At 47.6% G+C, this 72089-nt stretch overlaps 1 protein-coding gene across 1 annotated transcript; it reads right to left on the bottom strand.

The window, feature by feature from the left end:
• Positions 1 to 43160: 43160 nt before the first annotated feature.
• crb2b (crumbs cell polarity complex component 2b) lies at positions 43161 to 66056 on the bottom strand. Its single transcript, XM_039012765.1, has 13 exons — positions 65987 to 66056; positions 61080 to 61772; positions 60447 to 60642; positions 59687 to 59826; positions 57970 to 58155; positions 57701 to 57814; positions 46772 to 47770; positions 45974 to 46533; positions 45637 to 45802; positions 44607 to 45468; positions 44376 to 44492; positions 43983 to 44109; positions 43161 to 43711 (listed from the first exon to the last, which is right to left on the bottom strand). The coding sequence occupies exons 1-13, from the start codon at positions 66054 to 66056 to the stop codon at positions 43490 to 43492; spliced, it is 4452 nt and encodes a 1483-aa protein (XP_038868693.1). The 3' UTR covers positions 43161 to 43489.
• Positions 66057 to 72089: the final 6033 nt, after the last annotated feature.

Here is a 72089-nt window from a genome sequence, read left to right as displayed (position 1 = left end):
CCACCACCAAAGGACCAAGCAGCATGGCCAGGAGGAACAGGGATCCTGGGCCCGGTAGAAGAGAGAGTGGAGGACATCTTGGACATGGGAGCAGGTTATGGCAGGGGACAAGACCCTGCCATGGAAACAGGCGGATGTAGCGAGGGAGGAACGACAACGATACCAGGAGTCACGGCAACGAAGCAGGCACGAGAGGCAGCCCCCAATTCTTTTGGGGGGGGAGCACACGAGGAGATTGGCTGAGTCAGGTTGGAGACCTGAGCCAACTCCTCGTGCTTACGGTAGGGAGCGTGGAACTGGTCAGGCATCTTGTTATGCGGTGGAGCGCACGGTGTCTCCAGTGTGCGTTCACAGCCCGGTGCTCTACATTCCAGCTCCCCGCATCGGCCGGGCTAGAGTGGGCATCCAGCCAGGACGGATGGTGCCGGCTCAGCGCATCTGGCCGCAAGTGCGTCTCTACGGCCCAGGATATCCTGCGCCGGCTGTGCGCACTGTGTCTCCGGCGCGCCTGCACAGCCCAGTGCGTCCTGTGCTAGCGCCCCGCATTTGCCGGGCGAAAGTAAACATCCAGCCAGGACGAGTTGTGCCAGCTCTACGCTTGAGACCTCCAGTGCGCCTCCATGGCCCAGTGTATCCGGTGCCTGCCCCACGCACCAGGCCTCCAGTGTGTCTCTCCAGCCCGGTGAGACCTGTGCCTGCTCCACGGACCAGGCCTCCTGTGTGTCTCCCCAGCCTGGTGAGTCCTGTGCCATCTCCACGGACCAGGCCTCCTGTGTGTCTCCCCAGCCTGGTGAGTCTTGTGCCTGCTGCACGAATGAAGCCTCCAGTGATGATCCATGGCACGAAGCCTCCAGTGATGATCCATGGCACGAAGCCTCCAGTGATGATCCATGGCACAAAGCATCCAGTGGTGATCCATGGCACGAAGCCTGCAGTGATGATCCATGGCACGAAGCCTCCAGTGATGATCCATGGCACGAAGCCTCCAGTGATGATCCATGGCACAAAGCATCCAGTGGTGATCCATGGCACGAAGCCTGCAGTGATGATCCATGGCACGAAGCCTCCAGTGATGATCCATGGCACGAAGCCTCCAGTGATGATCCATGGAACGAAGCCTCCAGTGATGATCCATGGCATGAAGTCTCCAGTGATGATCCATGGCACGAAGCCTCCAGTGATGATCCATGGCACGAAGCCTCCAGTGATAATCCATGGCCCGAAGCCTCCAGTGATGATCCATGGCACGAAGCCTCGAGTGATGATCCATGGCACGATGCCTCCAGTGATGATCCATGGCTCGAAGCCTCCAGTGACGATCCATGGCACAGAGCCTCCAGCGACGGTCTCCAGTCTGGAGCCTCCAGCGACGGTCCCCAGTTCGGAGCCACCAGCAACGGTCCCCAGTCCGGAGCCTCCAGCGAGGGTCCCCAGTCCGGGGCCGGCAGTGAGGGTCCCCAGTCCGGGGCCTGCAACGAGGGTCCCCAGTCCGGCGCCTGCAGCGAGGGTTCCCAGTCCGGGGCCTGCAGCGAGGGTCCCCAGTCCGGGGCCTGCAACGAGGGTCCCCGCACCAGAGGCGCCACCAAAGTGGGGGGAGCCAGAGGTGGAGCAGGGTCTACGTCCCGCACCGGAGCCGCCGCCATGAATAGATGCCCACCCGGACCCTCCCCTTTAGCGTCAGGTTTTGCGGCCGGAGTCCGCACCTTTGGGGGGGTACTGTCACGCCCTGGCCATAGATAGGGTTTTAGTCTAAATTTTGGTTAGGCCAGGGTGTGATTAGGGTGGGCATTCTATGTGTTATATATATTTGTTTTTGGCCGAGTGTGGTTCTCAATCAGAGGCAGCTGTCTATCGTTGTCTCTGATTGGGAATCATACTTAGGCAGTGTCACGTTCCTGACCTGTTTTCTGTTGTTTTTGTATGTGTTTAGTTGGTCAGGGTGTGAGTGGGGGTGGGCATTCTATGTTATGTGTTTCTATGTTGGGTTAAATGTGTTGCCTGATATGGTTCTCAATTAGAGGCAGGTGTTTGACGTTTCCTCTGATTGAGAACCATATTAAGGTAGGCTGTTCTCACTGTTTGTTTGTGGGTGATTGTTTCCTGTCTCTGTGTTTGTGTTCTGCACCAGATAGGACTGTCTCGGCTTTCACGTTTGTTATTTTGTTATTTGTTAATGTTCATCGTTTATCGTCTTATTAAACATGTTGAACAATAACCGCGCTGCATTTTGGTCCTCTCCTTCATCCCAGGAAGAAAGCCGTTACAGGCAGCCTTTTCCCACCTGTGTTTTGTGGGTAGTTGTTTTCTGTTTTGTGTCTGCACCAGACAGAACTGTTTCGTTTTGTTCTCACTTTTGTTTCAGTGTTCAGTTTGAATAAATTATCATGAACACGTACCATGCTGCGCTTTGGTCCTCTTCTTCAGACGAGCGTGACAGTGTGGGAAAATTGCTTTTTGTCACTCGATCTGTCCAATTTATCCCCTTATCGCCTCTGAAATGTAAATAAAACACTATAAAGAGTTTATATAATGTGTGATTACATACCTATTTGAAGGTTTGTGTTGAATTTGAATCGGGTTTTTAGGACGGTGCTAAAGTGATCTTCAGAAGTAAACCGTTTTTTTGAGAGTCGTGATCGCTTGCAGTGACGATGCAAAATATGATTAGGTATCCCCCCTTACCCCCGTCACTGTCCATTTCTTGTTTTTAAACGATGAGAGAAGTGCTACACCTGGTGGAGAGAGATTGTAAGACAGAAATAGTTGCTTTATGCATGCTGTACGTTACGGCATGACACGTCACGATGTAACGGAGGGTCAGTTTTTTAAAACTTTTCTCCAATACTATAGAGCCATTAACATGCCGATCAACGCTTGAATAGAAACGTAGTTCATACACCAGATTTTGAAGTCAACACAGTCGCTACAGTCCCATTAGTTTTCTTTGTAGCCTCGTTTGAATGTCGCGGTTGTGCACATTTGTACAGAATGGGGTGAGTTTACGTTAGCAGAAAGAGCCTTCTATGACTTGGGTGGCTGGAGACTTTGTTAATTTTTAGGGCCTTCCTCTGACACCGTCTGGTATAGAGCTCCTGGATGGAAGGGAGTCCGACCTCAGTGATGTACTGTGCTGTACGCATTACCCTCTGTAGCACCTTACAGTCGGATGCCAAGCAGTTGCCATACCAAGCGGTAATTCAACCAGTCAATAGGCTCTCATTGTTGCAGCTGTAGAACTTTTTGAGGATCTGAGGGCCCATGCCAAGTCTTTTCAGCCTCTTGAGGGGGAAGAGACGTTGTCGTGCCCTCTTCACGACTGTGTTGATGTGTTTGGACCATGATAGGTGCTTATTGATGTGGACAAGGAACTTGAAGCTCTCGACCCTCTCCACTACAGCTCTGTCGATATATTTGTATTTATGATGGATCCCCATTAGCTGCTGTCTGGTATGATGGTGTTGATGTGAGCCATGACCTTCCTTTCAAGCATTTCATGGCTACACATGTCATTTAGACAGGTTACGTTTCTCGGGAACAGGGAGTATGGTGGTCTGCCTGAAAGATGAATGTATTACAGACTGGGTCAGGGAAAGTTTAAAAATGTCAATGAAGACACTTGCCAGCTGGTCAGCATAGAAGACATTTAGCTTGTCTGGTAGGCTCGCATCTCTGGGCAGCTCGCAGCTGGGTTTTCCTTTGTAATACGTGAGAGTTTACAAGCCCTGCCACATCCAACGAGCTTCAGTGTAGTTTGATCTTAGTCCTGTATTGATGCTTTGCCTAGCTAATGGTTCGTCAGAGGGCGTAGCGGGATTTCTTATAAGCGTCCGGATTAGTGTCCCGCTCCTTGAAAGCGGCAGCTCTAGCCTTTAGCTCAGTGCAGATGTTGCATGCAATCCATGGCTTCTGGTTGAGATATATACGCAGGGGCGCAACTTTGGTTTTAGAAGTGGGGGGGACATAATTATATATATTTTTAAATAAAAATTTCAGTAATATAAACACTCCGAACAGCATACCTGACCACTCGGAGGCGTCCGAGGGGGCCTAAAGCACACCATTGCCTTGTTTTGTATCACATTCCAATGATAAAACCGGGGGGTAGAAAAATGCCATTTCAGAATGTGGGGAGAACATGTCCCTGAACGTACGTACTTATTAATGAAGCCAGTAACTGATGTGTTAAACTCCTCAATGCCTCAGATTAATCCTGCAACATTTTCCAATCTGTGCTAACGAAACAGTCCTGTAGCTTAGCATCCACTTCATCGGACCACTTCCATACTGAGCTCGTCACTGCTACTTCCTGTTAAAGTTTTTGCTTGTAAGCAGGAATCAGGAGGATAGAGTTATGGTCAGATTTGCCAAATGGGGAGCGAGGGTTAGCTTTTGGATTCCTCTCTGTGTGTCGAGTAAAGGTGATCTAGAGTTGACATGCTGGTAGAAATGAGGAAAGATGGATTTCAATATACCCGCATTAAATACCTCTTAAGGATCGAACCCTTTTTAAAAATGTTCGCCTAAAATGACATACCCAAATCGTACTACCTGTAGCTCAGGACCTGAAGCAAACTTATGCATATTCTTGATACCATTTGAAGGAAACACTTTGAAGTTTGTGGAAATCTGAAATTAGTTCTGGAGAATATAACACATTAGATCTGGTAAAAAATAATACAAAGACAATAACACGTTTTATTTTTTTTCTCCATCATCTTTGAAATGCAAGAGAAAGGCCATAATGTACTATTCCAGGTTAGGCGCAATTTAGATTTTGGCCACTAAATGGCAGCAGGGTATGTCAAAGTTTTAGACTAATTCAATGAACCATTGCATTTCTGTTCAAAATGTTGTATCAAGACTGCCCAAATATGCCTAATTGGTTTATTAATACATTTTGAAGTTCATAGCTGTGCACTCTCCTCAAACAATAGCATGGTATTATTTCACTCTAATAGCTACTGTAAATTGGACAGTGCAGTTAGATTAACAAGAATTTAAGCTTTCTGCCCATATCAGATATGTCTATGTCCTGGGAAATGTTCTTGCTACTTACAACCTCATGCTAATCACATTAGCCTACGTTGCCTCAACCGTCCCATGGTGGACACACCGATCCCATAGAGGTTAAAATCACCGGCCACTAGGAGCGCCGCCTCTGGGTGAGCATTTTCTTGTTTGCTTATGGCCCTATACAGCTTGTTGAGTGCGGTCTTAGTGCCAGGATTACTTTATGGTGGTAAGTAGACAACTACAAAAAATATAGATGAGAACTCTCTCGGTAAATAGTATGGTCTACAGCTTATCATGAGGTACTCTAACTCAGGTGTACAGAACCTAAAGACTTCCTTAATATTAGAGATTGTGCACCAGCTGTTGTTAACAAAGAGACACCTTTACCCCCCTTTAACCAACGCTGCCGTTTTGTCCTTATAGAAAATACATCTAGATTTATATTTACCATGTCCTTGCTCAGCCACGACTGAGAAACATAGGATATTACAGTTCTTCAGATCAAGTTGATAGGAGAGTCTCGAACGGAGCTCGTCCCGTTTATTCTCCAGTGATTGCACGCTCGTCAATAGAAGGGAGGGATCCTTTTTCAAGGATCAGGAATTTGGTCCTGGTCTGGAATGAGAAGTATGTCCTTCACAGCCGACTCATTAAAGTTGAAATCCTCATCCAAACTGAGGTTTGTGATCGCTGTTCTGATGTCCAGAAGCTCTTTTCGGTCATAGGAAACAATGGGGGAAACATTATGTACAGAAAATAGCATAATCAGTCAGGAGCCTGTAAAACAGCTAATATTCCCTCCAACGCTATTTTACCAGTCTACAAATAGTTTAATTCCTCTGAGAATGTTGTTTGAAATACATAATGTAAGTGTTTTCACTCTGTTTTCTTTGTAGTACCTCCCCCTTCATTGTGATGTTGTGCAGGTACATTGACATGCTCCTTTGAAGGATAAATAAATAACCGTCAAGGATAAAGTCAGACTTGAGGTTCTGCTGTTTGGAATCGAGTCACATAGTTGCTGTGCTACTGACATATTAGGATTCTCTGCTGTGTGGACTCACTGGGCTGCTGTATATTATAATACTCTGCTGTGTGGACTCACTGGGCTGCTGTATATTATGATACTCTGCTGTGTGGACTCACTGGGCTGCTGTATATTATGATTCTCTGCTGTGTGGACTCACTGGGCTGCTGTATATTATGATACTCTGCTGTATGGACTCACTGGGCTGCTGTATATTATGATTCTCTGCTGTGTGGACTCACTGGGCTGCTGTATATTATGATACTCTGCTGTATGGACTCACTGGGCTGCTGTATATTATGATTCTCTGCTGTGTGGACTCACTGGGCTGCTGTATATTATGATACTCTGCTGTGTGGACTCACTGGGCTGCTGTATATTATGATTCTCTGCTGTGTGGACTCACTGGGCTGCTGTATATTATGATTCTCTGCTGTGTGGACTCACTGGGCTGCTGTATATTATGATTCTCTGCTGTGTGGACTCACTGGGCTGCTGTATATTATAATTATCTGCTGTGTGGACTCACTGGGCTGCTGTATATTATAATTCTCTGCTGTGTGGACTCACTGGGCTGCTGTATATTATGATTCTCTGCTGTGTGGACTCACTGGGCTGCTGTATATTATAATTCTCTGCTGTGTGGACTCACTGGGCTGCTGTATATTATGATTCTCTGCTGTATGGACTCACTGGGCTGCTGTATATTATGATACTCTGCTGTGTGGACTCACTGGGCTGCTGTATATTATGATTCTCTTTTGTATGGACTCACTGGTCTGCTGTATATTATAATACTCTGCTGTATGGACTCACTAGGCTGCTGTATATTATGATTCTCTTTTGTATGGACTCACTGGTCTGCTGTATATTATAATACTCTGCTGTATGGACTCACTAGGCTGCTGTATATTATGATTCTCTTTTGTATGGACTCACTGGTCTGCTGTATATTATAATACTCTGCTGTATGGACTCACTGGGCTGCTGTATATTATGATATTCTGCTTTGTGGACTCACTGGACTGCTGTATATTATGATACTCTGCTGTGTGGACTCACTGGGCTGCTGTATATTATGATACTCTGCTGTGTGGACTCACTGGGCTGCTGTATATTATGATACTCTGCTGCGTGGACTCACTGGGCTGCTGTATATTATGATACTCTGCTGTATGGACTCACTGGGCTGCTGTATATTATGATACTCTGCTGTGTGGACTCACTGGGCTGCTGTATATTATAATACTCTGCTGTATGGACTAACTGGGCTGCTGTATATTATGATTCTCTGCTGTATGGACTCACTGGGCTGCTGTATATTATAATAGTCTGCTGTATTTACTCACTGGGCTGCTGTATATTATGATACTCTGCTGTGTGGACTCACTGGGCTGCTGTATATTATGATACTCTGCTGTGTGGACTCACTGGGCTGCTGTATATTATGATACTCTGCTTTGTGGACTCACTGGGCTGCTGTATATTATGATACTCTGCTGTGTGGACTCACTGGGCTGCTGTATATTATGATACTCTGCTGTATGGACTCACTGGGCTGCTGTATATTATGATTCTCTGCTGTGTGGACTCACTGGGCTGCTGTATATTACAATACTCTGCTGTGTGGACTCACTGGGCTGCTGTATATTATGATACTCTGCTGTGTGGACTCACTGGGCTGCTGTATATTATGATACTCTGCTGTGTGGACTCACTGGGCTGCTGTATATTATGATACTCTGCTGTGTGGACTCACTGGGCTGCTGTATATTATGATTCTCTGCTGTATGGACTCACTGGGTTGCTGTATATTATGATTCTCTTTTGTATGGACTCACTGGTCTGCTGTATATTATGATTCTCTGCTGTGTGGACTCACTGGGCTGCTGTATATTATGATACTCTGCTGTGTGGACTCACTGGGCTGCTGTATATTATGATACTCTGCTGTGTGGACTCACTGGGCTGCTGTATATTATAATACTCTGCTGTATGGACTCACTGGGCTGCTGTATATTATGATTCTCTGCTGTGTGGACTCACTGGGCTGCTGTATATTATGATACTCTGCTGTGTGGACTCACTGGGCTGCTGTATATTATGATACTCTGCTGTGTGGACTCACTGGGCTGCTGTATATTATGATACTCTGCTGTGTGGACTCACTGGGCTGCTGTATATTATGATACTCTGCTGTGTGGACTCACTGGGCTGCTGTATATTATGATACTCTGCTGTGTGGACTCACTGGGCTGCTGTATATTATGATTCTCTGCTGTGTGGACTCACTGGGCTGCTGTATATTATGGTTTTCTGCTGTGTGGACTCACTGGGCTGCTGTATATTATAATTCTCTGCTGTGTGGACTCACTGGGCTGCTGTATATTATAATTCTCTGCTGTGTGGACTCACTGGGCTGCTGTATATTATAATTATCTGCTGTGTGGACTCACTGGGCTGCTGTATATTATGATTCTCTGCTGTGTGGACTCACTGGGCTGCTGTATATTATAATTCTCTGCTGTGTGGACTCACTGGGCTGCTGTATATTATGATTCTCTGCTGTATGGACTCACTGGGCTGCTGTATATTATGATACTCTGCTGTGTGGACTCACTGGGCTGCTGTATATTATGATTCTCTTTTGTATGGACTCACTGGTCTGCTGTATATTATAATACTCTGCTGTATGGACTCACTAGGCTGCTGTATATTATGATTCTCTTTTGTATGGACTCACTGGTCTGCTGTATATTATAATACTCTGCTGTATGGACTCACTAGGCTGCTGTATATTATGATTATCTTTTGTATGGACTCACTGGGCTGCTGTATATTATAATACTCTGCTGTATGGACTCACTTGGCTGCTGTATATTATGATATTCTGCTTTGTGGACTCACTGGGCTGCTGTATATTATGATACTCTGCTGTGTGGACTCACTGGGCTGCTGTATATTATGATACTCTGCTGTGTAGACTCACTGGGCTGCTGTATATTATGATACTCTGCTGCGTGGACTCACTGGGCTGCTGTATATTATGATACTCTGCTGTATGGACTCACTGGGCTGCTGTATATTATGATTCTCTGCTGTATGGACTCACTGGGCTGCTGTATATTATAATAGTCTGCTGTATTTACTCACTGGGCTGCTGTATATTATGAAGTCACAGTACTGCTGACATGTTGTTAAGAATACTGTGTGTGGACTGATAGGGCTGTAGACTCACTCTGCTAGCTTGGGGTGTACTGCAGCGGGCTGGCAGTTTCTGGCTGACTGTAGCCGGCTGGCTGTATCTGGCAAACTGTTTTTATCTGGCTCAGTATAGTGGGCGCTTGGGCACGTGTGTGCCCAGCTGGGGCAGCCCTGCTCAGACTATAGTGATTTCCGATAGGTCTCCTCCTCAGCTGTGCACGGTATGTGGCTCCTCCTCTCCTCTCCCCCTCCTCCTCCTTCACTCAATCAATTGACTGCCCGGCTCCCACAACACACTGCTAGGGGAAAGCAGATTACTGTAGAAGTGTGTGAACGTGTGTGTGAATATCTGGGAGAAGACACCATCACTGGGTCTGGGTTTATTTGTGTGTCGGCTTGATCGCTATGGTGAATCCCTATACTTTATGGGGGGAAAGACCAGAGCCATTGGCATGTATAACAAATAATAACAAGGAGTATATGGGTATTTTTATAAACTAGGCTACCAGTGAGGATTTCCTATGCTGGACAACTTGTTATAGCTATTGATAACATTGATAGTAATCTTTAAAAAAAAATGTTTGTCATTACATCAAGATATAATGGGGGAACCTAGCTTTATTCAATAAAATTCACGAGTTGATTTAAAACATACATTTAACCCTTTCTCATGGTTGGTGTCTTGACGGATTTGTCCAAAATCGTGTGACATAAAAAATAAATTTTCTGTCCTTATATTTATGGCAGTGTAAGTTACCGTTATATCATATATTAAGCATTACTCAGTTAAATTAGACATTGAACTTGTCACGCCCTGACCGTAGAGAGCTTTTTATGTCTCTATTTTGGTTTGGTCAGGGTGTGATTTGGGTGGGCATTCTATGTTCATTTTCTATGTTTTGTATTTCTTTGTGTTTGGCCGGGTGTGGTTCTCAATCAGAGGCAGCTGTCTATCGTTGTCTCTGATTGAGAATCATACTTAGGCAGCTTTTTCCCACCTGTGTTTTGTGGGTAGTTGTTTTCTGTTTTGTTTCTGCACCAGACAGAACTGTTTTGTGTTGTTCCATTTTGTCTCATTGTCCAGTTTAAAAAAAATATTCATGAACACTTACCACGCTGCGCTTTGGTCCGATCCTTCTCATTCCGACGACGAACGTTACAGAACTAGAACCCTGTAAGAATCCTGGATCTATCTGTCGGACAGTCTTTTATATAGAGATCTCAGAAATGCAGTGTAACTATTTAATGCCTCCTTATGTTATGGGGTGAAAACAGTTTTCATGGGCACACAAATCCCCCCCAAAATTATGCTATTGCAAAATCAAATGCTTCTAACCGAAAGTCACCTTAACTTGATACTTAAAACCTAAATCAATACTGTCATTAACGTGGTTCTTCAATAATTATGTATAATAGTTGTTGGATGAGCATTTGGTGTCATGCTGTTTAATTACGCCGTGATATTTTGCACACATTATCATCAGGAAGGAATTTTCTGACAGTCAAGTGACAAACAGCTGCAATAACAGTCAAAGTGCTGGAATAAAGGTGTTCGCGAGAATGTCCAGAATATTTGGGTGTCTCGTTCGTTACGCCGGTGAAGACCGTTGTGCCTGGATCCATGCTGGATCTAATGTCTAGCGAATTGATGTTGATCATCTGTTATTGTCTGCTTGATTTACAACAGGGTCTCGTTAGATTTAACAGTGAAAGCATCAAATCAAATCAAATGTTATTTGTCACATGCGCCGAATACAACAGGTGGAGACCGTACAGTGAAATACTTACTTACAAGCCCTTATCCAACAATGCTTTAATAAGTTAAGAAGAAAAACCTGTTAAAGTAAAAAATAGATAAGTTAAATAATATAAAAAAAAAAAAAAAAAAAGTAACAAATGATTAAACAGCAGCTGTAAAATAACAATAGCAATAGCGAGGCTATATACAGGGGGTACCAGTATAGAGTCAATGTGCGGGGGCACCGGTTAGTCGAGGTAATTGAGGTAGTATGTATATATAAGTAGAGTTAAAGTGACAATGCATAGATAATAAACAGCGAGTAGCAGCAGTTTAAAAGAGGTTTCTGGGTAGCCCTTTGATTAGCTGTTCAGGAGTCTTATGGCTTGGGGGTAGAAGCTGTTTGGACCTAGACATGGCGCTCTGGTACAGCTTGCCGTGCGGTAGCAGAGAGAACAGTCTATGACTAGGTTGGCTGGAGTCTTTGACAATTTTTAGGGCCTTCCTCTGACACCGCCTGCTATAGATGCCCTGGATTGGGGGAAGCTTGGCCCCAGTGATGTACCAGGCCGTACGCACTGCCCTCTGTAGTGTCTTGAGCTTGGAGGCAGAGTGGTTGCCATACCAGGCAGTGATGCAACCAGTCAGGATGCTCTCGATGTCACGCCCTGGCCATAGAGAGGCTTTTATTCTCTATTTTGGTTAGGCCAGGGTGTGACTAGGGTGGGCATTCTAGTTTCTTTATTTCTATGTTTTCTGTTTCTATGTTTTGGCCGGGTATGGTTCTCAATCAGGGACAGCTGTCTATCGTTGACTCTGATTGGGAATCATACTTAGGAAGCATGTTTTGCCACCTTAGTTGTGGGTAGTTGTCTGTGTTAGCTGCCTGTATAGCCCTAGTCAGCTTCACGTTCGTTTTGTTGTTTGTTGTTTTTGTTGGCGACATTTAAAAATAAAGGAAAAATGTACGCTCACCACGCTGCACCTTGGTCCGGTCATTTCCCTGATGACGTTCGTGACAGAACTACCCACCACAAACGGACCAAGCAGCGTGGTAAGGAGGACTGGACATGGGAGGACATCCTGAATGGGAAAGGATCCTGGACGTGGGAGGAGATACTGGTGGGAAAGGATTGCCTGCCGTGGGAGCAGGTGGAAGCAGCGAGGAAGGAGGAGGCAGCGAGTAAAAGGGCACAGGATTACACAGGGTCACGGCTGGCAGGAAAGATCGGGAGGCCACTCCTCGGAAAAAAAATTGGGGGACACACGAGGAGATTGGCTGAGTCAGGTTGGAGACCCGAGCCAACTCCTCGTGCTTACCGTAGGGAGCGTGGTACTGGTCAGGCACCGTGTTATGCGGTGGAGCGCACGGTGTCTCCAGTGTGCGTTCACAGCCCGGTGCTATACATTCCAGCTCCCCGCATCGGCCGGGCTAGAGTGGGCATCCAGCCAGGACGGATGGTGCCGGCTCAGCACATCTGGCCGCCAGTGCGTCTCTACGGCCCAGGTTATCCTGCGCCGGCTCCTGCGCACTGTGTCTCCGGTGCGCCTGCACAGCCCAGTGCGTCCTGTGCCAGCGCCCCCGCCTTTGCCGGGCGAAGGTAACCATCCAGCCAGGACGGGTTGTGCAGGCTCTTCGCTCGAGACCTCCAGTGCGTCTCCACGGCCCAGTGTATCCGGTGCCTGCTCCAAGAACCAGGCCTCCAGTATGTCTCCCCAGCCTGGGGAGTCATGTGCCTGCTCCCAGAACCAGGCCTCCTGTATGTCTCCCTAGCCGGGTGAGTCCTGTGCCTGCTCCCAGAACCAGGCCTCCTGTATGTCTCCCCAGCCTGGTAAGCCCTGTGGCAGCTCCACGCACCAGGCTGTCCATACGTCTCCTCACTTCAGTGATGATCCATGGCACGAAGCCTCCAGTGATGATCCATGGCACGAAGCCTCCAGTGATGATCCATGGCACGAAGCCTCCAGTGATGATTAATGGCACGAAGCCTCCAGTGATGGTCCACGGCCCGGAGCCTGCAATGAGGATCCATGGCACGAAGCCTCCAGTATTGATCCACGGTCCGGCGCCTGCAGCGACCGTCTCCAGTCCGGAGCCTCCAGCGACGGTCTTCAGTCCGGAGCCTCCAACGACGGTCTTCAGTCCGGAGCTTCCAACGACGGTCTCCAGTCCGGAGCCTCCAACGACGGTCTCCAGTCCGGAGCCTCCAACGACGGCCTCCATTCCGGAGCCTCCAGCGACGGCCTCCAGTCCGGAGCCTCCAGCGAGGGTCCCCAGTCCGGGGGCCTGCAACGAGGGTCCCCAGTCCGGGGCCTACAACGAGGGCCCCCAGTCCGGGGCTTGCAACGAGGGTCCCCAGTCCGGGGCCTGCAGCGAGGGTCCCCAGTCCAGGGCCTGCAGCGAGGGTCCCCAGTCCGGGGCCTGCAGCGAGGGTCCCCAGTCCAGAGGCGCCACCAAAGTGGGAGGAGCCAGAGGTGGAGCGGGGTCTGCATCCCGCACCGGAGCCGCCACCGAAGTAGATGCCCACCCGGACCCTCCCCTATAGAGTCAGGTTTTGCGGCCGGAGTCTGCAACTTTGGGGGGGATACTGTCACGCCCTGGCCAAAGAGAGGCTTTTATTCTCTATTTTGGTTAGGCCAGGGTGTGACTAGGGTGGGCATTCTAGTTTCTTTATTTCTATGTTTTCTGTTTCTATGTTTTGGCCGGGTATGGTTCTCAATCAGGGACAGCTGTCTATCGTTGTCTCTGATTGGGAATCATACTTAGGCAGCCTGTTTTGCCACCTTAGTTGTGGGTAGTTGTCTGTGTTAGCGGCCTGTATAGCCCTAGTCAGCGTCACGTTCGTTTTGTTGTTTCTTGTTTTTGTTGGCGACATTTAAAAAATAAAGGAAAAATGTACGCTTACCACGCTGCACCTTGGTCCAGTCATTTCCCTGACGACATTCGTAACACCTGATGGTGCAGCTGTAGAACCTTTTGAGTATCTGAGGACCCATGCCTAATCTTTTCAGTCTCCTGAATAGGCTTTGTCGTACCCTCTTCACGACTGTCTTAGTGTGTTTGGACTATGATAGTTTGTTGGTGATGTGGAAACCGAGGAACTTGAAGTTCTCAACCTGCAGCCCCATCGATGAGAATGGGGGTGTGCTCGGTCCTCCTTTTCCTGTAGTCCACAATCATCTCCTTTGTCTTGATCACGATGAGGGAGAGGTTGTTGTCCTGGCACAACACGTCCAGGTCTTTGACCTCCTCCCTATAGGCTGTCTCATCATCGTCAGTGATCAGGCCTACCACTGTTGTGTCATCGGCAAACTTTATGATGGTGTTGGAGTCGTGCCTGGCCGTGCAGTCATGAGTGAACAGGGAGTACAGGATGGGATTGAGCACGCACCCCTGAGGGGCCCCCGTGTTGAGGATCAGCGTGGCGAATGTATTGTTACCTACCCTTTCCACCTGGGAGCAGCCCGTCAGGAAGTCCAGGATCCAGTTGCAGAGGTGTTTAGTCCCAGAGTCCTTATCTTAGTGATGAACTTTGAGGGCACTATAGCATTTAAAGCTGAGCTGTAGTCAATGAATAGCATTCTCACATAGGTGTTCCTTTTGTCGAGGTGGGAAAGGGCAGTGTTGAGTGCAATACAGATTGCATCATCTGTTGATTTGTTGGGGCGGTATGCAAATTTAGTGGGTCTAGGGTTTCTGGGATAATGGTGTTGATGGGAGCCATGACCAGCCTTTCAAAGCACTTCATGGCTACAGCCACGAGTGCTACGGGTCGGTAGTCATTTAGGCAGGTTACCTTAGTGTTCTTGAACACAAAGACTATGGTGGTCTGTTTGGTATTACAGACTCAGTCAGGGACAGGATGAAAATGTCAGTGAAGACTCTTGCCGGTAGGTCAGTGCATGCTCGGAGTAGACGTCCTGGCAATCTGTCTGGCACTGCAGTCTTGTGAATGTTGACCTGTCTAAAAGTCTTACTCACATCGCTACGGAGAGCGTGATCACACAGTCATCTGGAACAGCTGATGCTCTAATGCATGCTTCAATGTTACTTGCCTCGAAGCGAGCATAGAAGTAAGTTAGCTCGTCTGGTAGGCTTGTGTCACTGTGCTTCCCTTTGTAGTCTGTAATGGTTTGCAGGCCCTGTCACATCCGACGAGCGTCGGAGCCGGTGTTGTACGATTCAATCTTAGTCCTTTTGTGACGCTTTGCCTGTTTGGTGGTTCGTCGGAGGGCATAACGGGATTTCTTATAAGCTTCCGGGTTAGAGTCCTGCTCCTTGAAAGCGGAAGCTCTACCCTTTAGCTCAATGCGGATGTTGCCTGTAATCCATGGCTTCTGATTGGGGTATGTACGTATGGACACTGTGGGGATGACGTCATCGGTGCACTTATTGATGAAGCCAGTGACTGATGTGGTGTAGTCTTCAATGACATCGGAAGAACATGCTCCAGTCTGTGCTAGCAAAACAGTCCTGTAGCTTTGCATCTGCTTATTATTGACCGAGTCACTTGTGGTTCCTGCTTTAGTTTTTGCTTGTAAGCAAGAATCAGGTGGATAGAATTATAGTCAGATTTGCCAAATGGAAGTTGAGGGAGAGCTTTGTATGTGTCTCTATGTGTGGAGTAAAGGTGATCTAGAGTTGTTCTCCCCCCTCTGGTTGCACATTTAACATGTTGGTAGAAATGAAGTAAAACGGATTTGAGTTTTTCTGCATTGAAGTCCCTGGCCACTCTGGATGAGAGTTTTCCTGTTTACTTATGGCCGTATACATTTACATTTAAGTCATTTAGCAGTCGCTCTTATCCAGAGCGACTTACAAATTGGTGCATTCACCTTATGACATCCAGTGGAACAGCCACTTTACAATAGTGCATCTAAATCTTTTAAGGGGGGGGGGGGGGGGGGGGGGGGTCAGAAGGATTGCTTTATCCTATCCTAGGTATTCCTTAAAGAGGTGGGGTTTCAGGTGTCTCCGGAAGGTGGTGATTGACTCCGCTGTCCTGGCGTCGTGAGGGAGTTTGTTCCACCATTGGGGTGCCAGAGCAGCGAACAGTTTTGACTGGGCTGAGCGGGAACTGTACTTCCTCAGTGGTAGGGAGGCGAGCAGGCCAGAGGTGGATGAACGCAGTGCCCTTGTTTGGGTGTAGGGCCTGATCAGAGCCTGAAGGTACTGAGGTGCCGTTCCCCTCACAGCTCCGTAGGCAAGCACCATGGTCTTGTAGCGGATGCGAGCTTCAACTGGAAGCCAGTGGAGAGAGCGGAGGAGCGGGGTGACGTGAGAGAACTTGGGAAGGTTGAACACCAGACGGGCTGCGGCGTTCTGGATGAGTTGTAGGGGTTTAATGGCACAGGCAGGGAGCCCAGCCAACAGCGAGTTGCAGTAATCCAGACGGGAGATGACAAGTGCCTGGATTAGGACCTGCGCCGCTTCCTGTGTGAGGCAGGGTCGTACTCTGCGGATGTTGTAGAGCATGAACCTACAGGAACGGGTCACCGCCTTGATGTTAGTTGAGAACGACAGGGTGTTGTCCAGGATCACGCCAAGGTTCTTAGCGCTCTGGGAGGAGGACACAATGGAGTTGTCAACCGTGATGGCGAGATCATGGAACGGGCAGTCCTTCCCCGGGAGGAAGAGCAGCTCCGTCTTGCCGAGGTTCAGCTTGAGGTGGTGATCCGTCATCCACACTGATATGTCTGCCAGACATGCAGAGATGCGATTCGCCACCTGGTCATCAGAAGGGGGAAAGGAGAAGATTAATTGTGTGTCGTCTGCATAGCAATGATAGGAGAGACCATGTGAGGTTATGATAGAGCCAAGTGACTTGGTGTATAGCGAGAATAGGAGAGGGCCTAGAACAGAGCCCTGGGGGACACCAGTGGTGAGAGCGCGTGGTGAGGAGACAGATTCTCGCCACGCCACCTGGTAGGAGCGACCTGTCAGGTAGGACGCAATCCAAGCGTGGGCCGCGCCGGAGATGCCCAACTCGGAGAGGGTGGAGAGGAGGATCTGATGGTTCACAGTATCGAAGGCAGCCGATAGGTCTAGAAGGATGAGAGCAGAGGAGAGAGAGTTAGCTTTAGCAGTGCGGAGCGCCTCCGTGATACAGAGAAGAGCAGTCTCAGTTGAATGACTAGTCTTGAAACCTGACTGATTTGGATCAAGAAGGTCATTCTGAGAGAGATAGCAGGAGAGCTGGCCAAGGACGGCACGTTCAAGAGTTTTGGAGAGAAAAGAAAGAAGGGATACTGGTCTGTAGTTGTTGACATCGGAGGGATCGAGTGTAGGTTTTTTCAGAAGGGGTGCAACTCTCGCTCTCTTGAAGACGGAAGGGACGTAGCCAGCGGTCAAGGATGAGTTGATGAGCGAGGTGAGGTAAGGGAGAAGGTCTCCGGAAATGGTCTGGAGAAGAGAGGAGGGGATAGGGTCAAGCGGGCAGGTTGTTGGGCGGCCGGCCGTCACAAGACGCGAGATTTCATCTGGAGAGAGAGGGGAGAAAGAGGTCAGAGCACAGGGTAGGGCAGTGTGAGCAGAACCAGCGGTGTCGTTTGACTTAGCAAACGAGGATCGGATGTCGTCGACCTTCTTTTCAAAATGGTTGACGAAGTCATCTGCAGAGAGGGAGGAGGGGGGGGGGGAGGGGGAGGAGGATTCAGGAGGGAGGAGAAGGTGGCAAAGAGCTTCCTAGGGTTAGAAGCAGATGCTTGGAATTTAGAGTGGTAGAAAGTGGCTTTAGCAGCAGAGACAGAAGAGGAAAATGTAGAGAGGAGGGAGTGAAAGGATGCCAGGTCCGCAGGGAGGCGAGTTTTCCTCCATTTCCGCTCGGCTGCCCGGAGCCCTGTTCTGTGAGCTCGCAATGAGTCGTCGAGCCACGGAGCGGGAGGGGAGGACCGAGCCGGCCTGGAGGATAGGGGACATAGAGAGTCAAAGGATGCAGAAAGGGAGGAGAGGAGGGTTGAGGAGGCAGAATCAGGAGATAGGTTGGAGAAGGTTTGAGCAGAGGGAAGAGATGATAGGATGGAAGAGGAGAGAGTAGCGGGGGAGAGAGAGCGAAGGTTGGGACGGTGCGATACCATCCGAGTAGGGGCAGTGTGGGAAGTGTTGGATGAGAGCGAGAGGGAAAAGGATACAAGGTAGTGGTCGGAGACTTGGAGGGGAGTTGCAATGAGGTTAGTGGAAGAACAGCATCTAGTAAAGATGAGGTCAAGCGTATTGCCTGCCTTGTGAGTAGGGGGGGAAGGTGAGAGGGTGAGGTCAAAAGAGGAGAGGAGTGGAAAGAAGGAGGCAGAGAGGAATGAGTCAAAGGTAGACGTGGGGAGGTTAAAGTCACCCAGAACTGTGAGAGGTGAGCCGTCCTCAGGAAAGGAGCTTATCAAGGCATCAAGCTCATTGATGAACTCTCCGAGGGAACCTGGAGGGCGATAAATGATAAGGATGTTAAGCTTGAAAGGGCTGGTAACTGTGACAGCATGGAATTCAAAGGAGGCGATAGACAGATGGGTAAGGGGAGAAAGAGAGAATGACCACTTGGGAGAGATGAGGATCCCGGTGCCACCACCCCGCTGACCAGAAGCTCTCGGGGTGTGCGAGAACACGTGGGCAGACGAAGAGAGAGCAGTAGGAGTAGCAGTGTTATCTGTGGTGATCCATGTTTCCGTCAGTGCCAAGAAGTCGAGGGACTGGAGGGAAGCATAGGCTGAGATGAACTCTGCCTTGTTGGCTGCAGATCGGCAGTTCCAGAGGCTACCGGAGACCTGGAACTCCACGTGGGTCGTGCGGGCTGGGACCACCAGGTTAGGGTGGCCGCGGCCACGCGGTGTGAAGCGTTTGTATGGTCTGTGCAGAGAGGAGAGAACAGGGATAGACAGACACATAGTTGACAGGCTACAGAAGAGGCTACGCTAATGCAAAGGAGATTGGAATGACAAGTGGACTACACGTCTCGAATGTTCAGAAAGTTAAGCTTACGTTGCAAAAATCTTATTGACTAAAATGATTAAAATGATACAGTACTGCTGAAGTAGGCTGGCTAGCAGTGGCTGCGTTGTTGACTTTGTTTGAGAGTGTAGCTGGCCAGGTAACCTCGATAGCTGGCTAGGTAACCTCGGTAACTGGCCAGATAATTAGTCTAACTACACACTTGTCCTAGATACAAGGACAGCAAAGACAACTATGTAGCTAGCTAACACTAGCTAGCTAACACTACACTAATCAAATCGTTCCGTTGTAATGTAATAGTTTCTACAGTGCTGCTATTCGGTAGAAGTTGGCTAGCTAGCAGTGTTAGCAGTGTTAGCAGTGTTGACTAGCAGTATTGACTAGGTAGGGGAACGGCAGCGCGGCGGACGACAATAGCTGGCTAGCTAACCGAAAATTACTTTAGACTCCACAGTTATCTTAGATACAAGGACAGCAAAGACAACTGTGTAGCTAGCTAACACTACACTAATCAAGTCGTTCCGTTGTTCCGTTGAATGTAATAGATTCTACAGTGCTGCTATTCGGTGGCTAGCTGGCTAGCTAGCAGTGTTGATTACGTTACGTTAAAAGGACGAAAATAGCTGGCTAGCTAACCTAGAAAATCGCTCTAAACTACACAATTATCTTTGATACAAAGACGGCTATGTAGCTAGCTAAGATCAAACAAATCAAACCGTTGTACTGTAATGAAATGAAGTGAAATGTGATACTACCTGTCGGAGCGAAGTGGAATGCGACCGGGTTGTTGAAAGCGTAGGCGTAGGCAAAATTACATACCAGTAATAACATTCACATAGAGACCCAGTCACCAGTAACATACCGTATACAGCTCATTGAGTGCGGTCTTTGTGCCAGCATCAGTTTGTGGGTGTATGTAGACAGCTACGAGAAATACAGATGAAAACACTCTTGGTAAATAGTCTACAGCTTATCATGAGCTACTCTAACTCAGGCTAGCAAAACCTTGATACTTCCTTAGGTTTCGTGCACCAGCTGTGTTTTACAAATATACATAGACCGCCACCCATTTTGTCTTACCAGAGGCCTCTGTTCTATCCTGCAGAAAAAAGCTTAAAACCCGCCAGCTGTATGTTATTCATGTCGTCGTTCAGCCACGTCTCGGTGAAACATAAGATATTACAGTTTTTAATGTCCCGTTGGTAGGATATACGTGATCGTAGTTTGTCTATTTTATTTTTGATTGATTGTACATTGGCTAATAGGACCGATGACAAAGGTAGATTACCCTCTCGGTAACAAGGCCCCCGGATCTTCGTCCACGAAGACGAAGATCCGGGGGATCTTCTGTCTCTTTTTCTTGCGAATGACGGGGATGAGGGTCTTGTCGGGCATCTGAAGTAAATCCTTCCCGTCCGACTCGTTGAAGAAAAAGTATTCCTCCATTATGGGGTGAGTAATCGTTGTCTTGATATATAGAAGCTCTTTTCGGTCACAAGACAGGGTGGCAGAAACATTATGTTCAAAGTAACTTACAAGCAACGCGAAAAAGCATATATAGCACAATCGGTTACTGGATCGTTAAACGGCAGCCATCTCCTTTGGCGCCATTGTAGGAAATGAGTGCATGCTTTCATATGTTTTTGTGCCTCGGATTGGACACAGAGTCTACTGTGTGCAATTGCGTAGGATAGACTATTGAGCAACACCCAACACTATTCCTAGTAATTATTCTGGATATAATGATCTGGTAATGAAGTAACATGACAAATACGGGGCGGCAGGGTAGCCTAGTGGTTAGAGCGTTGGACTAGTAACCGAAAGGTTGCAAGTTCAAATCCCCGAGCTGACAAGGTACAAATCTGTCGTTCTGCCCCTGAACAGGCAGTTAACCCACTGTTCCTAGGCCGTCATTGAAAAAATAAGAATTTGTTCTTAACCGACTTGCCTAGTTGGATATCATAAGGTGAATGCACCAATTTGTAAGTCGCTCTGGATAAGAGCGTCTGCTAAATGACTTAAATGTAAATGTAAATGTAAAATACATTTTGTTTTCCATGTTACACCTGCAATTTTAAACAATACAAGGGGCTTGAAGTAGCTCTACTTGAACATGAATTTGAAGCTCAGAAATTTAAGTACTGGAATAGGCACACCTTGAAAATCAGACATTTCCTCAATTTGGTGCTTATAATTATTGTAGCCAATTTATAAGTTCTCCACGTGCGGTTATTATGAGGCCTGTAAAATCTAATGCTGTCTTCAACTTGGCTTTCCATACAAATCCTTCCATTATAAAAGGAACCTGTTTTTTGATCGCTTACCCATTCTAAAAACAGCGGTGGTGAGATTCAAATGGTGAGATTAACACTACCGCTGTTCATAGCTTTATTATATGTGCCTGCGTCGCCCACAAAGGCTAGGAGAAAAATCACCATGGATGCATCCAATTTCTTTAGTCAGGCAAGTCCACATTATTCTCACATATTTTAGAATGTAATAATAACTTGAATATCAATGCATTGGCAAGGCCAAAGAAAGGCATTATTCTTCAAGTGGTAATGGCCTATTTTTTCGTTGCTTTCTGTGTGTTTGTGGGAGGGGGGGTCCTTGAAAATTACAATGAAGTGTTTAAAAAGTCCCTGAAAGTCCTTGAATTTCACTTGCCAATGTCTGTATGAACCCTGCTTAAAGGATGTATGGGCCTATGATGCTGTATAGGTGGAGTTATGGGCCAATTTAAATATATTCCTCTAAATACACATGTGGAACTTCATAAAAATCACTTTTGTTTTTGTATCAAACCATTTATAAATGTTGATCGCAATGTCACACATTGGCCCCATTATTTATAGAAAGACCCATATAATATACTTGCATACGTGAGAGACAATTTCCCAGGTTACATGGCCACCAGCGCCCAAGAATGGCACTGGAAAGAATAGTAGCATTTTTACGAGCTCCTGGCCAATTGTGCTATTTTGTGTGTCTTAACTTTTTTACATAATGTTTCCGCTATCGTTTCCTATGACCAAAAAGAGCTTCCGGACATCAGAACAGTGATCACTAATCTCGTTTTGTATGAGGATTTTTACTTCAATAAGCAGGTGGCACATTGCATACTGCTCTTCCTGGACCAGGCCCAAATCCTTGACACTCGAAAAAGGAAGAGGCGGTATTATAGATGCCGGCGTGTGGATAAAACGCCCCTACCCTCCAGTATATTGGTCGAATGTGCAATTACTGGAGAATAAAGTGGATCAGCTCTGTTCGAGACTATCCTATCAACATGATCAGAAGAACTGTGATATCCTATGTTTCTCTGAGTCATGGCTGAACAAGGACATGGAAAATATAAATCTCAAAATCCTCTTGAGTTTTCATCTATATTTTTCGTAGCTGTCTATTTATCACTACAAACCAATGCTGGCACTAAGACCACACTCAACGAGCTGTATAGGGCCATAAGCAAGCAAGAAAATGCTCACCCAGAGGCATCGCTCCTAGTGGTTTTAATGCAGGAAAACTGAAATCCGTTTTACCTCATTTCTACCAGCATGTCACCTATGCAACTACAGGTGAAAAAACTGTTGATCACCTTTACTCCACACACAGAGAGGAACAGAAATGTAACCCTCGCCCTCCACTTGAAAAATCTGACCATAACTCTATCCTCCTGATTCCTGCTTACAAGCAAAAACTCAAAGAGGAAGTACCAGTGACGAGCTCAATACAGAAGTGGTCCGATGAAGAGGAAGCTAAACTTCAGGACTGTTTCACTAGCACAGACTGGAATATTCTCCGGGATTCATACCACATCAGTCACCGGCTTCATTAATAAGTGCATAGACGACATCATCCCCACAGTAACAGTATGTACATATCCCAACCAGAAGCCATGGATTACACGCAACATGCACACTGGGCTAAAGGCTAGAGCTGCCGATTTCAAGGAGCGGGATACTAATCCGGACTAATATAAAAAATCCTACTGCGACCACAGAGCAATCAAACAGGCTAAGCGTCAATACAGGACTAAGATCCTATCCTACTACGCTGGCTCTGATACTCGTCAATTGTGGCAGGGCGTGCAAACTATCAGGGATTAGAAAGTGAAACCCAGCTGCTGCCCAGTGACACAAGCCTCCCAGACTAACTAAATGCCTTCAATGCAAGCAACACTGAACCATGCATGAGAGCATCAGCTGTTTTGAATGACTGTGTGATCACGCTCTCCATGGCCGATGTGAGTAAGACCTTTAAACAGGTTAACATTTACATGGCCGCAGGGCCAGGCGTACTCAGAGCATGCGTTGACCAGCTGGTAAGTGTCTTTACTGACATTTTAAACCATTCTCTGACCCAGTCTTTAATACCTACAGTACATGTTTCAAGCAGACCACCATAGTCTCTGTGCCCAAGAACGCCAAGGTAATCTGTCTAAATGACTATTGCCCTGTAGCACTCACATCTGTAGCCATGAAATGCTTAGAAAGGCTGGTCATGGCTCACATCAAAACCATCATCCCAGACACCCTGGACCCACACCAATTTGTAATCTCTACTGCACTCCAAAATGCCCTTTACCACCTGGACAAAACAAACACCTACGCGAGAATGCTGTTCATTGACTACAGCTCAGCATCCAATACGAAGTGCCTTCCAAGCTCATCACTAAGCTAAGGACCCTGGGACTGAACACCTCCCTCTGCAACTAGATGCTGGACTTCATGGCAGGCTACCCACAGGTGATGAGGGTAGGCAACAATAGGGACGAGGTTCGAGACCGTGCAGTGTGGTGCCAGGAAAACAATCTCTCCCTCAACATCAGCAAGACAAAGGAGCTGATCGTGGACTACAGGAAAAGGATGACCGAGCACACCCCCATTCACATCGACGACGCTGTCGTGGAGAAGGTTGAGAGCTTCAAGTTCTTCAGTGTCAACATCACTAAGGATCTATCATGGTCCAAACACACCAACACAGTTGTGAAGAGTGCACGACAATGCCTCTTCACCCTCAGTAGGCTGAAAAGATTTGGCATGGGCCCTCAGATCCTCAAAACGTTCTACAACTGCAACATTGGGAGTATCTTGACTGGCTGCATCACCGCTTGGTATGGGAACTGCTTGGCATCCGACCGTAAGGCGTTACAGAGGGTTATGCGTACGGCCCAGTACAGGCCTGGCTGAGATCTCTGCCATCCAGGACCTCTTTACCAGGCGGTGTCAGAGAAAGGCCCTAAAAGTTGTCAAAGACTCCAACCACCCAAGTCATAGACTGTTCTCCGGTACCAGAGTGCCAAGTCTGGGACCAAAAGGCTCCTGAACAGCTTCTACCCCCAAGCCATAAAACTGCTGAACAGTTCATCAAATCGGACTATTTGCATTGACTCTCTTTTTTTGCAATGACTCTATGCACACGCACTGGACTCATACCACACACACACACACACACACACACACACACACACACACACACACACACACACACAGACAGACTAGATACACTAATGCACACACACAAAACACACACGCACATGCATATTGATGCCAAAAACACACACTCACACATAGACACACGTTCACACTCTTCACATACACTGTTGCTACTCTGTTTATTATCTATCCTGATTGTCCAGTCACGTTTACCCCTACCTACATGTACATATTACCTCAATTACCTAAACTACCTCGTACCACTGCACATTGACTCGGCACCGATACTCTTTGTATATAGCCTCGTTATTATTATTTTATTGTGTTACTATTTTTATTTTTTATTTAGCTCTGCATTGTTGGGAATGGGTTCATAGGTAATAATTTCACAGTAAAGTCTACACCTGTTGTATTCGGCGCATGTGACAAATAACATTTTATTTGATTTAAGGTCCTTGACAGAAAGTTCCAAAAACGTGCCAAATAGTGGTTTTAAGAGATTAATTCACAAAATGTCTTGAACATCTAAAGTAGAGTGGGTCTAAGAGGTTATTAAGTTATGTTGTATTTAAACTCATATGTGCACATGAGGTATGTGGGAGGGAGGGAGGGTGGTTTTTGTCCTCTTACTTTGCTTTTGTTGTTTTTCTAATTTATGTATTTTTACATTTCTTAAGGACTCTTGGAAGACTAGCCCTTGGGCTAAAAGCGATTCTAATATAAAATATAAAAAATAAAAGATTCAAGGTATACAACGAGGGGGAGTGTGTGTGTGTGTGTGTGTGTGTGTGTGTGTGTGTGTGTGTCTGTGTGTGTCCACACACTCAAGGGAGCTGGTCAGCTGTTCAGTTCTGTGCTGGAGATTACAGTGCTTAATCAGGAAACCAGATCAGCTGCACCTGATGCCAGTCTCAACCCCCTTTACACCTAATTAGCCCCATTACTGAGCTCTGTGCTCTGAGAGGTACTGAGCTCTGTGCTCTGAGAGGGCCTGCCGCTTGCGCCAGGGGACCCAAGGTATAAATACCCCATACCGGTAAGCACCGGTTCACACAACTGCAGCCACATACTTCACACACAGATAAACACACACAGACACATCAGCCACAGATACACTCACAGGAACACGGACACACACACACATACACATGCAGTTATTAACACAATCACAGGCACACATCACATTGTCAAGTTATTTTCTTCCTCTGTCTTTGGCCATGGCTGTGGCTTGCATTTGGGGGGTGCAGACAGGGAGGTGCAGAAAGGGAGGTGCAGACAGGGAGGTGCAGGCAGCCTGACAGCCAGGTGAGATCTTTATTCCAGCTCCCACTCTGACAGAACTGAGCTCTGAGCAGCATCCTGTAACCACCCACACAGAGACTAGACAGCACACCAGCCTCCTGCTCCCCTACACCTCCAGCTCCTTCAAATCTGGGAGTCTTCAGTGTGCTCACCCTATAGAGCCAAGCTGATAGGCATGTAACAGGCTCTCACAGTCCTAATGTGTGGAGATCACATGAGGTGTCATATCTGTCCTCTGGGTGCTACACAGAAACCGCTGCAGGCAGCGACAGCAGCTCTGTCCCTCTCCTTCCCCTCTCCCTGTCTGTCAGCCTGCTGTGGAGAGCCCACTCAGCTCTACTGTCCCTTCGCTCTCTGACGTGTCTGGAGATTAATTAAACACCTGCACCCAGGCATCACAGCCACATCACCCATCAGCCCTGCCCAAATCTACCTCCATCCCTGCTTAGAAGGGATGTGTGTGTGTGAGTGTGTGTCTGTGTCTGTGTGTGTGTGTGTACATATATGTGTGTCCTCCTGGGTAAATCACGCTCCGGTAGCGCGATCTGCCACAGTAGACGTCAAACCCAGCAGCGGTAGCAGCAGCAGCGTCCAGAGTGGGTGATGACAGTGGGGGTTTATCTGGGATTTAGTTTGATTGTTTTGCCATCATTGTTGTCGTTATAGTTAAAGTTGCCATCACTGCATTGCTCTGACCACTCTTACCATTACTATCTTACCTCACAGTGCTACAGGAGTTGTCAATTTTCTAGCGCTTCTCAAGAATTTCTCCTGCTGTCAGGCGGCTGAAGGATTTTCTTCTCTTCTCCAGTTTTTCCTTTTCTTCTTTGTTCTTTTCATTTCTTCGCCAGCCTTAAAGGATGTGTGTGTGAGTGTGTGTAAAGGGGGGGGGGGGGGGGGGGGGTCAGTGAAGCAGGCAGATTGCAGACAGAAGGAGGCCGAGGAGGGACTTGCTCAGCTCGGCTATGGGCCTTAATTGAGACATACTGTCAGAGTGACAAACACATTTGCATGGAGTGGGTTTCTGTTTGGGCTGCATGCGTCTCGGCCCGCGCTCCTCGCCACGCTGCTATGCGCTCTGTTAATCAGCTCCCCACACACACACACATACACACACACAGGAGACATCCTGAGACATCTCCCCTCCCAAACCTGACAGATTCTACATAGCCATGAGGCAGGTGGAGAGAGAGAGATAGAGAGAGAGAATGAGCTAAGGCCTCCTTTTACTAGTTTCTCCAAGTCTTTATTTTATCCGGTGTTCCTTTTCCTCCCTCCTCCTCCTTTTCTCCTCCTCTCAGTTTGAGTGTGTGAGTTTGTCTGTTTACAGAAGTTTAAAGCTTACACTGTTATTATCCTGTAGATGCCATCAATCTATGATGTAGTTCAATCATCCAAGATCTTAAACTCATTTCCTTTTGGAAGATAACAATGACCAACATCTTAGTTTGTTGTCATACTGTATAAATCCAGGGCCTTGTGTTAAAGGCTGAATGCTGAAACACTCTTGTGTCTCTTCGTTCCTCATAAGAAAGATATGAATAATGCAGTGGCGTTGGATCACAGTCAGTCCCTCTCCTTTGTCGGCATGGTGGAGAGTGATTTACTGACCCAAAACCACCCTGGAGCATAGATGCATTACCTCTTCTTTATAGGAGCTGATTTGATTATTCCCATAGTTAATGGGTGCCCATAGTCATTTCTTTATTCCTGTACACTTTATGGACCTGGCTTGGCAGAAAATGCATTCTAATGAATATGAAAGGCAAAAATCTAACAGGCATTTTGTTCTGGGAGCTCTTAAGGAATATGGATTATAAATGAGGGCGGGAACAGACCTGCTGTGGTTTCAATATGTATGAATCCTTTCATGTTCAGAGCACTGGCTCTTTGTCTGCCTCAGCAGGTGAGAGGAGAGGAGGAAGGATGGAACACTTTCAGGGGAACAGGCAGGGAGAGATAGAAGGAGGGAGGGGATAGACGTGCCTTTTCTCATTTGGTGAAAAATCCGCCCTCTCTCCTCTGTCAAATATCTGCCCTGCTAGAGCTGCCCCACTTAACTTTAAGTGCTGTTATTGTGAAGTGGCAAAGTCTAGGAGCAACAACGGCTCAGCTGTGAAGTGGTAGGCCACGCAAGCACACAGAACGGAACCACCGTGTGCTGAAGCGTGTAGCGCATAAAAATCATCTGTCCTCAGTTGCAACACTCACTACCGAGTTCCAAACTGCCTCTGGAAGCAACGTCAGCACAATAACTGTTCGTCACTGTCACACCCTGGCCTTAGTATTCTTTGTTTTCTTTATTATTTTAGTTAGGTCAGGGTGTGACATGGGGAATGTATGTGTTTTTTGTAGTGTCTAGGGTGGTTGTAAGGTTTAGGGGGTTTATTAGAGTAGTTGGGTTTATGTTTAGTATAGAAGTCTAGCTGTGTCTATGGTTGCCTGAATGGTTCTCAATCAGAGACAGATGTCATTAATTGTCTCTGATTGGGAGCCATATTTAAGGCAGCCATAGGCACTAGGTTTTTGTGGGTAATTGTCTGTGTCTATGTTGCATGTTTGCACTTAGTCTTTTGATAGCTTCACGTTCGTCTGTTTGTTGTTTTGTTTCGTTGTCCTTCTTCCAATTAAAGAGAAGATGTATTTTCCACACGCTGCGCCTTGGTCCTCTCTCTCTCCCATTGACGATCGTGACAGAATTACCCACCTAAATTGGACAAAGCGGCGTGTCAAGCGGCAACAGGACCCACCTACACAGGATTTCTGGACATGGGAGGACGAATTGGATGGTAAGGGACCTTGGGCTCAACCAGGAGAATATCGCCGCCCCAAAGCTGAGCTGGAGGCAGCGAAAGCAGAGAGGCGGCGATATGAGGAGGCAGCACGGAAGCAAGGCTGGAAGCCCGTGAGTACAACCCAACATTTTCTTGGGGGGGGGGGCTAAGAGGTAGTGGGCCGAGGGCAGGTAGGAGACCTGCGCCCACTTCCCAGGCTAACCGTGGAGAGCGAGAGTACGGGCAGACACCGTGTTACGCAGTAGAGCGCATGGTGTCTCCTGTACGCGTGCATAGCCCGGTTCGGTACATTCCAGCTCCACGTATCGGCCGGGCTAGATTGAGCGTTGAGCCGGATGTCATGAAGCCGGCCCAACGCATCTGGCCACCAGTGCGTCTCCTCGGGCCGGCTTACATGGCACCAGCCTTACGCATGGTGTCCCCGGTTCGCCTACATAGGCCGGTGCGGGTTATTCCACCTCCCCGCACTGGTCGGGCGACGGGGAGCATACAACCAGGTAAGGTTGGGCAGGCTCAGTGCTCAAGGGAGCCAGTACGCCTGCACGGTCCGGTATTTCCGGTGCCACCTCCCCGCCCCAGCCCAGTACCACCAGTGCCTACACCACGCACCAGGCTTCCAGTGCGTTTCCAGAGCCCTGTTCCTCCTCCACGCACTAGCCCTATGGTGCGTGTCTCCAGCCCATTACCACCAGTGCCTACACCACGCACCAAGCCTCCTGTGTGTCCCCAGAGTCCTGTGCGTCCTGTTGCTGCTCCCCGCACTAGCCTAAAGGTGCGTGTCCTTAGCCCGGTACCTCCAGTTCCGGCGCCACGCACCAGGCCTATAGTGCGTCTCAGCCGGCCAGAGTCTGCCGTCTGCCCAGCGGCGCCTGAACTGCCCGTCTGCCCAACGCCGTCTGAACTGTCCGTCTGCCAAGCGCCGCATGAACTGCCCGTCTGGACTGAGCCTTCAAAGCCGCCCGTCTGCCATGAGCCTTTAGAGCCGTCCGCCAGACAGGAGCCGCTAGAGCCTTCCGCCAGACAGGATCAGCCAGAGCCTTCCGCCAGACAGGATCAGCCAGAGCCATCCGTCTGCCAAGCGCCATCTGAGCCATCCGTCTGCCAAGCGCCATCTGAGCCATCCGTCTACCAAGCGCCATCTGAGCCATCCGTCTACCCAGCGCCATCTGAGCCATCCGTCTACCCAGCGCCATCTGAGCCATCCGTCTGCACGGAGCCATTAGAGCCGCCCGTCTGTCCCGAGCCGTCAGAGCCGTTAGTCAGTCAGGAGCCGCTAGAGCCATTCGTCAGTCAGGATCTGCCAGAGCCGCCAACCAGACAGGATCTGCCAGAGCCGCCAACCAGACAGGATCTGCCAGAGCCGCCAACCAGACAGGATCTGCCAGAGCCGCCAACCAGACAGGATCTGCCAGAGCCGCCAACCAGACAGGATCTGCCAGAGCCGCCAACCAGACAGGATCTGCCAGAGCCGCCAACCAGACAGGATCCGCCAGAGCCGCCAACCAGCCAGGATCCGCCAGAGCCGTCAGCCAGCCAGGATCCGCCAGAGCCGTCAGCCAGCCAGGATCCGCCAGAGCCGTAAGCCAGCCAGGATCCGCCAGAGCCGTCAGCCAGCCAGGATCCGCCAGAGCCGTCAGCCAGCCAGGATCCGCCAGAGCCGTCAGCCAGCCAGGATCCGCCAGAGCCGTCAGCCAGCCAGGATCCGCCAGAGCCGTCAGCCAGCCAGGATCCGCCAGAGCCGTCAGCCAGCCATGATCCGCCAGAGCCAGCCAGCCAGGATCCGCCAGAGCCAGCCAGCCAGGATCCGCCCCTCAGTCCGGAGCTGCCGTCCTTCAGTCCGGAGCTGCCCCTTGTCCCGGTGCTGCCCCTTGTCCCGGTGCTGCCCCTTGTCCCGGTGCTGCCCCTTGTCCTGCTGAGGCCTATTATTTTAGGTGGGGGTATTTGGAGGGTGGCCATTTGGAGGAGGCTACCAAAGCGGGTATGGACAATGGTGGAGTGGGGGCCACGTCCCGCACCCGAGCCGCCGCCATGATGGGGCCCACCCCGGACCCTCCCCTTTCTATGTCAGTTTGTGCGGTCGGAGTCCGCACCTTTGGGGGGGGGTACTGTCACACCCTGGCCTTAGTATTCTTTGTTTTCTTTATTATTTTAGTTAGGTCAGGGTGTGACATGGGGAATGTATGTGTTTTTTGTAGTGTCTAGGGTGGTTGTAAGGTTTAGGGGGTTTATTAGAGTAGTTGGGTTTATGTTTAGTATAGAAGTCTAGCTGTGTCTATGGTTGCCTGAATGGTTCTCAATCAGAGACAGATGTCATTAATTGTCTCTGATTGGGAGCCATATTTAAGGCAGCCATAGGCACTAGGTTTTTGTGGGTAATTGTCTGTGTCTATGTTGCATGTTTGCACTTAGTCTTTTGATAGCTTCACGTTCGTCTGTTTGTTGTTTTGTTTCGTTGTCCTTCTTCCAATTAAAGAGAAGATGTATTTTCCACACGCTGCGCCTTGGTCCTCTCTCTCTCCCATTGACGATCGTGACAGTCAGTAGCTTCATGAAATGGGTTTCCATGGCTGAGTAGCCTCACACAAGCCTAAGATCACCATGCACAATGCCAAGCGTCGGCTGGAGTGGTGTAAAGCTCACCGCCATTGGACTCTGGAGCAGTGGAAATGCGTTCTATGGAGTGATGAATCACGCTTCACCATCTAGCAGTCTGACGGACAGATCTGGGTTTGGCGGATGCCAGGAGAACGCTACCTGCCCGAATGCATTGTGCCAGCTGTAAAGTTTGGTGGAGAAGGAATAATGGTCTGGGGCTGTTTTTCATATTTCGGGCTAGGCCCCTTTGTTCCAGTGAAGGGAAATCTTAACGCTACAGCATATTAGGCTATGCACAGCAGAAATACATAAAACATGTAAGATGTCTTTGGTACAGTATAGTAATCGCCTTTGAACGTGAACTGTATTATTATCCATACTGGATGGACTGTTTACCTTATGCTGCGCTCCAAACTTTCAATGACTCTGGGAGAGTTCATTGATTGCTTAAAAAATGTGCCTACAATTATAGTGAATTTGTATTTTGAATAGCCTAGCAATAGGGCATTTTTATATTTTCATAGTTAACAGGCTGTCAACAGTTTAATGAAATATATTTCATTGTGAAAACATGTTACTATCAATGGTCCCAAACAGATTTCACTTGGTTTCCCGAATGAAGCCCTGGGTAGCTGCAGGAACATGGTTGGAGAGCCCATGACATACGGAGTTTGCGCAGAATATCATCTGTGGTGGAGTGAGAGGCTGCATGCTCCTCAAACAGTGATTGATGCATGAAGTGAAATAAGTGTTCTTAGAAAGAGGAGGATCCCAGCTGTTGCTATATTTAGGCATATTTCTCAGCTGCTCCCTATAAAATCGGAGTAGCCTACTTGCATGATTTAAACTGCGGGAAAGCGGCCTCCGTTCACTATTCCAGTGCATATGGACGACACTTGTTTTTTCCCTGCCCCTGTTCCTACCCATTTCATAACGGGCCATTCTAAATCGAGACACATTTGACATGTCAGTAAAGACAAGAATAAATTGAGAATAGTCGGATGGGTGAAAATATGATCACTTGAGAGAGCAGGGTGTGCACCCTGTGGCAAAGAACAGAGCGCAAGCTTTTTCAAATAGTCAACAGCCTATAGTCGCATCCTGCAGTTCATATATGTTTACATTTGTAAGACATTCTAAGGTTTGTATCATTCACAACTAAATTTGCCCAATAACTCTAAATCTAGCATATAGGCTAAGATCTTTTTCAACATAGGCACATTCATATGCGCGCTTGCTCCGGAATGGGAAAATATCCTTTCAATTTTATTCAGCTACGTTCAATTATATTATCCTTATAATAAAATCATATAATGTAAAATAATGGCACGGGACTTATAAACTTATCTTGTCTGCTAACTGAACTGGCCTACAGCCTATGGCATGGAGCATAGCCAGATAATATACAGTAGGCCAACTCATATTGGGTTCTTCTTAGGGCCTTAGGCAGGATCAGACAGCCACCTACGCCATCAGATTGACGTCGGCTCCCTGCCAACGTTCCGTCAAAAAAAAAACATCTGACATAAAGCATGTAGCAGTTACAGCCAAGATAAAACGTGAGCCGTTCACATTAATTAAAGCGAATAGTCAAGAAAACTTTAGGCCATTACAGCACGTTTTATCATTACCTCATGTCAGATACCAGAAAAATTAGCAAATGGACTTAAAAACAGGTGGTATAGCCTTCACTCAAAAACGATGTGGTTCTACTAGGAGAACAGTGACATTTTGCCAAGGCAGAGAGATGAGTGGCCAACGCCAAAACATACCAGTGGACGCATACACTCTGGCCTGATGGCAATAGCCATATTTGTCATTACACTTTTTGGTGTTTTGTGTAACAAATGTCTCTTTCTATTCACCACTGTTTGGATGCTGGAGATATGTTGCAAGTGGATGGATGTAGGCGGGTGACCTATGAAGCAGCCATTTGAAGTGATTTTTTTTTTTTTACATTTATCTAGCTAGGCAAGTCAGTTAAGAACAAATTGACGGCCTACACCGGCCAAACCCGGACAACACTGGGTCAATTGTGCGCCACCCTATGGGTGGGGGGGGGGGGGGGGGGCTTTGTGCAGAACGGCCAGGAACAGCCCTGGTTCTTCTGAAATACATTTTCTTCGTATCATAATGTTTCTTTAGCCCTGCCTAAAATAAATAATGGATTTATTGTGATGGTGTATATTAAATGGATTTATTCAACTATTTTCAATGTAGGTGTTCCAGAGGCGCGCATCAGAGGCTTTTATGCCTGGAGCTCTGGAGATGCTAAACATGTTTATGTATATTAACGGTCAATTACCGCTAGACCGGCAGTCATTTGCATGACAATAACCTGCGGCCACAATTTCATGACCACCACAGCCCTAGCAAAGCTCTGGTCAGTGAGGTCAATAATTTAACAGGTTTTTGAATACAATATACTGTATCAAGAATCTGACTTGACCTGACTTGAGTTTTAATACACTCACAGTCATAACACACGCATGTAAGACACACACGCACGCACGCACGCACGCACACGCACACGCACACGCACACACACACACACACATACACACACACACACACACACACACACACACACACACACACACACACACACACACACACACACTGCAGTGGGGCAGTGGGCTGCAGTGGAGCAGGTTGAGAGCTTCAAGTTCCTTGGTGTCCACATCACCGACAAACTAACATGGTCCAAGCACACCAAGACAGTCGTGAAGAGGGCTAGACAAAACCTATTCCCCCTCAGGAGATGGAAAAGATTTGGCATGGGTCCTCAGATCCTCAAAAGGTCTACAGCTGCACCATCGAGAGCATCCTGACTGGTTGCATCACTGCCTGGTACGGCAACTGCTCTGTCTCCGACCGCAAGGCACTACAGAGGGTAGTGCGTATGGCCCAGTACATCACTGGGGCCAAGCTTCCTGCCATCAAGGACCTCTATACCAGGCGGTGTCAGAGGAAGGCCCTAAAAATTGTCAAAGACTCCAGCCACCCTAGTCATAGACTGTTCTCTCTGCTACCGCACGGCAAGCGGTACCGGAGCGCCAAGTCTAGGTCCAAGAGGCTTCTAAACAGCTTCTACCCTTAGCCATAAGACTCCTGAACACCTAATCAAATGGCTACCTAGACTATTTGCATTGCCCCCCCCCCCCCCTCTTTTACACCGCTGCTACTCTCTGTTGTTATCATCTATGCATAGTCACTTTAATAACTCTATCTACATGTACATATTACCTCAACTGCCCCCGCACATTGACTCTGTATTGGTACCCCTCTGTATATAGTATCGCTATTGTTATTTTACTGCTGCTCTTTAATTACTTGTTACTTTTATTTTTTTATTCTTATCCGTATTTTTTTTTAAATGCATTGTTGGTCAGGGGTTCGTAAGTAAGCATTTCACTGTAAGGTGTTGTATTCGTCACATGTGACTAATAACATTTGATTTGATTTGATACACAGTGGGAAGGTGGAAGTATTCAGCTCAATTAAACACACTTTCATTTCTCCTTCTGCATTTGTCTCTGATACTCTTCCTCCCTCCCTGCCTGTCTCCTTCCCTGTCTTCCTCCCTGCCTGCGTGTCTCCTTCCCTGTCTTCCTCCCTGCCTACCTGTCTCCTTCCCTGTCTTCCTCCCTCCCTGCGTGTCTCCTTCCCTGTCTTCCTCCCTGCCTACCTGTCTCCTTCCCTGTCTTCCTCCCTCCCTCCCTGCCTGTCTCCTGCCCTGTCTTCCTCCCTGCATGCCTCGCTTCCCCTCCCTCCCTCCCTCCCTCCCTCCCTCCCTCCCTCCCTCCCTCCCTCCCTCCCTCCCTCCCTCCCTCTCTCTCTCATTCCTTCCACTCTCCTTGCTTCCTTCCCTCTTCCCTTCCACTCTTTCTCCCTTTGTCTCACCCTGTGTTTCTCACTCTTTCCCACCCTCCCTCCTTCTCTTCCTCCCCCTCAGCTCCAGTCGGTCATTAATGAAGTGGTGTGCCCCATCTATCGCGCCCATGCCTTGCCACGCCACACCACTGCCTTTGTTTGCTGGCACCGAGCCATTTGGCTGGGCACTGTCAGCTCCTCTCCTCTCCTTTTGCCTAATTAGCTCTGTTGTTCTCTTCCTCCCAAGATCCCCCCGTTTCAAGTTCAGACAAACAGCATCAGGCTTTGATCTCCCCCTCCACCTTCCAACCACCCCTCCAGCCTCAGGCCCAGGGCCCAGCATGTCCCACATGTGACCTCTGGTGTTGACCTCAGTGTGGAGGCTCTGTTCTCCCTGACCTCTGGTTTGTCCACCTCTGTGTCTGGTCTGGTGCTACAGCCTATCACCACGAAACACTCTGCCTGCCACACTGATCTCTGCCTCTGAGCTGTGAGGAAGATGTGGGTTTGAGAAGACCTTAGAGTGATGTGGATGTCGTTTTGGGCGGTGTAGATTGTTATGTACCCTTCAGGCACTTTAGGGCGATTGGGATGCAATGTTGGAAGGGTGGTTAGGCAATGCATAGGGTGTGAGGGGCTCTGTGGTGGTAGAGAGTGTGTATGAGGTGTGTGTGCTGCTGGATCTGATCATGAGCTATTGGGGGATGTTCTCCTCTCCTCTCTTCTCTCCTGCAGGTCTAATTACAGTAATGAGTTATGTCTCTCTCTCTATCAGGCCTACCCTCGGGTACATATTAGCATTCCATTCACATAGCGCTACACCAACGCTAACAATTATGAAATACTCATCAGCAGAGTAAATATACAGCCAAGTCTCCACACGAAACTTAGTCCTCTTAAACTCCTGCTTCCATGAGAAAAATACCCTCCAGTCAAGTGATTCAGGCTGAACTCGGAAGAATCCGGAAGTATTGGAGGTACATCTGCTTTCAATTCTAATAGACACTTTAAGGTGAGAAGGGGACAGGGTTTTTCACAGAACAGACAGTATGCAATTGAGTCATTATTCGGCTGTATCATTCATACCCACTCGTCCAATTTAGTATCCAAGAGTCTGCCTGACAGCTAGATATCTAATTATGTTCCATAGTGACCTGTAACTATTATCCTTGGAGGGAAGACTACTGTGTCGTTTGTGTGTGTGTGTGTCGTTTGTGTGTGTGTGTGTGTGTGTGTGTGTGTGTGTGTGTGTGTGTGTGTGTGTGTGTGTGTGTGTGTGTGTGTGTGTGTGTGTGTGTGTGTGTGTGTGTGTGTGTGTGTGTGTGTGTGTGTGCGCGTGCACGTGCGCTTGTGGTGTGGTGTGTGTGTGTGTGAGGAGCTTCAGAAATGCAGGCAGTCTGCATGGTTCCAGAGACAGGGCGAGCTGCACTCTGGGCCACAGCTTTATTCATGAGAGCTGGGGAGGATGTGAGGTTTATCCATTTAAATTGATCTGATGAGCAAACTCCAAAATGTGGAATAAACAGATCCATACTTACTGTATTCTCCTTTCCTTCTGTCCCCCTCCTCCTCGGTACAGAGCTGTAGCTTGCTCTTGCTCTCTAGTGGTGAGAAAGGGACATTTCTGCTCATGAATAAACAGCCTCAGCAGACCAGTACCATAGATAAGAGTTGAAAAATCAGTCTTTTGGACACAGACCAAATGGGATTTCATTGAGTAATTGAGCACAATGATCTGAATTTACAGCTATACTCCTCAATTAAAGACAACGTAATGCTATGATTCTGGAAATGCTTGATTTCTAAAACACATAATATTGTACACCTGTTATTACCGGCTGAAAGTAAAATGCTCAAAAAATGGGCCAATTATGAGTGTTAACACAGGAGGTTATAACCATATCAAGTGATCCTTAATTCACCCAGTGTCTGCCAGAGCAGAGACATACCTTTGTGTACTGAAGGGGAGGCACACCTGGCTAAATTAGTCGCTAATGTTTGGCAGGGTTTGGTTTAGTTGTTGTACAGCCAATCAGCTGTAAGCCTGCTGCTACATCAATGCAGAGCAGCGCTTCCCACACAAGGCTGTCACAGCGGGCTGACAAGCCTCAGAAACACACCTCTAATCTTGGCCTGCCTTTATTCTCCTCCTCAACCACGTGTGCATAATGCAGAGAGAATGACACCCTGTGCAAATATAAAAAATCCTTCCAGCTTATTCCTACATCTTCTTTTCTCTATAGCTCTTTACATCCCTGCTTCCCCCTCTATCTCTTTTTTCTCCATCACACTCTTTCCCCCCTTCTCTCTCTCTAGTTCTCTCCCTCCCTCCCGTTTGCTCCACTGCATTCTCCTCAGAAGCTCTGGCAGCGGTATCATCTCCATCTCTTAGTGTCAATTAAAAGTGAAATATTTGCATTTGTCAACGTATCATTTGTGGCCGGAGTGATGCGCTGCTGATTTGTCAGAGATTCCTGACACGTGGGAAAGAGCAGGAGTCGGCTGTCTTCCTCATTAGAGCGAGAGCTGGCACCATGATGGCTGACACCGCCGCGTGGAGCGCTTCCCGCCGCGCGCCGCCTCCTCCTGACATGATACTTACCCAGGAACAGCCCTCGTCTGTCAGGGCTGTCACACGCCAACGCTGGGGGAGCGGGCCCCTGCACACCACGCACCCATCTCTCAGGGCTCAGGAGGAGAAGAGAGGGGGAGGGGAGAACAGTGGGCTCATCTGGGTGTAGGAATGTTTTTGTTTACTGTACAGTACATCTTTATTTCCCAACCACTCACTTCCTGCCTCTTCCCGCATACTTACTGTAGTATGAGTACCCCTTGAGGAAAAATGCATGTTTTTAGACAAGAAAAATTATCTATTTTCACAAATTGTGTAGCGTTCACTGTAAATTGTTTTCATCAGGCTTCACTAAGCTAAAAACATTGTGTATAAATTGTTTTGGACTCTGTGAAAGATGTTCTGGTATATCTACTGTAAGGTATTCGATACGAAAAAGGTTAACGTGAAAATTGGTTAACCCAGAACTAAAATCTTGCGTAATTAGTCAGATGCTAAGTTCTGTGTCCATACGTGAGACAAAAGATGGAACGAGGATCAGAACCAGAACGAAGAGCTCCGCCCTCTCTCTTTGCAAGTTACAGGCAAGTCTATGGGCCAAATGTCCCCTCCCCTTCCAAAATTCGAAAGATGCTAACACCTGCAAAATTGTGATTTGTCCAAATAACCAGTGACGAAAACGAATGATCTCTGTAATTGCAAACAAAGGTTTCTGTACCAAATATTAAGTTCTGCTTTTCTGATGTATCAAATACTTATGTCATGCAACAAAATGCAAACCAACTACCCAAATGTCATACAATGTGATCTCACGCATCCCTTTGTATCATGACATATACAGTTGAAGTCGGAAGTATACATACACTTAGGTTGGAGTCATTAAAACTCAAAAGAAAATTAGAACACCATCCCAACCGTGAAGCACGGGGGTGGCAGCATCATGTTGTGGGGGTGCTTTGCTGCAGGAGGAACTGCTGCACTTCACAAAATAGATGGCATCATGAGGTAGGAAAATTATGTGGATATATTGAAGCAACATCTCAAGACATCACTCAGGAAGTTAAAGCTTGGTCGCTAATGGGTCTTCCAAATGCACAATGACCCCAAGCATACTTCCAAAGTTGTGGCAAAATGGCTTAAGGACAACAAAGCCAAGGTATTGGAGTGTCCATCAAAAAGCCCTGACCTCATTCCTAGAGAACATTTTTGGGCAGAACTGAAAAAGCGTGTGTGAGCAACGAGGCCTACAAACCTGACTCAGTTACATCAGCTCTGTCAGGAGGAATGGGTCAAAATTCACGCAACTTATTGTGGGAAGCTTGTGGAAGTCTACCCGAAACGTTTGACCCAAGTTAAACAATTTAAAGGCAATGCTACCAAATACTAATTGAGTGTATGTAAACTTCTGATCCACTGGGAATGTGATGAAAGAAATAAAAGCTGAAATAAATCATTGTCTCTGACGTTTCACATTCTTAAAATAAGGTGGTGATCCTAACTGACCTAAGACATGGAATTTTTACTGGGATTAAATGTCAGGAATTGTGAAAAAAAAATGTATTTGGCTAAGGTGTATTTGGCTAAGGTGTATGTAAACTTCCGACTTCAACTGTATACTGTACCATTTTTGTTTACAAGGCTTGTCTGTTCACAAGAGGTTATGTTAAGATAAAGTAAAGTAAATATGTTTTATATTGTACAGTAGATCACATCATATCTAGGTAAGTATATTTTCTACCCTGTTTTATTGTTGGGAGGGGTATACGGAATTAGACCTGCCAAGTCTGTGTATGTGTGTGTGCGTGCGTGTGTGTGTGTGTGTGTGTAGATTCCAGCCCAGCATTCCTGCCTCCTCCGACCCCCACACTGTGGATCAGGGAGGAAGCCAGCCAGTGTTCCATCCCTCTCTAGTTCTGTTCATTAGGGAGAGAAGCACTGACCACCACTGCACTGCTCTGAGGGTGGGAGTCTGACAAAGACACAAAGGAATTCACCATTTAATCTTCAAAGAGGCCAGGGAGTGAGGAAGGAGGGATGGGGGTGCAGAGTGAGAGAGTGAGAGAAAGAGGAAGAGAGAAAAGACTGTGAAGTTAAAGGATTATCTATAAACTGAATTATATTAAGGCTGAATGATATTCAGCCACCATAATTATTCCCACTTTATCACATCATCGTAACCTAAGCACCTTTGTCAGCAACACTATATACTCTAATAAAAAGCATGGGCTGAAGCACACCCCCCAAAACTTGGTAGAGGTGCTGACTAACGGCGAGTAAACTGTATTCTTTAGAGATAAATAAAGAGAGTTGCACACATACAAGCTCCCAGTGTTGGGTAAACCACCAGCGTTTCGGCGTCGCTGTGTTTTCTTCAGGATGCCACAGTGATGCCGAAACACTGGTGGTTTACCATATAAATTACTGGGAGCTTGTATATACAGTGTGCGACTCTCTTTGTGTACTTTTTTTTATAGCAAACTGCAATACTGTATATCACAGGAGGTTGGTGGCACATTAAATGGGGAGGACGGGCTCGTGGTAATGGCTGGAGTGGAATGAGTGGAATGGTATCGAATACATCAAACACATGGTTTCCGTTCCAGCCGTCCTCCCCTCAGCAGCCTCCTGTGCTATATATGCAGCAAAACTAGTTCTTCCCAAATATCTCTTCTTAGCTCAACACTCCCTCCTGTGGGTTTCTCTCTCTTGGTGTTGAAGTGCTTGTATTGTTCAGGCTTCCCCTCTATGTCTGGCCCTTATCCTGGCTGTGACCCTCTGTGCCAGCCCCACTCCTGGGGAGGGAGACTCCAGAAGGATGAGTGAAATCATTTTAGTGTCCTTCCCTCAGTTGTTCTCATATTATCTCAGCAGAGAAGATTTCATTTTGAATTCTCATCTTGGACCGGATGGGTCCCTCTGTTTCAATATCACAGGCCAAATCACATTCCCTTGGATCAGTGAGGTAATAACATAATTGGAATCATACATTATTCTTACAGGATGAGAGAGAGAGAGAGAGCATTTCTCTTTCATGTCTAATATAAGGGGGACAATTTCCAGCCCGTAGGTGTGTTATGTTATGAGAAGAAACAGAAATCGTCTGGTGAGATACTGTATTTCTATTCAGTTTATTTTTCAATTATATGCGGGCGTTGTAAACATAAACTCCTTCCCTTGTGATATTCAGACAGAACGCTCCTACAGGACTGTGGGAGGAGATCCCTTCAGAAGCATTGTGAAAGACACTGAATTGCAAATTCTATTGAACAAACAGACAGTCAAGCACTTATAGGATAACTGTGTTGACTTGTTATCATTTGTCAGATACAATTCTTACCGCATTTTATCTAGTTACAAATAAAACCATGCACAGTAAGTCCAGTCATTCATTTCATGGTGTTGTTTTAATTATCATTCTCTTTTGCATCAGTTTAACTGTTGACATCCAATAGAAACATTAGAGTTTTGAATAAATCACATTATTTACAATTGCATCATGTTACAGTGTTGCTACCCAATCACATTTTCCAGAATAATCACAGAATACTCCCTATACATACCAGTGTAGCCTACCCAGCATACCTTGCTGTTCTTTACACTGTAGTTGGTACTGCCTGAGTAGAGGTGCGTCCAGTGTAAACTCCTACCATACTATTCAAAACTAAAATACAGATCAGTCCAATCTATCCCCTGTTGTAGATGCGAATCCAGAGTGTACCAGGGTTGGGGTCAATTCAGTTTTCAATTGACAATTCACTGGGCAATGTTCACTTTGTGAATTGACTACAATTGATCCCAACCCTGGAATGTACTCTGTATAATCCAACACTGGAATGTACTCTGTATAATCCAACACTGGAATGTACTCTGTATAATCCAACACTGGAATGTACTCTGTATAATCCAACACTGGAATGTACTCTGTATAATCCATCACTGAAGTAGTGCTAACATCAGTGTATAGTCAGTACATGTCTCCCTGGATCGTACTGTATCACCTAGCCCTGCAGGAATGGGAGGGGGAGGACCGACAGCGCTAACATCAGTGTATAGTCAATACATGTCTCCCTGGATCGTACTGTATCACCTAGCCCTGCAGGAATGGGAGGGGGAGGACCGACAGCGCTAACATCAGTGTATAGTCAATACATGTCTCCCTGGATCGTACTGTATCACCTAGCCCTGCAGGAATGGGAGGGGGAGGACCGACAGCGCTAACATCAGTGTATAGTCAGTACATGTCTCCCTGGATCGTACTGTATCACCTAGCCCTGCAGGAATGGGAGGGGGAGGACCGACAGCGCTAACATCAGTGTATAGTCAGTACATGTCTCCCTGGATCGTACTGTATCACCTAGCCCTGCAGGAATGGGAGGGGGAGGACCGACAGCACTCAAACAGAAACCTGCTCTGTCTATTTGTCGGTCTGTCATACCGCTCTACAGCATTCCACACAGACATCAACACAATAATCACAGTGAGTTTTCCTTTGAGACAATACATAGTTCCATCCAGTCAACTATACTGTAGATAGGACCATACAAAAATCAACATATAGATAGATACCATATCCAATGGAGAATGTACAAGAGTCAAATGTTGGGTTTGTCAGCGTTCCATCCATTCTGTAAGGAAGGAACATCCAAACGCATTCATAAAGTTATGTGGAAGTCAATTCATGACAGATAATTATCTTTCAATGACTTGCCTTTAGTATGGGGTTGCATAAACTTAATTTCAAGCTAATTAGATGTTACTTTCATTCAGCTTAGTTACAGTATATGCATGTCGTACATCATCCATAGTTACAGAAAAGAACTAGAGCACAAGATCTAGCTTCAGCACCTTCGGTGGACAGTGAAAACGTCCATGGATCACTTGGCTGGTTAAGTAGTGGCTCTGGTGAGGATAGATTAAGAGACAGACAGGAGTGTAGGTTTGGGTAAATGTATCCTGTCTGAGTACTGTGGCATCACAGTTTGAGATGGCTGATAGCATTAAAGTGGTCTCAATCCACTTTCTATGAGTTCGAGTTTTAGGAGCACCTCATACATTTGCACAAGACAATGACATGAACAAAAAACACATATCATAGATTTAGAAATAAGACAATTACAGTATTTACAGGGAGTCGGAAAGAACAGTATTGGTATAGTGCGTTGCCTGTTAACTGTTAACTGCACATCCAGAGAAAAATATAATGTTTTACCATCAAAATGGTCATTAGAGTGAACTCACACCTAATCAATGTGGGGTACAGAATGTACACTGGTAGCTATTGTATAGAGAGCCACTGGAGTCCAGTATGGTTCATCGCTCCAGGAAGGGGACTAGCTGATTAGACTCAACCCGACAGCAGTGCTCAAGTCTTGTGGAGACGAGAGCTCTTTCATCCTCTATCTGTGATTATTATTATTTGACCATGCTGGTCATTTATGAACATTTGAACATCTTGGCCATGTTCTGTTATAATCTCCACCCGGCACAACCAGACGAGGACTGGCCACCCCTCATAGCCTGGTTCCTCTCTAGGTTTCTTCCTAGGTTTTGGCCTTTCTAGGGAGTTTTTCCTAGCCACCGTGCTTCTACACCTGCATTGCTTGCTGTTTGGGGTTTTAGGCTGGGTTTCTGTACAGCACTTTGAGATATCAGCTGATTTAAGAAGGGCTATATAAATAAATTTGATTTGATTTTGATTTGATTTGATATCCTGCCCTTCTCTGCGGCTCAGACAGACCACGTCACCTCTTTCTATAAAGAGATTACTTCCGGGTTTAATCACCCCCAACCCCATGACCCAGGAGCAGCAGTGTGGTGGTGGCACCACTGTGAGGGCACATGTCCACACCACTGGTGACCTTTCACACCCTGGCCACCTCTTAGTGAGTCTGACCAGTCCTCGCCTGTGTCTGGTTGTGTGTCTGAGCCAGGGAGGCTAGGTGTCCGACCTGTAGCCGAGTGAAGGTAGTGTGTGTTGCTGTTGTGTGTGGGGCTCATATGAGCCTCTCCTCGGGGGGCACTTTGAGTACGCTGCCCATCTCCAGCCGTGCCCCTGCCACCTCCTGGGTGCTGGGGCTGTAGGTGCCCTCCGACTGGCGCTTCTTGCGTGCGGTCAGCACCATGAACACCAGGGCCAACACAGCCAGCAGCACACACAGGCTGGCCAGAGGGATGGCCACCACCAGCCAGGGCATGCGCTGCCTCTGCTCCTGTCTCTACAGAGGGGCGAGAGCAGGACATTTAACTATTATTTATTATTACCTTGTTATTACTTATTAGTACCTTATTACTCAGATTAGACAAACTACAGCTTAAATTGTTTTAATACATCAGCCTCTTTGATCCAATCTGGTCTGTGAATAAGCTTTTGATACTCAACTTATATTATCACTACATAGTCTACTGTAACAAATGTACAGACAGTATGTCGTTACGCACAGACTGTCAGTTACTGAGTGTGATCAGTGGAGATATAGGGTGCCTTACATTGATTTCACACTGTGTGCCGCTGAAGCCCGGCACACACACACACTGGAAGCTGCTGAGTCGGTCCAGGCAGGTAGCACCGTTGAGACAGGGTCTGGACTCACACTCATCTATCTCTGCCTCACACCTGGGAGAGAACACCAGGGGGGGTCAACACGACACTGACACCCCAGCAGGACGACAGCTCTCTGTACATACAATAGGAGCCTTATACAGTCCCACTGACATGCTCAGCTTTTAAACTGTAGACTTATAGGGCCGGGCTACCGGACACAGGTTAAGCATAGTCCATTTAGCATGCTTTTTAGTCCTTCTTAGTCCAATAAAATGTTAGTCTCCGGGAACGCGGCCCATGTATTTTCTATGGAGAGTTGGATAGGCTAGTGATCTCACCAGTCTCCAGTGTAGCCAGGTTTGCAGGTGCAGTTGGTACCCCAGATCCCATCCATGCAGACCCCACCGTTGTCACACTGCGTCTCTTCATCACACTGCTGTGGAGGGAATCTCCATCTGTAGGATACACAACATACAGTCATTACAACGTTTATACATACTGAATACGTAGACACACACACAGTGATTTTTGAACAGGAACATGCCCTGGTTATAGTTTGTGGTACCCACTGGCAGCGGCGGCCGGTGTATCCAGGGGGGCAGACACACTGGTAGGTACCCGTCCCGTCTAGGCAGGAGCCTCCGTTCAAACAGCTGTGCTCCAGGCAGTCATCCACCTCCTCCTCACAGTCCCTGCCCCCCCATCCTTTGTGACACTCACACTGGTAGTTTGCCAGGAGGTCTGTGCAGGTGCCGTGGGCACAGGGGCCTGAGGCACACTCGTCTGTGTCCCTCTGGCAGAACTCTCCTTCCCAGCCCGGGGCACAGCTGCAGTTGAACAGGTTCCAGAGGTCCTGGCAGGTGCCCTGGTTGAGGCAGGGCTGGTACTGACACACATCAGCACCAACACAACCCATCTTGTTCTCCTGCCCCCCCTGTCTGACAAACCGGGCTGCCTGAGGGGCATCTTGGTTGTCCAAGAGAGGTAGGTAGACTCCTCCCACCCTCACCTCTCCCAGACAGCCTGTGTAGTTCTCTGCCAGCCACACGGTGGTGTTGTTGAGGAAGTTGAGGTACCCGGCTGTGCCCATGGTGCTGCCAGCCCTGCGCCCGTCCACAGTGAGGCGCCAGCGGGACACAGGCTGCAGGGGGTCTGTCATGGCCAGGTGGAGGTGGTGCCAGGCCCCGTCTGAGATGGGCAGGTCACTGGTGAAGGCCTGTAGCTCCAGGCTGTTGCCGCTCAGTAGTTTGACCAGCAGGGAGGAGTTGAGCAAACCCAGACAGAAGACCTCTGCTCCGTTAGTGGCCCGCAGCAGCACGCCGTTCTCCTCCCGAGTACGTATATCCATGGAGACACTGGTCACCGTGGCAACCAGCGAGCCATTAGCGGTGAACTGCAGAGCGTTGCTCTCAAAGGTGGCGTTAGTGAGGCCTGGTGGAACAGCAGTATATTAATAAGGCAACTCAATATTGAATACAGTGACACACCTTTTGGTAAGGTTTTCGCTATTTTGTTTGTGCGTGTGTCTTTGCCGAGAAAGATACTGTAGTAGAGAGAAAGGGAGAGAGATAATGTATACGATCCAAAAAGTCCACTCACACTCGTAACCGTCAACTAGATCCACACACTGGCTGCCCACGACACAGGGGTCGCTGATACACCACACGCGTGTATCACATCGCCTGCCAGAGAAGTTCATGGGACAGGTGCACTCAAAATCATTCCAGGTGATTGTGCACGTTCCTCCATTCTTACAGGGACCAGCCTGAGGAGGACATAGATATTAGTGTCTGTTACAAAGAGTGAACTGAAAAGTCTTTGTCAGGACCCTAACCTGAGAAATCTAGACAGCTCTTGTACCAGTTTCCTTAAGCAGTTCATAGGTCTATAGTTACAGCAAAACATCTCTAAAGCGTAAAGGTGTTATTGACGTTACCTTGCATGCCTCATCACTGACACAGCCATCCAACACGTTCTCAGATTTTTTTGGGAAGTAGCACTGGAACGCTTTGTGGGTGTGACACTCCTCCTCTGGGAGGTTACGGTACAGGTGCATGTGGTCCAGAGTGATGTCCTGCAAGCAGCCTTTGAAGTGACCTCCCCAGGGGGCAGTGGACTCCCCCGGTGGCAGACCCCCCATGTACACCACGTCCCCCTGCTCCATCCTCACCTTCCCCAGGGATAACTGTGTCCCACCCTGACTGAACCCTACCTGACCCTGGCGTACCACCACAGTGACCAGCTCCCTCTGTCCGCTGGTGATGTAGGTACCGTTAGAGAACAGGGTGGTGGGGGGGCTGTTGAAGACCAGGGTTCCCTCCCGCAGGTACAGGGTGAGGTAGGCCCTCCTTCCTCTCCGGAGCTGGAGGAGCAGGCCGCTAGGCTTCAGAGAGCGCAGGAAGAAGGAGATGTTGAAGTTCTCCCCGTCCGTTTGGTTGATGTTGAAGGCAGCATAGCTCACAGTGTCTTCATTGCTGAATGTCCATGAGGGGTATTCTGAGGCAAGCAACAAAAAGCAATACTTTCAGTGTGAACAAGAAAACCTGTACTAACCTGTGCAGTTGAAGGGAACAGGCTGTAAGTTGAGGAGACACACGTAACCCCCTTTAAATGACAATACATTGTCAGCGCCTGGGGTCTGCAGTTGACATAATTTGAAAAGCAATATTTGAAAACGTGTAAAATGTTGTAAAACGTGTAAAAGTCATGTTTTAAAAGGTATAACAGTTCTTACCTTCTTCACACAAGGAGCCGTGATAGGGTCGATCACACTCACAGCTGAAGCTAGTCCACAGGTCAATACAATGCCCACGATGATGGCAGGGGTCAGGATGACACCAGTCAGTCTTGTTGCAGCCCAGCTCCATGTCTTGGATGTGCTCTGGAGAGATATCCTGAGGCAGTAGCAGCTGGTGGTCAACTTGTAGATCCTCCATGCAGCCAATGAAACCCTTCCTACTCTCTGTGTTGTCCAGATACTTCTGGGGGGCCCCACCCACATAGACCTGGGGGAATGATCCAGGTTGGAAGAAGATCAATTGGTTGTGTCCTTCGTCCTCCACTGTGCATCCCCCGTCATTGTCACAGCCTGGTCCTTTCACCATCAGCACCAGCTTCTCATCCATGGTCACTTTGGCCTCATGCCAGTCTCCGTCATTGACAGGGAGATGGTAGGTGGCCTGTAGCTCCTTCCCTGATCCAGCTCTAGCATGGATATGGCCCCCCACAATCTCCAGGGACACAAAGTAGTGCTCAGCCCCTCTGTAGAACAGCAGCATTTCAGCCAGGGTGGTCCTGAAGCGCAGCTGGACGTGGATCCCATAGTGGTGGTGGTGGTGCTGGGGGTCAATCCCTCTACTGGTCCTGTTAGCTGTAGGAGGGAGCTGGATGAGGACATACCCCTCTGTGTTAAAGGAGAAGGTGGTGGGAATGCTGCAGTGCTTCCCAGTGAAGCCAGGGGGACAGAGGCAGGTGTGGCCATGCTCTTGTTCATCCCCATCGTCCCCACTCTGCTCTTCTTGGTTTAGGATGGGCACACACGTGGCTCCGTTCTCACACAGGTGTTCCCTGCAGCCAATCAGACAGACGTCACAGTTATGGCCACCCCATGGCTCCTCCCCTGGATCCGTCTTCACACAGTTGCAGGTGTAGGCGTTGGCAGCGTCCTTGCAGGACCCGCCGTTCTGACAGGGCTCGCTCTCACACTCGTCAATGTCTACCTCGCAGTGCACACCTGGAATGACAACATAACACACCATTCGTTTTTTATGTTCGACATGTATCTGGCTTAGGGGTATGGTCATGTCTTTCTCTGCCACACAGAACTGTCCCCTAGCCACACAGTGAGATTCAACAGGAGCCTACGGGTCTCCCTAACCGAACCAATGAGTTCATCAGAGTCTCCCTAACCAAACCAATGAGTTCATCAGAGTCTCCCTAACCAAACCAATGAGTTCATCAGAGTCTCCCTAACCGAACCAATGAGTTAATCAGAGTCTCCCTAACCGAACCAATGAGTTCATCAGAGTCTCCCTAACCAAACCAATGAGTTCATCAGAGTCTCCCTAACCAAACCAATGAGTTCATCAGAGTCTCCCTAACCGAACCAATGAGTTAATCAGAGTCTCCCTAACCAAACCAATGAGTTCATCAGAGTCTCCCTAACCAAACCAATGAGTTCATCAGACTCTCCCTAACCGAACCAATGAGTTAATCAGAGTCTCCCTAACCAAACCAATGAGTTCATCAGAATCTCCCTAACCGAACCAATGAGTTAATCAGAGTCTCCCTAACCGAACCAATGAGTTAATCAGAGTCTCCCTAACCAAACCAATGAGTTAATCAGAGTCTCCCTAACCAAACCAATGAGTTCATCAGAGTCTCCCTAACCGAACCAATGAGTTAATCAGAGTCTCCCTAACCAAACCAATGAGTTAATCAGAGTCTCCCTAACTAAACCCAATGAGTTAGTCAGATTCTCCCTAACCAAACCCAATGAGTTAATCAGAGTCTCCCTAACCAAACCAATAAGTTCATCAGAGTCTCCCTAACCAAACCCAATGAGTTAATCAGAGTCTCCCTAACCAAACCAATGAGTTAATCATTCTCCCTAACCAAACCAAATGAGTTAATCAGAGTCTCCCTAACCAAACCAAATGAGTTAATCAGTCTCCCTAACTAAACCCAATGAGTTAATCAGAGTCTCCCTAACCAAACCAATGAGTTCATCAGAGTCTCCCTAACCAAACCAATGAGTTAATCAGAGTCTCCCTAACCAAACCAATGAGTTCATCAGAGTCTCCCTAACCAAACCAATGAGTTAATCAGAGTCTCCCTAACCAAACCAAATGAGTTAATCAGAGTCTCCCTAACCAAACCAATGAGTTAATCAGAGTCTCCCTAACTAAACCCAATGAGTTAATCAGATTCTCCCTAACCAAGCCAATGAGTTAATCCGAGTCTCCCTAACCAAACCAATGAGTTCATCAGAGTCTCCCTAACCGAACCAATGAGTTAATCAGAGTCTCCCTAACCAAACCCAATGAGTTAATCAGAGTCTCCCTAACTAAACCCAATGAGTTAATCAGAGTCTCCCTAACCAAACCAATGAGTTCATCAGAGTCTCCCTAACCAAACCAATGAGTTAATCAGAGTCTCCCTAACCTGAACCAAACAGTTCATCAGAGTCCCCCTAACCAAACCAATGAGTTCATCAGAGTCTCCCTAACCAAACCCAATGAGTTAATCAGAGTCTCCCTAACCAAACCAATAAGTTCATCAGAGTCTCCCTAACCAAACCCAATGAGTTAATCAGAGTCTCCCTAACCAAACCAATGAGTTAATCAGTCTCCCTAACCAAACCAAATGAGTTAATCAGAGTCTCCCTAACCAAACCAATGAGTTAAGCAGAGTCTCCCTAACCAAACCAATGAGTTAATCAGAGTCTCCCTAACTAAACCCAATGAGTTAATCAGAGTCTCCCTAACCAAACCAATGAGTTAATCAGAGTCTCCCTAACCAAACCCAATGAGTTAATCAGAGTCTCCCTAACCAAACCAACGAGTTAATCAGAGTCTCCCTAACCAAACCAATGAGTTAATCAGAGTCTCCCTAACCAAACCAATGAGTTAATCAGAGTCTCCCTAACGAAACCAATGAGTTAATCAGAGTCTCCCTGTAACGGGCCTCCTCCTTCTCTTCATCCGAAGAGGAGTAGCAAGGATTGGACCAACGTGCAGCGGGTTGTGAATACATAATGATACTTTATTAACAAGACGAAACTAAACACACGAAGAACACTTGATAATATTACAAAACAACAAAACGAAGTAGACAGACCTGAACGAGAGAACTTACATAAAACATGAAGAACGCACGAACAGGAACAGACTATTACAAACGAACGCTACAGTCCCGTGTGGTGCGCAGACACAGACACGGACGACAATCACCCACAAACAAACAGTGAGAACAACCTACCTTAATATGACTCTCAATCAGAGGAAACGTCAAACACCTGCCTCTAATTGAGAGCCATACTAGGCAACCCAAAACCAACATAGAAACAGAAAACATAGACTGCCCACCCAAAACTCACGCCCTGACCAATAAACACATACCAAACAACAGAAAACAGGTCAGGAACGTGACAGAACCCCCCCTCAAGGTGCGAACTCCGGGCGCACCCCTACAACTCAAGGGGAGGGTCTGGGTGGGCATCTGTCCGCGGTGGCGGCTCCGGCGGCGGACGAGGACACCACTCCACCACTGTCTTTGTCCCCCTCCTTAGCGTCCTTTGAGTGGCGACCCTCGCCCCCGACCATGGTCCAGGAACCTTCACTAAGGCCCCTCCTACATAGAGGAGACAGCTCAGGACAGAGAGGTAGCTCAGGACAGAGAGGTAGCTCAGGACAGAGAGGTAGCTCCGGACAGAGAGGTAGCTCCGGACAGAGAGGTAGCTCCGGACAGAGAGGTAGCTTAGGACAGAGGGACAACTCTGTACTAATGGCAGCTCCGGACTGGGTGGCAGCTCCGGACTGAGTGGCAGCTCCGGACTGAGTGGCAGCTCCGGACTGAGTGGCAGCTCCGGACTGAGTGGCAGCTCCGGACTGAGTGGCAGCTCATGACTGGAGGGCAGCTCATGACTGTAGGGCAGCTCATGACTGTAGGGCAGCTCATGACTGGAGGGCAGCTCATGACTGGAGGGCAGCTCATGACTGGAGGGCAGCTCATGACTGGAGGGCAGCTCATGACTGAAGGGCAGCTCATGACTGAAGGGCAGCTCATGACTGAAGGGCAGCTCATGACTGTAGGGCAGCTCATGACTGTAGGGCAGCTCATGACTGAAGGGCAGCTCATGACTGTAGGGCAGCTCATGACTGTAGGGCAGCTCATGACTGTAGGGCAGCTCTGGCAGCTCCTGACTGGCTGGCGGCTCTGGCAGCTCCTGACTGGCTGGCGGCTCTAGCAGCTCCTGACTGGCTGGCGGCTCTGGCAGCTCCTGACTGGCTGGCGGCTCTGGCAGCTCCTGACTGACGGACGGCTCTAGCGGCTCCTGACTGACGGACGGCTCTAATGGCTCGGGACAGACGGGCGGCTCTAATGGCTCGTGGCAGACGGATGGCTCAGAAGGCGCTGGGCAGACGGATGGCTCAGAAGGCGCTGGGCAGACGGATGGCTCAGAAGGCGCTGGGCAGACAGATGGCTCAGACGGCGCTGGGCAGACAGATGGCTCAGACGGCGCTGGGCAGACAGATGGCTCAGATGGCACTGGGCAGACGGATGGCTCAGACGGAGCTGGGCAGACAGGCAGTGCAGAAGGCGTTGGGCAGACGGCCGACTCTGACCCGCTGAGGCGCACAGTAGGCCTGGTGCGTGGTGCCGGAACTGGAGGTACCGGGCTGAGGGCACGCACCTCAGGGCGAGTGCGGGGAGAAGGAACAGTGCGTACAGGGCTCTGGAGACGCACAGGAGGCTTGCTGCGTGGTGCAGGCACTGGTGGTACTGAGCTGGGGCGGGAAGGTGGCGCCGGATATACCGGACCGTACAAGCGTACTGGCTCCCTTGAGCACTGAGCCTGCCCAACCTTACCTGGTTGCATGCTCCCCGTAGCCCGTCCAGTGCGGGGAGGTGGAATAACCCGCACTGGGCTGTGTTGGCGAACCGGGGACACCATGCGTAAGGCTGGTGCCATGTACACCGGCCCGAGGAGACGTACTGGAGGCCAGATATGTTGAGCCGGCTTCATGGCACTTGGCTCAATGCTCACTCTAGCCCTACCAGTGCGGGGAGGTGGAATAACCCGCACCGGGCTATGCACACGTACAGGAGACACCGTGCGCTCTACTGCCTAACGCGGTGTCTGCCCGTACTCCCGCTCTCCACGGTTAGCCTGGGAAGTGGGCGCAGGTCTCCTACCTGCCCTAGACCCACTACCTCTTAGCCCCCCCCCAAGAAATTTTTGGGTTGTACTTGCGGGCTTTTCGGGCTTCCGTGCTAGACGCGTCCCCTCATAACGCCACTCCTGGGCTGTGGCTGCCTCCTTCTCCTCCCCAGAGCGACGATTAACTCCAACCTTCGCCCATGGTCCTTTTCCTTCTATGATCTCCTCCCAAGACCAGAAATCCTGTTTCGTGCGCTGTCCGTTAACCCGCTGCTTGATCCGGGTTTGGTGGGTGATTCTGTAACGGGCCTCCTCCTTCTCTTCATCCGAAGAGGAGTAGCAAGGATTGGACCAACGTGCAGCGGGTTGTGAATACATAATGATACTTTATTAACAAGACGAAACTAAACACACGAAGAACACTTGATAATATTACAAAACAACAAAACGAAGTAGACAGACCTGAACGAGAGAACTTACATAAAACATGAAGAACGCACGAACAGGAACAGACTATTACAAACGAACGCTACAGTCCCGTGTGGTGCGCAGACACAGACACGGACGACAATCACCCACAAACAAACAGTGAGAACAACCTACCTTAATATGACTCTCAATCAGAGGAAACGTCAAACACCTGCCTCTAATTGAGAGCCATACCAGGCAACCCAAAACCAACATAGAAACAGAAAACATAGACTGCCCACCCAAAACTCACGCCCTGACCAATAAACACATACCAAACAACAGAAAACAGGTCAGGAACGTGACAGAACCCCCCCTCAAGGTGCGAACTCCGGGCGCACCCCTACAACTCAAGGGGAGGGTCTGGGTGGGCATCTGTCCGCGGTGGCGGCTCCGGCGGCGGACGAGGACACCACTCCACCACTGTCTTTGTCCCCCTCCTTAGCGTCCTTTGAGTGGCGACCCTCGCCCCCGACCATGGTCCAGGAACCTTCACTAAGGCCCCTCCTACATAGAGGAGACAGCTCAGGACAGAGAGGTAGCTCAGGACAGAGAGGTAGCTCAGGACAGAGAGGTAGCTCAGGACAGAGAGGTAGCTCAGGACAGAGAGGTAGCTCCGGACAGAGAGGTAGCTCCGAACAGAGAGGTAGCTCCGGACAGAGAGGTAGCTTAGGACAGAGGGACAACTCTGTACTAATGGCAGCTCCGGACTGGGTGGCAGCTCCGGACTGAGTGGCAGCTCCGGACTGAGTGGCAGCTCCGGACTGAGTGGCAGCTCCGGACTGAGTGGCAGCTCCGGACTGAGTGGCAGCTCATGACTGGAGGGCAGCTCATGACTGTAGGGCAGCTCATGACTGGAGGGCAGCTCATGACTGGAGGGCAGCTCATGACTGGAGGGCAGCTCATGACTGGAGGGCAGCTCATGACTGAAGGGCAGCTCATGACTGAAGGGCAGCTCATGACTGAAGGGCAGCTCATGACTGTAGGGCAGCTCATGACTGTAGGGCAGCTCATGACTGAAGGGCAGCTCATGACTGTAGGGCAGCTCATGACTGTAGGGCAGCTCATGACTGTAGGGCAGCTCTGGCAGCTCCTGACTGGCTGGCGGCTCTGGCAGCTCCTGACTGGCTGGCGGCTCTGGCAGCTCCTGACTGGCTGGCGGCTCTGGCAGCTCCTGACTGGCTGGCGGCTCTGGCAGCTCCTGACTGACGGACGGCTCTAGCGGCTCCTGACTGACGGACGGCTCTAATGGCTCGGGACAGACGGGCGGCTCTAATGGCTCGTGGCAGACGGATGGCTCAGAAGGCGCTGGGCAGACGGATGGCTCAGAAGGCGCTGGGCAGACGGATGGCTCAGAAGGCGCTGGGCAGACAGATGGCTCAGACGGCGCTGGGCAGACAGATGGCTCAGACGGCGCTGGGCAGACAGATGGCTCAGATGGCACTGGGCAGACGGATGGCTCAGACGGAGCTGGGCAGACAGGCAGTGCAGAAGGCGTTGGGCAGACGGCCGACTCTGACCCGCTGAGGCGCACAGTAGGCCTGGTGCGTGGTGCCGGAACTGGAGGTACCGGGCTGAGGGCACGCACCTCAGGGCGAGTGCGGGGAGAAGGAACAGTGCGTACAGGGCTCTGGAGACGCACAGGAGGCTTGCTGCGTGGTGCAGGCACTGGTGGTACTGAGCTGGGGCGGGAAGGTGGCGCCGGATATACCGGACCGTACAAGCGTACTGGCTCCCTTGAGCACTGAGCCTGCCCAACCTTACCTGGTTGCATGCTCCCCGTAGCCCGTCCAGTGCGGGGAGGTGGAATAACCCGCACTGGGCTGTGTTGGCGAACCGGGGACACCATGCGTAAGGCTGGTGCCATGTACACCGGCCCGAGGAGACGTACTGGAGGCCAGATATGTTGAGCCGGCTTCATGGCACTTGTCTCAATGCTCACTCTAGCCCTACCAGTGCGGGGAGGTGGAATAACCCGCACCGGGCTATGCACACGTACAGGAGACACCGTGCGCTCTACTGCCTAACGCGGTGTCTGCCCGTACTCCCGCTCTCCACGGTTAGCCTGGGAAGTGGGCGCAGGTCTCCTACCTGCCCTAGACCCACTACCTCTTAGCCCCCCCCCAAGAAATTTTTGGGTTGTACTTGCGGGCTTTTCGGGCTTCCGTGCTAGACGCGTCCCCTCATAACGCCACTCCTGGGCTGTGGCTGCCTCCTTCTCCTCCCCAGAGCGACGATTAACTCCAACCTTCGCCCATGGTCCTTTTCCTTCTATGATCTCCTCCCAAGACCAGAAATCCTGTTTCGTGCGCTGTCCGTTAACCCGCTGCTTGATCCGGGTTTGGTGGGTGATTCTGTAACGGGCCTCCTCCTTCTCTTCATCCGAAGAGGAGTAGCAAGGATTGGACCAACGTGCAGCGGGTTGTGAATACATAATGATACTTTATTAACAAGACGAAACTAAACACACGAAGAACACTTGATAATATTACAAAACAACAAAACGAAGTAGACAGACCTGAACGAGAGAACTTACATAAAACATGAAGAACGCACGAACAGGAACAGACTATTACAAACGAACGCTACAGTCCCGTGTGGTGCGCAGACACAGACACGGACGACAATCACCCACAAACAAACAGTGAGAACAACCTACCTTAATATGACTCTCAATCAGAGGAAACGTCAAACACCTGCCTCTAATTGAGAGCCATACCAGGCAACCCAAAACCAACATAGAAACAGAAAACATAGACTGCCCACCCAAAACTCACGCCCTGACCAATAAACACATACCAAACAACAGAAAACAGGTCAGGAACGTGACACTCCCTAACCAAACCAATGAGTTCATCAGAGTCTCCCTAACCAAACCAATGAGTTCATCAGAGTCTCCCTAACCAAACCAAATAAGTTAATCAGAGTCTCCCTAATGAAACCAATGAGTTCATCAGAGTCTCCCTAACCAAACCAAATAAGTTAATCAGAGTCTCCCTAACCAAACCAAATGAGTTAATCAGTCTCCCTAACCAAACCAATGAGTTCAACAGAGTCTCCCTAACCAAACCAATGAGTTAATCAGATATGGAAGTATACTGGCAAGCATGCGGCTCCCCAGGAAGCACTTGACTAGACTATGCCTTTTACTAATGAGGAAATGACGGATGAAAGTTAAAATATCTGTACTGATGTGAGCCCAGTTACTACTTCTCTCTGTGTCACAGTCAAATTGTATTAAGAAAACAAATGCTTTGAAGTATGTTGCTTGATTATTCACGGTATATAGTAAATCACTGGGACTACAATATGCTTAGTAAGCAATGAAAGTTTACACATCAGCAAAATCCTCTCTCCACAAGTTAAAAACAAGAACATCTCCTTCTGCCCTCCTCCAGCCCTCTACCTCCCCCACATAAACACACAGCCTGTCCTAGCAGCTCTTCTCTCCACAGTAAGTTTTAAGTGTTACCTGTCAGTCCCCATGGCTCACGCCATACAGCTAGCAACAGAAGTAGTAGTAGCCCCCTCATTCTCCCAGAGCCGTAAACACACACATATAGCCAAACAGGTCCCACAGATGAGATCAAACTTGTGCACCCTCTCTCTCACACATGCACACACACACGTACACACAGTCCGTACACTTGTACCAGGCAGGCAGAAGTGATTACTCGAGCCCAGCCCACCCTACTTCTCTCCCTCCCTCCCTCATGCCTGCATACAGCCTCCCCTCGGCAGCCAGGCCAGCCAGGGCTCTAAGCCTACCACCCAGCTGGCTCCTGTCACTGCTGACAACAGGAATGTTGGGCTGCAGTCACTCCTGATCGATGTTATGGATGCCGGCTAGTGGCAGACGGCATTCTAATCACAGGAGATGGGCTTCTGAGCAGAGGGGCTGTACTGAGCTGGACTATACTGGACTAACCTCAGTATGACATAGGTTGAAATGAAAGGTGGCTGGGTTGAGAGGGGGCTCAATTTTTAACCAGTTTCTGAGTGCTCTATCTGTACGTGCGAAGAGAACTCACAGAGAATATGTAGTCATATGATCTTGTTGTGCACCTATGTGTTATTCCCCTCTATTTTGATGGGTGCCTGGTTACAGTATACTTACTGTGCAAATAGCTTAGGACTAGGAGTATCGCAATACATTATGTTTTAATTGATAACAGGTTTTGTTTTTGTGATGAGAGGGTCTTTCAAGCTTGCTTTTATTAATTAGTGGTCCATAGGGCTTAAGCAGCTTTGTGGTAATCTCTCTCTCCCCCTGGTAAACTAGAGGAAAGACCCCTGTTAAATACCCAGCCAGGACTACTGACATATGGCACCAGGTTTTATGGTCTTTGTTGTTCTTCTACTGCTATGCCCCTCCGTATGGACACCTACCCTCTCTGTCAAAGCCGCTGTACACGGAGACTCACCCAAAGAACTGGAGATATACTCTCAAATCAAATCAAATCAAAGTGTATTTGTCACGTGCGCTGAATACAACAGGTGTAGACCTTACAGTGAAATGCTTACTTACAGGCTCTAATCAATAGTGCAAAAAAGGTAGTAGGTGAACAATAGGTAGGTAAAGAAATATACAGTAGCGAGGCTATAAAAGTAGCGAGGCTACATACAGACACCGGTTAGTCAGGCTGATTGAGGTAGTATGTACATGTAGATATGGTTAAAGTGACTATGCATATATGATGAACAGAGAGTAGCAGTAGTGTAAAAGAGGGGTTGGCGGGTGGTGGGTGGTGGGTGGCGGGACACAATTCCGATAGCCCGGTTAGCCACTGTGCGGGAGCACTGGTTGGTCGGCCCAATTGAGGTAGTATGTACATGAATGTATAGTTAAAGTGACTATGCATATCTGATAAACAGAGAGTAGCAGCAGCGTTCATTTTCAGTTGTTATTCATAGTTAATAACTCTGTTATTCATAGTTAATAACTCTGTTATTCAGAGTTAATAACTCTGTTATTCATAGTTAATAACTCTGTTATTCAGAGTTATTCATGGGTGGTTTTCCAGCCCACCTTTACTTTTCCTTTGCTTTTCCTTATCTCTGTTTTGACTGATGTCTAATGTCCAAGCAGACCAGTACAAGCAGGAATGATCAGCAGGGGCAGGATTAACCTATTATTGTTCTGCTCACTGCAAGGCAAGTGAATCCAAAGAGATATACTGTATATCACTGCATGGGATTTATTTATTTTCTCTATTGTATCTTCTGATATACAGTATATTAAGAGCAGGTCAGGGTTCTTTGCACATCAAGAGCTGTGTTATATAACACAGTGAAATAGACAGACAGTCTTACCTGTGAACCCAGGTGGACAGTCACACTGGTATGAGTTGACCAGGTCCTCACAGCTCCCTCCGTTCTGACATGGAGCAGACTCACACTCGTCTATATTCTCTTCACAGCTCTCACCTGCAAGAGACAGGACACATTACGTACTTACTCAATTATTTACCCTCAAGTCAAATTAACATCGACTGCAATGTCAGAGGATTCCTATTCAATCAGATCCTGTACTTAAAGGGGGGTGGGAGGTCACCAACTATGAATTCAGTGTTTTGCCTTACCAGCAAACCCAGGCTGGCAGTGGCAGAGGAACCCAGCTGCTTCCTCATAGTTGAACTCCCTGTCATCCAGTCCAGACAGCACCCCGTAGTGCAGCAGCTCTGAGCGCTGAAAACACTCTCCTCTATTCTCACAGGGCTGCAGCTCACACTCATCAATATCCACCTGACAGTTCTTCCCTTCATAACCTGCAACACACACACCATTATTTTAAACAGTTCTTCCCTTCATAACCTGCAACACACACACCATTATTTTAAACAGTTCTTCACTTCATAACCTGCAACACACACACCATTATTTTAAACAGTTCTTCACTTCATAACCTGCAACACACACACCATTATTTTAAACAGTTCTTCACTTCATAACCTGCAACACACACACCATTATTTTAAACAGTTCTTCACTTCATAACCTGCAACACACACACCATTATTATAAAAGGGGGGGAAAAGTTATTTGTTTCTAGCCATTTTGAGCCTGTAATCGAACCCACAAATGCTGATGCTCCAGATACTCAACTAGTCTAAAGAAGGCCAGTTTAATTGCTTCTTTAATCAGGACAACAGTTTTCAGCTGTGCTAACATAATTGCAAAAGGGTTTTCTAATGATAAATTTGCCTTTTAAAATGATAAACTTGGATTAGCTAACACAACGTGATGGTTGCTGATAATGGGCCTCTGTACGCCTATGTTGATATTCCATAAAAAAATCTGACGTTTCCAGCTACAATAGTCATTTACAACATTAACAATGTCTACACTTTATTTCTGATCAATTTGATCTTATTTTAATGGACAAAAAATTTGCTTTTCTTTCAAAAACAAGGACATTTCTAAGTGACCCCAAATGTTTTGAACGGTAGTGTATATAATGTGCTCTACATCCTCTGTATTGAGGATCATCTTTGTTTTTCCTATTGCTCATGGCCCTGCAGCTGCACCAGTCCTACACTAGATGGCATTGTGGTGTAACACCACGGTCAGTACTACACTATACAGGTCTCTCAATAGGTCTCTCGCTATGTCTCAAACCACTCCCCCTTCTTTGCCTCTAAACCACAGGCTTGTATCATACCTTTGATCCTTTATCTCTGTGATTTACGTCTGGGAAACTCCACGAACCAAATCTTACCAAGAAAAGGGTTTTGCCTGCCTGTAAAAGGCTACATGGAAGCACCTGTAGCTTTTCTTTTCAACATACTCCTGACACCTAGGATGTTCTCACTCTCTCTCTGTTTTTACGTCAGACAGCAGATCAAATATTCTTGTACAACAATCACTGCGTGTCAGAGGAGGCTGGTGGGATGAGCTATAAGAGGACGGGCTCATTGCAATGGCTGAAATTGAATGAATGGAACAGGGTCAAACATGAAGTTTCTATATTTTGTTTGTTGTGTTTGACACCACTTCATTAATTCCATTCCAGTCTTTACAGTAAGCCCGTCCTCCTATAGCTCCTCCCACCAGCCTCCTCTGCTGCATGTGTAATACTTCCTGTGGTGCAGAGAAGGCTTGGCAAATATGACAGACAGCTGACTGTTACTCCCTCATTTGGTGAGAAGTGTGTGTCTGTGTGTGTGTGTGTGTGTGTGTGTGTGTGTGTGTGTGTGTGTGTGTGTGTGTGTGTGTGTGTGTGTGTGTGTGTGTGTGTGTGTGTGTGTGTGTGTGTGTGTGTGTGTGTGTGTGTGTGTGTGTGTGTGTGTGTGTGTGTACCTGTCCAGCAGATACAGTCATATTGGTTGACCCCCTCTAGGCAGGTGGCTCCATTCTGGCAGGGGTCCGAAGCACACTCTGGGATGTCCACCTCACATTGCTCTCCTGTGAAGCCTGTCCCGTTGCAGTCACACTCATAGCTGAGTGAGGAGGAGGAGGAGACTTAGAGAGGCTCCTTATATCCTGCTTATTTCAGTGAGACTGGGACATCTTTGAAGCATGAAAACACACTGGGACCTCAGTGCAGCCAGTAGAAACGTTAAACAGTCTTAACTGTGAGGTTTCTAACATCGAATCATTTCTGATCTAAGGGCATTTTTTCTTAAGGAAAGGGGAATTCCACCTTCACACATTTTTTGTTGTTGTGGGGCAGTCCCACTCTTGATGTTTTTAGTTTTATTGGATAGGACAGAGGTAGAGAGGAAATATAGAGGAGAGGGGGTGGTGAACTAGCAGTGGGCCGGATTCAAAGAAGCTTAGACCATCTATGTGGTATTTTTTGGTTAACAAATGTAATTGGTTCAATCTAATATATTAACAAGATACACCACCCAGGTCTGATGACGATCTCTATCAGGTTTTCCCCACTTCCCAACCTCATGATTAATTACCATGCGAATAAGCAGTGTAATCCTTATCCTTGCCCTGTTAAACTTTACTGTCGGGAAGGAATCCCTCAGCTGACATACTGCTCACCGACACATTGGGGTTAAGCAGCTGATTCAGCCAATGAGAGGAGAGAGAGTTGGAGACACCTTACCTGTTCACCAGGTCTGTACAGTTGCCATCGTTGAGACACAACCCGCTGGCACACTCATCAATGTCCAGCTCACAGTCACGGCCCTCGTACCCAGACACACACTCACAGGTGTACAGGCCCACACGGTCATGGCAGGTGGCTCCATGCTGGCAGGGCTGCTCCTCACACTCATCAATCTCCACTTCACAGTTCACCCCTGTCACACAACACAGACACAGCTTCATATATTTATTTGACCTTTATTTAACTAGGCAAGTCAGTTAAGAACAAATTCTTATTTTCAATGACGGCCTAGGAACAGTGGGTTAACTGCCTTGTTCAGGGGCAAAATGACAGATTTGTACCTTGTCAGCTCGGGGATTCAAACCTGCAACCTTTCGGTTACTAGTCCAACGCTCTAACCACTAGGCTACCCTGCCACCCCAGATATGATGGGTTTCACTATGAGAACAACTATAGAGCTTAGAGAGAAACATTGAACATGGTGTATTAAAACTTTGTAGTTTCTATATGAGGTTGGCAAAGTAGTGAACTCTGAACTAAAGACACTGAGTTAAAGAGAGAGGGTAATTCCCTCACACTCTAAAGACAGCAGGATACATTGCACTGACCCAAACAGAGAGGCTGTCTCACCTTTGAACCCTAGCAGACAGTTGCACTCATAGCGGTCCACCTCATTGACACAGGTCCCATTGTTCTCGCACGGCCGCGACACACACTCGTTAATGTCCAGGTCGCAGTGGTAGCCTTGGAAACCAGGCACACAAAAGCACTGGTATCCGTTGACGTCATCTTTACAGATGGCTCCGTTCTGACAGGGGAGTGACTTACAGTCATCCATGTTCTCCTCACAGTCCCTCCCCTGGAAGCCTGGGACGCACTGGCACTGGTACCCATCCGATGTGTCAACACAGGTGGCACCATTGTGGCACGGCTCCTCAGAGCAGTCCCTCGCCTGGCAGTGATCTCCTCCATAGCCAGGGGGACAGTGGCAGGTGTAGCTATCCATCCTGTCCACACAATGGGACCTGACACCCTTACATGGGTTGCTCTCACACTTGATGTTGATGTTGAGTGTGCAGTTGGTCCCTGCGAAGTTGTCGGGGCAGTGGCAGGTGTAGACCCCTGTGCCCAGTGTGCTGGTACAGTTGGCGCATGGCGCATCTTGGACACAGGGGTCATACAGCTCCCTACAGTCCTTGCCCATATAGTGGACTGGCCATCTGGGGCAGAGACACATGTAGTTGCCCATTTGGTCGAGACACGTACCGCCATTCTGACACGGGGACGACAGACACTTGTCTGCTTCTGCTGTGCACAGTATACCTGTAGGCAAGAAAGAAAATAAACTCAGTATTTATCATGAATGAGAAAGCTCAAAATATGTAAGCAACCTCAAACTTCATGAAACTGTGGTTAGATAATCGCTGGTGACGTATTACCAGTCCATTACCCTGGTAGTGTATTACCAGTCCATTACCCTGGTAGTGTATTACCAGTCCATTACCCTGGTAGTGTATTACCAGTCCATTACCCTGGTAGTGTATTACCAGTCCATTACCCTGGTAGTGTATTACCAGTCCATTACCCTGGTAGTGTATTACCAGTCCATTACCCTGGTGAAGTATTACCAGTCCATTACCCTGGTAGTGTATTACCAGTCCATTACCCTGGTGAAGTATTACCAGTCCATTACCCTGGTAGTGTATTACCAGTCCATTACCCTGGTAGTGTATTACCAGTCCATTACCCTGGTGAAGTATTACCAGTCCATTACCCTGGTGAAGTATTACCAGTCCATTACCCTGGTGAAGTATTACCAGTCCATTACCCTGGTAGTGTATTACCAGTCCATTACCCTGGTGAAGTATTACCAGTCCATTACCCTGGTGAAGTATTACCAGTCCATTACCCTGGTGAAGTATTACCAGTCCATTACCCTGGTAGTGTATTACCAGTCCATTACCCTGGTAGTGTATTACCAGTCCATTACCCTGGTGAAGTATTACCAGTCCATTACCCTGGTAGTGTATTACCAGTCCATTACCCTGGTAGTGTATTACCAGTCCATTACCCTGGTGAAGTATTACCAGTCCATTACCCTGGTAGTGTATTACCAGTCCATTACCCTGGTAGTGTATTACCAGTCCATTACCCTGGTGAAGTATTACCAGTCCATTACCCTGGTAGTGTATTACCAGTCCATTACCCTGGTGAAGTATTACCAGTCCATTACCCTGGTGAAGTATTACCGGTGAGATTACCAAGTATTTCCTATGAGCTCATTAATAGGCCAATACACCAGATATCTTTGACCTCTCCCCTTGTCTCTGCTTTTGAGGCACTTATAGAGCACTTTCTTAATGAAAAGTTTTTAAAAAACACTTCCCTCTCTCTCTAGTCTGGACTTAACGTGAACACAGCAGATGGTGTTAGGAGTAAACGTATTGCACACTCACTGTGTGAGCAGTTGTCACCTGAGGCTTCATCAATGAAAGTTCCCTTCACCCCGAAAACTACTAATCTAACCTGAACTTGACCCCATGGGTCATCTTAATACACACCGCAACAGGTAGTTTAATAATCACAGACTATTTGACGCTGGTTAGATTTTCTGCTATAATTGTTGAATAAATGTATGGAATATTCCTTTTGTCATAAGTAGTAGAAATAATAAGCGTACAGTGCTAAAATATTTGAATATGAGCGGGATAAAACTGTGGAATGCTTTCATACTTGAATACATGTTCCTATTACGTTTATGGAATGTGTATGTTGTCTTAAATCCTGATTTGATTAGATTGCTAAAGCTCGACTTAATGAACACAGATATATAGCTTTTGAGTTATTCAATATACTAGTATAGTTTATACTGTATTTAACAAAGAGTGTTAGCAGGGATTGTTACTATATGTTTACATGTGTGTTGTTTCCTTACTTGACTCACTCACAGCTTATCTTAAAGGGAAGGTTACATTGTCCCTCAATCCACTGTAGCACCTACTGTACCTATTACTGCCATGCCCCCGGCCCTTTAACACCTCTATAACCCTCCTGTCACACCCCTAAAACCTCCACCTCACACCTGTTTCCCTAATATAATGTGACCATCCATAGTGCTCGGGAGCTGTAGGGTGGGCAGGCTTTTGATCCAGTTCAGCACTTGATTCAATGAATCAACTGATCATTACCTAGATTCGTTGAATCAGGTGTCTGATTATTGGCAAAAGCCAGCACACTCTGGCTATTGCTCTCCATGACAAGTGTTAGTGACCACTGATCATTCATTTCCACTCAATAGATCTACAGTACTGGTTGCTGTGTGTCACAATCCACTTGTTGTGAGCCACAGTCTTCTTCCCCTGCTATGATATCTAGTGTATGTTCCAAACACCATATATGTTCTTCACTAATCCCCTGACACCCCCAGATACACTGGAACATCTGTTGCAACCCGCAGTTTCATCAGTTTCCTCCTACTGTCAACCCATCAACCCACAAGCTTCCCTTAACTCATGGTGTAAAGGACCAGGTTTTCTGTTCCCTTTATATTAGTGATAAATATGGATACATGTAAACACTCTCATCCTCCAGACCATCATAATACATATGATTTGCAAGACCTAGAGACACTTCAGTCCAGACATGGTACCTACCTACACTGTTTATATGCACTGTGCTGTATAACCACTATAATGCACTGTGTACGCTAACAGCTGGTACTACCTGAACCCCATATCAGATTAGGTAGCAGTGTGGTGATTGGCTGAGACAGTGGGGGTCTCTGACTGGTCTATCCTGCTGCAGCCAGACCATTCATCCCTGAAACATTCCACTGTGCTGATGTCACTGCTGCCTCCTGTGCCATGAAACAGTATGTCAGAGCATCCCTCTAACAGTCTGGAAGAAAGCAGCAAGGTAGATAAGAGATGATTAATAGTTGTTATGCTTAATGTTTGTCCAAATAAAGATTATTTGTTTCCTCTGCCCTATGTTAACAGTTACCAAAACTAAAGTTACCCAAACATAATCTGTACATATACTCCAAGTCAAATGTCAGTTGAGACCCACACTTTGGGGTATTATGGACCCGTGGTGGCATGTCATGACTCATGTGGGGCAGCAGGGTAGCCTAGTGGTTAGAGCGTTGGACTGATAACCAAAAGGTTGCAAGTTCGAATCCCTGAGCTGACAAGGTACAAATCTGTCATTCTACCCCTGAACAAGGTGGTTAAGCCACTGTTCCTAGGCCGTCATTGAAAATAAGAATTTGTTCTTAACTGACTTGCCTAGTTAAATAAAGGTGAAAGGATGATGTAGTTTTAGTCAGAGGAATTATATTTTATCTCCACAGGGGACAGTCATACCATGCCAGTCATACCATGCCAGTGTTGTGCTTTGTCCAAAATTGTATTCATACTCAAAGGCTAAACTGCAGTGACTCACTTGGCTTTAAAAAGCACACATTCTGACACGTTTAGTCATAGTTATCCTGTGATGTTAGTCAGAGATGTAAATGCCTGTGTTTCATGTGGATTTAACGTATCATTATTGATAGTATAGTATATCCAGTCTTTTCTATCAACAATGGTTGATCCAATATTGCAGTTGTTTTTTCCATCAGCCATGCAATCTAAAAGTACTGTGTTCGTTTCCACAGTGCTCAGAACACTTGGCCCTCCGTTCAAAGTTAAGACAAAAAGCTGTTACGGCCAGACTCTTAGCCCGTCACCATGGTGATGGGAAACAATGGCCTCTGCATGTGATCCGCCCTAGCCACCCCGTCCTGTCAGTCTTTCCAATTTAACGAGGTTCAGACACTTCCCACAGGGCCGCGGGAAAAATGGGTCAACGCATCATTAGGTGGGGTTCAAAATATCCCCCACCCAAACATACTGTACCCTATGACACCACACCCCACATTCCCCACTGTTTACTTCTCTTTACAAGTTTGAACTGTTCCTATCATAGGTTATCAGGGAATAATATCACAAGCCATTTATCTCACTATGATAGATCATTATGATCTATGAATGACTTCATGATAAGTGCTCAAACCAATTATATTTTTGTCTTACATAGTAAGACGTATCAATTACAGTGACATATCATACGTTTCCATTGTTTTTGTTATGTATGATATGAAACAAATGTTTGATTGGTGCCTACTTCGGGCAGGTCTCTCTTGGTTCTTTAAAATTCATTTCTAAATAGGACCAGCCGTATCATTAAATAATAAATAACTTATTGAAGGGATACTGCACTCAGAGATGTTCAGATTATCACCAACTACAACAACCTGTCTGCCAGCTGGCTACTACCACTTGTCCTCCTGTAACAACCTCCCGCCTTGCTAATGCCCTATTACAGCTCTGTCCACATCGCCCCTACACACGCACACGCACACGCACACACACACACGGTGTACACACATTTTCACATTACTACTTTCCACATCAATACTCACACATGCAAGTGCACACACAGGTTTTCTGTTCCCTTTATAACCTACATTGATACACCTAGACAGTGAGTCCTACCCAGTTTGAACGTCATCATGATGAGCAGCAAAGGTTTTTGGTACTTTGAATGAAACCTCCCAAACTCCATGGCGGTGAAGGGACCCACTGTGTCACACAACGTCCAGCCTGAGAACTGCTGCCTGTCACTCCTCCACAGGATCCCCTCCCAGCATACTGGTCCAGCCGATCAGCTCTCTGCTCTGATAGAAGTTAGCTGGAAGTGTGCTGCAGGATCTCCATGCTTGGTCAGTAGTCAGTACTGAGCTCTCTGGGGACAGAGTTTGCCTGGCTGGAGTAAGGCCGAGTAATCTCCCCTGCAGAGAGCGGCCAGGAAAACATGGCTTGGATTACTGACATGGACTGTCTGTCTCCCTAGTGCCCTCTCTTTCTACTACATCCCTCTTTCCTCTATCCCTCTTACTTAATAATGTTGATTTTCATCTTTCTCTTCATTCCTCCCTCCTACTTGATTTTATTTAACTTTCTGAAACAATATCGAAATAGTTATATATCAGTGGGTACCAACATCAAATGCACCTGCTGATATGTGTCAAAAATAGACCATGAAACTGAACTCACTTTAACAAGAGTTTTCTCTCTTATAAACATTTTAAGCCAGACCTTGATGTCACTCTACCCTCCTGCCTTACAACAGTCCCAGGAGTGGTGGTGACAGGTCCAGTCCAGGTTTAATGAGTGTACGCAGGATCCATCAATGGCTAGCCGGGTCCTTTGTGAGTGGGGGGCTTATCCTGGAGCACTCTAACACCTAGCAGGACAGCGGAGCCCCCCGTGGCAGCTGGGTCACCTCTCCGCCCTCCACCCCCCAGAACAGAGTCCTGAGCCCGGGCCTGGCTTAACCACAGCATGCTGGGATTGGAACGACACAGAGTTTAATTAAACACTTGGCATCTGTTCAGGCCAGAGATAAGTCTATCTCCATCCACCCACACAGCCATACACAAACCCTACCTGCAGTCTGTGAGCCTGAGAGTGGCAGAGTGACAGACAGGGTCAGTGCTGAGCAGAGCACCTCTCAACATTCCTGCCTGGCAGGATCACAGTTGCAACTTTCATTAAGCACCAAGACAAAAGAGAGAGCCGGACCTAAAGCCTGTCGCAGTTAGTCAGATGTTCGGCCAACTCAATAGCGAGCACAGGCAGATGAAGAAAACAAGAGAAGATAATTAAAGTACTTGAATATATATTTGATCTGTTAGAAAATGGATGTTCTATAGTGGAAACAATTACAAGATCACTTCACTGATCATCCATTTTGATCTTTGAAAAATGATGTGTCTTTATAGTTGTTATGGTAATTGGAGCGTTTGAATATTTTCTTTTACATTGCTCGTGTTACTTGTTTTTAATCTTCAGCCATCTTCAGAGAGATAAAGGAGATGCTTTATCTATCTAAGAGGATGTATGTTATTGTAGGACCCTGATCAGATTTAAAGCTGTGTCTGGGTGGGTCGTCCTCAGACATAGGCACAACCCCAGACAGACTGTTGTTTGTTATAAGTGGTCTGTGGGTAGACATAATTGATGAGGTTATCTTCTTCACCAGTGTGAGTAAAAATATTTTTTTTATGAAACTGGTGAAATCCCGGGAAACATGTTCAGAATCATTTTATGAAGTTGATTAGGTTATTATTCAAAGTCTATGAAAATTGATCATACATAGGGTCAACATGATGTTATGGATTAACATAAAAAGCGAATTATCCGACTGATAGGAATGGAGGATTGCGATGATAAGGGTAGTTATCCTACGCCATAAAACAAAAATACTACCCAGATTAGTGCTAACAGCACAACAAAATCTGTCTGCCCACTATGGAGTTTCCAGCTTACCAGTGATATACCATACGGGCCATGCTGGGCCAGTGATCTAGGAGAGGCTTTAAGAGCCTTTAAGCTAAGTAGTCCGTGGGCAAACAAACATGATTATTAGACCATGATTAAAACACACACATGCCATGTGACATGACATGCCATGACATCCCCTCTGTGCCTTTGCGATTACCATTGTGACAGGAAGCCCATTGAACCACACACTTTACAGCAGCATTGTATGGAAATGTGGTGAACCAATGATGGCTTCCTCTCTATCTAGAGGCTGGCCCTTCACATGGGTGGCACTGGCACTATAATAAAAGGAATCTACAGGTAGGTAGGCCTGTGTCTGGGTGCTGGCTTGCAGCTATAGCGAGCAGGGTTTAACGGTGGGTCGTTTACAGGGGTGTGGGGCGATGAGGAGCAGCTAATGCTAATTCTGTCATTGGCAGATAATAGGGGTTTAAGGCAGTCTTTCTCAGCATACTGAATGTGCATCTATTAACACCTTTACTACCGCTACCACTGAGACGGAATCAAAGCATGCATGAGTGAGCCTTAGTGACAGAGCGATGGCCTCTCTGGGGCTGGGCTTTCACAGGCCAAATGTCATCCGACACGGCCCACCTTTCTTAGAGATGGGGGGGGGACCTGCTGGATTTATGAGACTTCTTATAAAGGCCCAGACTAGAGCTTAATCTGCCTGCTCCAACACACACACTCTGCACTGTCCTCCCTAAAACACACACGTGCATGCATGCACACACACACACACATATGCACACACACATGGAAGTACCAGTGACGCGCTCAATATGGAAGTGGTCAGATGAAGCACACGTGAAGCTATAAGACGGTTTTGCTAGTAAGGGAAAGGGGGATACCTAGTCAGTTGTACAACTGAATGCCTTCAAATGCAGACTGAGATATGTTCCGGGATTTATCCAGGACAGTCATGGGCTTCATCAATAAGTGCATAGACGACATCATCCCCAAAGTGTCTATACGAACGTATCCAAACCAAAAACCATGGATTACAGGCTAAATGCACGCTGGGCTAAAAGCTAGAGCTAAAGCTTACAAGGAACGGGACACGGACATGGACGCATACAAGAAAGCCTTCCGCTACGACCGACGACGAGACATCAAACATGCAAAAGGACAAGTTAGGAGGAAGGTGGAATCCTATTACACCGACTGTATGTAGCAGGGCTTGCAGACAATGACGGATTACAAAGGGAAACCCAGCCATGAGTTGAGCAGCGATGCAGATCTCCCAAATGAGCTAAATGCCTTTAATGCACGCTTCGAAGAATATAAAACTATGCCTTGCGTAAAAGCCCCTGTTTCTCCAGATTATGTAACCTCTCTCCTTGTCCCAGTCTGTAATCCTAACATGTTTCAAGCTGACCACCATTGTCCCTGTTCCCAAGAGCTCCATGGTAACCTGCCTAAATGACTATTGCCCTTTAGCTCTCACATCTGTAATTATGAAGTGCTTTGAAAGGCTGGTTAGGACACACATCAACACCATTATCCCAGACACCCTAGACCCACTCCAATTTGCATACAGCCAAAACAAATCCACAGATTACGCAATCTCAATTGCACTTCACACTACCCTCTCCCACCTGGACAAGAGGGGAAATAACTATGTGAGAATGCTATTCATAGACTACAGCTCAGCGTTCAACAGCATAGCGCCCTCCAAGCTCATCACCAAGCTAGGGACCCTGGGACTGTACCCCTCCCTCTGCAACTGGATCCTGGACGTCCTTGAGTGTGTGCTTAGTCCCCTCCTGTACTCCCTGTTCACCCACAACTGCGTGTTCAAGTTCGCTGACGACACAATGCTGATCACCGACGGCGATGAGTCAGCCTACAAGCAGGAGGTCAGAGACTTAGCATTGTGGTGCTAGGACAATAACCTCTCCCTCAACTTCAGTAAGACCAAGGAGCTGATCGTCGACTACAGGAGAAATAGGGGAAAGCACCCCCCCATCCACATCGACAGGGCTATAGTGGAGTGGGTCGAGAGCTTCAAGTTCCTTGGCGCCACATCACTAAGGACTTAACATGGGCCACACACATCCGCACAGTCATGAAGAGGGTACAGAAGCACCTCTTCCCCCTCAGGAGGCTAAAACGATTTAGCATGGGCCCCCGGATCCTCAAAAAGTTTTACAGTTGTACCATCGAGGGCATATTGGCTGGCTGCATCCCTACAGTGCAAAAACAAAGCTATGAGGTCGAAGGAATTGTCTGTAGAGCTCCGAGACAGGATTGTGTCTGGGGAACGGTACCAAAACATTTCTGCAGTATTGAATGAATCAAAGAAAACAGTGGCCTCCATCATTCGTAAATGGAAGAAGTTTGGAACCACCAAGACTCTTCGAAGAGCTGGCCAACCGGCCAAACTGAGCAAATTAGGGAGAAGGGCCGTGGTCAGGGAGGTGACCAAAATCCCGATGGTCACTCTGACAGAGCTTCAGAGTTTTTCTGTGGAGATGGGAGAACCTTCCAGAAGGACAACCATCTCTGCAGCACTCCATCAATCAGGCCTTTATGGTAAAGTGGCCAGACGGAAGCCACTCCTCAGTAAAAGGCACATGACAGCCCGCTTGGAGTTTGCCAAAAGGCACCTAAAGGACTCTTAGACCATGAGAAACAAGATTCTCTGGTCTGATGAAAACAAGATTGACCTCTTTGGTCTGAATGCCAAGCATCACGTATGGAGGAAACCTGGCACCATCCCTACGGTGAAGCATGGTGGTGGCAGCATCATGCTGTGGGGATGTTTTTCAGGGGCAGGGACTGAGAGACTAGTCAGGATCGAGGGAAAGATGAACGGAGCAAAGTACAGACTGCTCCAGAGCGCTCAGGACCTCAGATTGGGGGCAAAGGTTCACCTTCCAACAGGACAACGACCCTAAGCACAAGACAAAGCAGGAGTGGCTTCGGGAAAAGTCTCTGAATGTCCTTGAGTGGCCCAGCCAAAGCCCGCACTTGAACCTGGTCAAACATCTCTGGAGAAACCTAAAAAAAAGCTGTGCAGCCAGACAGAGCTTGAGAGGATCTGCGGAGAAGAATGGGAGAAACTCCCCAAATACAGGTGTGCCAAGCTTGTAGTGTCATACATAAGAAGACTCGAGGCTGTAATCGCTGCCAAAGGTGCTTCAACAAGTACTGAGTAAAGGTTCTGAATACTTATGTAAATGTGATATTTCAGTTGTTTATTGTTAATACATTTGCAAACATTTCAAAAAAACATTTTTTGCTTTGTCATTATGGGGTATTGCATGTAGATTGATGAGGGGAAAAAACGACTTCATCCATTTTAGAATAAGGCTGTAATGTAAGAAAATTTGGAAAAAGTCAAGGGGTCTGAATACTTTCCGAGCAAACTGTAGTTCCATTGTTGTTAATTTATTTTATTCCCCTCTATTATTTTTGTTTTTATTTGTAAACTCTGCATTATTGGAAAGAGCTTGTAAGCAAGCATTTCACAGTAAAGTCTACACGAGTTGTATTCGGCGCATGTAAACAATTGCAATTTGATTTGTTGGAGACGCACTCTGAGCAAAACCTTAGCGAAGCTGCTGAACTTCAATTCAAGCCTGACCCTAAACTATTTGACAATGCCTTGTGACCCACAGCTCTACTGGGTTTACAGTTCTGACTAGCATTTTAAATGTGGGAAGAGCAGAAGACTGGAGGGCATTCAGACTCCATTGGACAGATAATCCACCAGTACCTTTGTTGCCTCATATTCATCTGACGGCATCCACAGCACTGAAGAAATGTTTTTTTTTTCTGCGTTAAAACCAACTTTCCATTGTCTCCTAAGTCACTGCAGTAGTTACAGTTCTGCCACCTCACAGAGTAATGAGTCTCTGATACAGTATAAGTGCAGCGTTGCAGTTCACTCACCGCCACTACCAGGGCTTTAGCCAAGGACCTGTCCTGGGAGTCCCTGCTGTAATCGGATTCTAAGTAGTACAATCTTCTTAAAGAGCTGCAGTATTCCATTGAAGGGGAAAGGAGTCCTCTGTCAATTAGTTGCTAGCACCAGCTAGTATCCTCATCAAAACTTCAGAATTCATTTGTTGCCTCTAAATTCCTATTGACTTAAATGTATTGTAATTTATGTTCAATGTAACAGCCTATTGGGCCATCTTTTTACCTTCATTGTTTGTTTGGTGTAAATTATGTTTTTTTGATGTGGTTGTCACAAAGGCTTCAATCTACTGAAACGTTCAGTCCAGCAGCAATATCCAATATACCT

The sequence above is a fragment of the Salvelinus namaycush genome, chromosome 18 (assembly GCF_016432855.1).
Source record: "Salvelinus namaycush isolate Seneca chromosome 18, SaNama_1.0, whole genome shotgun sequence".
Lineage (NCBI taxonomy): Eukaryota > Metazoa > Chordata > Actinopteri > Salmoniformes > Salmonidae > Salvelinus > Salvelinus namaycush.
This window is presented reverse-complemented; position numbering and strand designations above follow the sequence as displayed.

Coding starts and splice junctions, on each gene's coding strand:
- crb2b (XM_039012765.1), bottom strand. CDS start 66,056: ATGGAGTTTGGGAGGTTTCATTCAAAGTACCAAAAACCTTTGCTGCTC. Junction 59,827..60,446: donor TGTACAGACCTGGTGAACAG/GTAAGGTGTCTC, acceptor CTCCTCACTCAG/CTATGAGTGTGACTGCAACG. Junction 57,815..57,969: donor CTGCCAGCCTGGGTTTGCTG/GTAAGGCAAAAC, acceptor TGTCTCTTGCAG/GTGAGAGCTGTGAAGAGAAT.